The following is a 67,116-nucleotide window of genomic DNA, read 5'->3' on the forward strand; positions in this document are numbered from 1 at the left end:
TGCATGTGGTTCTGCCTTGGCCAGAGACTGTGGACCCCCTGCCTGGACCCCAGGCTCAGGGGCAAGGGCCGGGAGAGAGCACCACCCCGAAGCGCTTTTCTCCCGGGCTTGGGAGCATTGTGCGCAGCTGGCGGGAACAGCCGGCGAGAGTGCTTGCAAAGCGGCCTTTGGAGGCAGCCGGGGAGGTCTTCCAGCGGGAGATAGCCGGTTGTGCTCAGAGGCCCCACAGGCCAGGGGCAGGACCCAGCAAGTCCCCTTCCCCTGGCCAGCCTTGCCCAGACCTTCCTGGCCTCCGGGGCTACTGCCCCACCAAGGGGCAGGCTGCGGGGACTGGGTCCAGACATGCCCGGGCGCCTCCCCAGGCTCATCCCCGCTGGTGCCTTTCCCCTGGGCCTAGGCCTCGGTTGAGGCCTCCTTGGAGAGGAGGTTGCTGGCAGGGGCTCTCTCCACACTGCAAGGTGCTGGAGCTCAGAGGGCTTCGTCAGAGGGAAGGGACCAGCAAGGGGCTGGATGCCCAAGACCTCTTTGGCCCAGCAGCCTCAGGGCAGCAGGGAGAGCAAGAGGCCCACTGTGCCTCTAGGTCGGCTCTGCCCCTTCCCACACGGGCAGCCAGCCCAGCAGCTGCCTGACAGACTCTGGCTCCCCCGAGCTCTCTGCCGGTGTAGGGGGCAGGAACAGACGTGTGCATGTGGTTCTGCCTTGGCCTGGGAGTGTGGACCCCCTGCCTGGCCCTCAGGCTCAGGGGCAAGGGCCGGGAGAGAGCACCACCCCGAAGCGCTTTTCTCCCGGACTTGGCAGCATTTTGCGCGGCTGGCGGGAACAGCCGGCGAGAGTGCTTGCAAAGCGGCCTTTGGAGGCAGCCGGGGAGGTCTTCCAGCGGGAGATAGCCGGTTGTGCTCAGAGGCCCCACAGGCCAGGGGCAGGACCCAGCAGGGCCCCTGTCCCTGGGCAGCCTTGCCCAGACCTTCCTGGCCTCCGGGGGTACTGCCCCACCAAGGGGCAGGCTGCGGGGACTGGGCCCAGACATGCCTGGGCGCCTCCCCAGGCTCATCCCCGCTGGTGCCTTTCCCCTGGGCCTAGGCCTCGGTTGAGGCCTCCTTGGAGAGGAGGTTGCTGGCAGGGGCTCTCTCCACACTGCAAGGTGCTGGAGCTCAGAGGGACTCGTCAGAGGGAAGGGACCAGCAAGAGGCTGGATGCCCAAGACCTCTTTGGCCCAGCAGCCTCAGGGCAGCAGGGAGACCAAGAGGCCCAGTGTGCCCCTAGGTCGGCTCTGCCCCTTCCCAAACAGGCGGCCAGCCCAGCAGCTGCCTGAGAGTCTCTGGCTCCCCCGAGCTCTCTGCTGGTGCAGGGGACAGGAACAGACCTGTGCATGTGGTTCTGCCTTGGCCAGGGACTGTGGACCCCCTGCCTGGCCCCCAGGCTCAGGGGCAAGGGCCGGGAGAGAGCACCACCCCGAAGCGCTTTTCTCCCGGGCTTGGGAGCATTGTGCGCAGCTGGCGGGAACAGCCGGCGAGAGTGCTTGCAAAGCGGCCTTTGGAGGCAGCCGGGGAGGTCTTCCAGCGGGAGAGGGCCGGTTGTGCTCAGAGGCCCCACAGGCCAGGGGCAGGACCCAGCAAGTCCCCTTCCCCTGGCCAGCCTTGCCCAGACCTTCCTGGCCTCCGGGGCTACTGCCCCACCAAGGGGCAGGCTGCGGGGACTGGGTCCAGACATGCCCGGGCGCCTCCCCAGGCTCATCCCCGCTGGTGCCTTTCCCCTGGGCCTAGGCCTCGGTTGAGGCCTCCTTGGAGAGGAGGTTGCTGGCAGGGGCTCTCTCCACACTGCAAGGTGCTGGAGCTCAGAGGGACTCGTCAGAGGGAAGGGACCAGCAAGGGGCTGGATGCCCAAGACCTCTTTGGCCCAGCAGCCTCAGGGCAGCAGGGAGAGCAAGAGGCCCAGTGTGCCCCTAGGTCGGCTCTGCCCCTTCCCAAACAGGCGGCCAGCCCAGCAGCTGCCAGACAGTCTCTGGCTCCCCCGAGCTCTCTGGCGGTGCAGGGGGCAGGAACAGACGTGTGCATGTGGTTCTGCCTTCGCCTGGGACTGTGGACCCCCTGCCTGGCCCCCAGGCTCAGGGGCAAGGGCCGGGAGAGAGCACCACCCCGAAGCGCTTTTCTCCCGGGCTTGGGAGCATTGTGCGCAGCTGGCGGGAACAGCCGGCGAGAGTGCTTGCAAAGCGGCCTTGGAGGCAGCCGGGGAGGACTTCCAGCGTGAGAGGGCCGGTTGTGCTCAGAGGCCCCACAGGCCAGGGGCAGGACCCAGCAGGGCCCCTGACCCTGGCCAGCCTTGCCCAGACCTTCCTGGCCTCCGGGGGTACTGCCCCACCAAGGGGCAGGCTGCGGGGACTGGGCCCAGACATGCCTGGGCGCCTCCCCAGGCTCATCCCCGCTGGTGCCTTTCCCCTGGGCCTAGGCCTCGGTTGAGCCTCCTTGGAGAGGAGGTTGCTGGCAGGGCCTGTCTCCACACTGCAAGGTGCTGGAGCTCAGAGGGACTCGTCAGAGGGAAGGGACCAGCAAGGGGCTGGATGCCCAAGACCTCTTTGGCCCAGCAGCCTCAGGGCAGCAGGGAGACCAAGAGGCCCAGTGTGCCCCTAGGTCGGCTCTGCCCCTTCCCAAACAGGCGGCCAGCCCAGCAGCTGCCTGAGAGTCTCTGGCTCCCCCGAGCTCTCTGCTGGTGCAGGGGACAGGAACAGACCTGTGCATGTGGTTCTGCCTTGGCCAGGGACTGTGGACCCCCTGCCTGGCCCCCAGGCTCAGGGGCAAGGGCCGGGAGAGAGCACCACCCCGAAGCGCTTTTCTCCCGGGCTTGGGAGCATTGTGCGCAGCTGGCGGGAACACCGGCGAGAGTGCTTGCAAAGCGGCCTTTGGAGGCAGCCGGGGAGGTCTTCCAGCGGGAGAGGGCCGGTTGTGCTCAGAGGCCCCACAGGCCAGGGGCAGGACCCAGCAAGTCCCCTTCCCCTGGCCAGCCTTGCCCAGACCTTCCTGGCCTCTGGGGCTACTGCCCCACCAAGGGGCAGGCTGCGGGGACTGGGTCCAGACATGCCCGGGCGCCTCCCCAGGCTCATCCCCGCTGGTGCCTTTCCCCTGGGCCTAGGCCTCGGTTGAGGCCTCCTTGGAGAGGAGGTTGCTGGCAGGGGCTCTCTCCACACTGCAAGGTGCTGGAGCTCAGAGGTCTTCGTCAGAGGGAAGGGACCAGCAAGGGGCTGGATGCCCAAGACCTCTTTGGCCCAGCAGCCTCAGGGCAGCAGGGAGAGCAAGAGGCCCAGTGTGCCCCTAGGTCGGCTCTGCCCCTTCACACAGGCGGCCAGCCCAGCAGCTGCCTGACAGTCTCTGGCTCCCCCGAGCTCTCTGCCGGTGCAGGGGGCAAGAACAGACGTGTGCATGTGGTTCTGCCTTGGCCTGGGAGTGTGGACCCCCTGCCTGGCCCCCAGGCTCAGGGGCAAGGGCCGGGAGAGAGCACCACCCCGAAGCGCTTTTCTCCCGGGCTTGGGAGCATTGTGCGCAGCTGGCGGGAACAGCCGGCGAGAGTGTTTGCAAAGCGGCCTTTGGAGGCAGCCGGGGAGGTCTTCCAGCGGGAGAGGGCCGGTTGTGCTCAGAGGCCCCACAGGCCAGGGACAGCACCCAGCAGGTCCCCTTCCCCTGGCCAGCCTTGCCCAGACCTTCCTGGCCTCCGGGGGTACTGCCCCACCAAGGGGCAGGCTGCGGGGACTGGGTCCAGACATTCCCCTGCGCCTTCCCAGGCTCATCCCCGCTGGTGCCTTTCCCCTGGGCCTAGGCCTCGGTTGAGGCCTCCTTGGAGAGGAGGTTGCTGGCAGGGGCTCTCTCCACACTGCAAGGTGCTGGAGTTCAGAGGGCTTCGTCAGAGGGAAGGGACCAGCAAGGTACTGGATGCCCAAGACCTCTTTGGCCCAGCAGCCTCAGGGCAGCAGGGAGAGCAAGAGGCCCACTGTGCCTCTAGGTCGGCTCTGCCCCTTCCCACACGGGCAGCCAGCCCAGCAACTGCCTGACATACTATGGCTCCCCCGGGCTCTCTATCGGTGTAGGGGGCAGGAACAGACGTGTGCATGTGGTTCTGCCTTGGCCTGGGAGTGTGGACCCCCTGCCTGGCCCTCAGGCTCAGGGGAAAGGTCCGGGAGAGAGCACCACCCCGAAGCGCTTTTCTCCCGGACTTGGGAGCATTGTGCGCAGCTGGCGGGAACAGCCGGCGAGAGTGCTTGCAAAGCGGCCTTTGGAGGCAGCCGGGGAGGTCTTCCAGCGGGAGAGGGCCGGTTGTGCTCAGAGGCCCCACAGGCCAGGGGCAGGACCCAGCAGGGCCCCTGCCCCTGGCCAGCCTTGCCCAGACCTTCCTGGCCTCTGGGGGTACAGCCCCACCAAGGGGCAGGCTGCGGGGACTGGGCCCAGACATGTCTGGGCGCCTCCCCAGGCTCATCCCCGCTGGTGCCTTTCCCCTGGGCCTAGGCCTCGGTTGAGGCCTCCTTGGAGAGGAGGTTGCTGGCAGGTGCTGTCTCCACACTGCAAGGTGCTGAGCTCAGAGGGACTCGTCAGAGGGAAGGGACCAGCAAGGGGCTGGATGCCCAAGACCTCTTTGGCCCAGCAGCCTCAGGGCAGCAGGGAGAGCAAGAGGCCCAGTGTGCCCCTAGGTCGGCTCTGCCCCTTCCCACACAGGCGGCCAGCCCAGCAGCTGCCTGAGAGTCTCTGGCTCCCCCGAGCTCTCTGCTGGTGCAGGGGGCAGGAACAGACGTGTGCATGTGGTTCTGCCTTGGCCTGGGACTGTGGACCCCCTGCCTGGCCCCCAGGCTCAGGGGCAAGGGCCGGGAGAGAGCACCACCCCGAAGCGCTTTTCTCCCGGGCTTGGGAGCATTGTGCGCAGCTGGCGGGAACAGCCGGCGAGAGTGCTTGCAAAGCGGCCTTGGAGGCAGCCGGGGAGGACTTCTAGCGTGAGAGGGCCGGTTGTGCTCAGAGGCCCCACAGGCCAGGGGCAGGACCCAACAGGGACCCTGACCCTGGCCAGCCTTGCCCAGACCTTCCTGGCCTCCGGGGGTACTGCCCCACCAAGGGGCAGGCTGCGGGGACTGGGTCCAGACATGCCTGGGCGCCTCCCCAGGCTCATCCCCGCTGGTGCCTTTCCCCTGGGCCTAGGCCTCGGTTGAGGCCTCCTTGGAGAGGAGGTTGCTGGCAGGGGCTCTCTCCACACTGCAAGGTGCTGGAGCTCAGAGGGCTTCGTCAGAGGGAAGGGACCAGCAAGGGGCTGGATGCCCAAGACCTCTTTGGCCCAGCAGCCTCAGGGCAGCAGGGAGAGCAAGAGGCCCACTGTGCCTCTAGGTCGGCTCTGCCCCTTCCCACACGGGCAGCCAGCCCAGCAGCTGCCTGACAGACTCTGGCACCCCCGAGCTCTCTGCCGGTGTAGGGGGCAGGAACAGACGTGTGCATGTGGTTCTGCCTTGGCCTGGGAGTGTGGACCCCCTGCCTGGCCCTCAGGCTCAGGGGGAAGGGCCGGGAGAGAGCACCACCCCGAAGCGCTTTTCTCCCGGACTTGGGAGCATTTTGCGCGGCTGGCGGGAACAGCCGGCGAGAGTGCTTGCAAAGCGGCCTTTGGAGGCAGCCGGGGAGGTCTTCCAGCGGGAGAGGGCCGCTTGTGCTCAGAGGCCCCACAGGCCAGGGGCAGGACCCAGCAGGGCCCCTGTCCCTGGCCAGCCTTCCCCAGACATTCCTGGCCTCCGGGGGTACTGCCCCACCAAGGGGCAGGCTGCGGGGACTGGGCCCAGACATGCCTGGGCGCCTCACCAGGCTCATCCCCGCTTGTGCCTTTCCCCTGGGCCTAGGCCTCGGTTGAGGCCTCCTTGGAGAGGAGGTTGCTGGCAGGGCCTGTCTCCACACTGCAAGGTGCTGGAGCTCAGAGGGACTCGTCAGAGGGAAGGGACCAGCAAGGGGCTGGATGCCCAAGACCTCTTTGGCCCAGCAGCCTCAGGGCAGCAGGGAGAGCAAGAGGCCCAGTGTGCCCCTAGGTCGGCTCTGCCCCTTCACAAACAGGCGGCCATCCCAGCAGCTGCCTGAGAGTCTCTGGCTCCCCCGAGCTCTCTGCTGGTGCACTGGACAGGAACAGACCTGTGCATGTGGTTCTGCCTTGGCCAGGGACTGTGGACCCCCTGCCTGGCCCCCAGGCTCAGGGGCAAGGGCCGGGAGAGAGCACCACCCCGAAGCGCTTTTCTCCCGGGCTTGGGAGCATTGTGCGCAGCTGGCGGGAACAGCCGGCGAGAGTGCTTGCAAAGCGGCCTTTGGAGGCAGCCGGGGAGGTCTTCCAGTGGGAGAGGGCCGGTTGTGCTCAGAAGCCCCACAGGCCAGGGGCAGGACCCAGCAAGTCCCCTTCCCCTGGCCAGCCTTGCCCAGACTTCCTGGCCTCCGGGGGTACTGCCCCACCAAGGGGCAGGCTGCGGGGACTGGGTCCAGACATGCCCGGGCGCCTCCCCAGGCTCATCCCCGCTGGTGCCTTTCCCCTGGGCCTAGGCCTCGGTTGAGGCCTCCTTGGAGAGGAGGTTGCTGGCAGGGGCTCTCTCCACACTGCAAGGTGCTGGAGCTCAGAGGGCTTCGTCAGAGGGAAGGGACCAGCAAGGGGCTGGATGCCCAAGACCTCTTTGGCCCAGCAGCCTAAGGGCAGCAGGGAGAGCAAGAGGCCCAGGGTGCCCCTAGGTCGGCTCTGCCCCTTCCCACACAGGCGGCCAGCCCAGCAGCTGCCTGACAGTCTCTGGCTCCCCCGAGCTCTCTGCCAGTGCAGGGGGCAGGAACAGACGTGTGCATGTGGTTCTGCCTTGGCCTGGGACTGTGGACCCCCTGCCTGGCCCCCAGGCTCAGGGGCAAGGGCCGGGAGAGAGCACCACCCCGAAGCGCTTTTCTCCGGGGCTTGGGAGCATTGTGCGCAGCTGGCGGGAACAGCCGGCGAGAGTGCTTGCAAAGCGGCCTTGGAGGCAGCCGGGGAGGTCTTCCAGCGGGAGAGGGCCGGTTGTGCTCAGAGGCCCCACAGGCCAGGGGCAGGACCCAGCAGGGCCCCTGACCCTGGCCAGCCTTGCCCAGACGTTCCTGGCCTCCGGGGGTACTGCCCCACCAAGGGGCAGGCTGCGGGGACTGGGCCCAGACATGCCTGGGCGCCTCCCCAGGCTCATCCCCGCTGGTGCCTTTCCCCTGGGCCTAGGCCTCGCTTGAGGCCTCCTTGGAGAGGAGGTTGCTGGTAGGGCCTGTCTCCACACTGCAAGGTGCTGGAGCTCAGAGGGACTCGTCAGAGGGAAGGGACCAGCAAGGGGCTGGATGCCCAAGACCTCTTTGGCCCAGCAGCCTCAGGGCAGCAGGGAGAGCAAGAGGCCCAGTGTGCCCCTAGGTCGGCTCTGCCCCTTCCCACACAGGCGGCCAGCCCAGCAGCTGCCTGAGAGTCTCTGGCTCCCCCGAGCTCTCTGCTGGTGCAGGGGACAGGAACAGACGTGTGCATGTGGTTCTGCCTTGGCCAGGGAATGTGGACCCCCTGTCTGGCCCCCAGGCTCAGGGGCAAGGGCCGGGAGAGAGCACCACCCTGAAGCGCTTTTCTCCCGGGCTTGGGAGCATTGTGCACAGCTGGCGGGAACAGCCGGCGAGAGTGCTTGCAAAGCGGCCTTTGGAGGCAGCCGGGGAGGTCTTCCAGCGGGAGAGGGCCGGTTGTGCTCAGAGGCACCACAGGCCAGGGGCAGGACTCAGCAAGTCCCCTTCCCCTGGCCAGCCTTGCCCAGACCTTCCTGGCCTCCGGGGCTACTGCCCCACCAAGGGGCAGGCTGCGGGGACTGGGTCCAGACATGCCCGGGCGCCTCCCCAGGCTCATCCCCGCTGGTGCCTTTCCCCTGGGCCTAGGCCTCGCTTGAGGCCTCCTTGGAGAGGAGGTTGCTGGCAGGGGCTCTCTCCACACTGCAAGGTGCTGGAGCTCAGAGGGCTTCGTCAGAGGGAAGGGACGAGCAAGGGGCTGGATCCCCAAGACCTCTTTGGCCCAGCAGCCTCAGGGCAGCAGGGAGAGCAAGAGGCCCAGTGTGCCCCTAGGTCGGCTCTGCCCCTTCCCACACAGGCGGCCAGCCCAGCAGTTGTCTGACAGTCTCTGGCTCCCCCGAGCTCTCTGCTGGTGCAGGGGGCAGGAACAGACGTGTGCATGTGGTTCTGCCTTCGCCTGGGACTGTGGACCCCCTGCCTGGCCCCCAGGCTCAGGGGCAAGGGCCGGGAGAGAGCACCACCCCGAAGCGCTTTTCTCCCGGGCTTGGGAGCATTGTGCGCAGCTGGCGGGAACAGCCGGCGAGAGTGCTTGCAAAGCGGCCTTGGAGGCAGCAGGGGAGGACTTCCAGCGTGAGAGGGCCGGTTGTGCTCAGAGGCCCCACAGGCCAGGGGCAGGACCCAGCAGGGCCCCTGACCCTGGCCAGCCTTGCCCAGACCTTCCTGGCCTCCGGGGGTACTGCCCCACCAAGGGGCAGGCTGCGGGGACTGGGTCCAGACATGCCTGGGCGCCTCCCCAGGCTCATCCCCGCTGGTGCCTTTCCCCTGGGCCTAGGCCTCGGTTGAGGCCTCCTTGGAGAGGAGGTTGCTGGCAGGGGCTCTCTCCACACTGCAAGGTGCTGGAGCTCAGAGGGCTTCGTCAGAGGGAAGGGACCAGCAAGGGGCTGGATGCCCAAGACCTCTTTGGCCCAGCAGCCTCAGGGCAGCAGGGAAAGCAAGAGGCCCAGTGTGCCCCTAGGTCGGCTCTGCCCCTTCCCACACGGGCAGCCAGCCCAGCAGCTGCCTGACAGACTCTGGCACCCCCGAGCTCTCTGCCGGTGTAGGGGGCAGGAACAGACGTGTGCATGTGGTTCTGCCTTGGCCTGGGAGTGTGGACCCCCTGCCTGGCCCTCAGGCTCAAGGGGAAGGGCCGGGAGAGAGCACCACCCCGAAGCGCTTTTCTCCCGGACTTGGGAGCATTGTGCGCAGCTGGCGGGAACAGCCGGCGAGAGTGCTTGCAAAGCGGCCTTTGGAGGCAGCCGGGGAGGTCTTCCAGCGGGAGAGGGCCGGTTGTGCTCAGAGGCCCCACAGGCCAGGGGCAGGACCCAGCAGGGCCCCTGTCCCTGGCCAGCCTTGCCCAGACGTTCCTGGCCTCCGGGGGTACTGCCCCACCAAGGGGCAGGCTGCGGGGACTGGGCCCAGACATGCCTGGGCGCCTCACCAGGCTCATCCCCGCTTGTGCCTTTCCCCTGGGCCTAGGCCTCGGTTGAGGCCTCCTTGGAGAGGAGGTTGCTGGCAGGGCCTGTCTCCACACTGCAAGGTGCTGGAGCTCAGAGGGACTCGTCAGAGGGAAGGGACCAGCAAGGGGCTGGATGCCCAAGACCTCTTTGGCCCAGCAGCCTCAGGGCAGCAGGGAGAGCAAGAGGCCCAGTGTGCCCCTAGGTCGGCTCTGCCCCTTCCCAAACAGGCGGCCAGCCCAGCAGCTGCCAGAGAGTCTCTGGCTCCCCCGAGCTCTCTGCTGGTGCAGGGGACAGGAACAGACCTGTGCATGTGGTTCTGCCTTGGCCTGGGACTGTGGACCCCCTGCCTGGCCCCCAGGCTCAGGGGCAAGGGCCGGGAGAGAGCACCACCCCGAAGCGCTTTTCTCCCGGGCTTGGGAGCATTGTGCGCAGCTGGCGGGAACAGCCGGCGAGAGTGCTTGCAAAGCGGCCTTTGGAGGCAGCCGGGGAGGACTTCCAGTGGGAGAGGGCCGGTTGTGCTCAGAGGCCCCACAGGCCAGGGGCAGGACCCAGCAGGGCCCCTGACCCTGGACAGCCTTGCCCAGACCTTCCTGGCCTCCGGGGGTACTGCCCCACCAAGGGGCAGGCTGCGGGGATTGGGCCCAGACATGCCTGGGCGCCTCCCCAGGCTCATCCCCGCTGGTGCCTTTCCCCTGGGCCTAGGCCTCGCTTGAGGCCTCCTTGGAGAGGAGGTTGCTGGCAGGGCCTGTCTCCACACTGCAAGGTGCTGGAGCTCAGAGGGACTCGTCAGAGGGAAGGGACCAGCAAGGGGCTGGATGCCCAAGACCTCTTTGGCCCAGCAGCCTCAGGGCAGCAGGGAGAGCAAGAGGCCCAGTGTGCCCCTAGGTCGGCTCTGCCCCTTCCCACACAGGCGGCCAGCCCAGCCGCTGCCTGAGAGTCTCTGGCTCCCCCGAGCTCTCTGCTGGTGCAGGGGACAGGAACAGACGTGTGCATGTGGTTCTGCCTTGGCCAGGGACTGTGGACCCCCTGCCTGGCCCCCAGGCTAAGGGGCAAGGGCCGGGAGAGAGCACCACCCTGAAGCGCTTTTCTCCCGGGCTTCGGAGCATTGTGCGCAGCTGGCGGGAACAGCCGGCGAGAGTGCTTGCAAAGCGGCCTTTGGAGGCAGCCGGGGAGGTCTTCCAGCGGGAGAGGGCCGGTTGTGCTCAGAGGCCCCACAGGCCAGGGGCAGGACCCAGCAAGTCCCCTTCCCCTGGCCAGCCTTGCCCAGACCTTCCTGGCCTCCGGGGCTACTGCCCCACCAAGGGGCAGGCTGCGGGGACTGGGTCCAGACATGCCCGGGCGCCTCCCCAGGCTCATCCCCGCTGGTGCCTTTCCCCTGGGCCTAGGCCTCGCTTGAGGCCTCCTTGGAGAGGAGGTTGCTGGCAGGGGCTCTCTCCACACTGCAAGGTGCTGGAGTTCAGAGGGCTTCGTCAGAGGGAAGGGACCAGCAAGGGGCTGGATGCCCAATACCTCTTTGGCCCAGCAGCCTCAGGGCAGCAGGGAGAGCAAGAGGCCCAGTGTGCCCCTAGGTCGGCTCTGCCCCTTCCCACACAGGCGGCCAGCCCAGCAGCTGTCTGACAGTCTCTGGCTCCCCCGAGCTCTCTGCTGGTGCAGGGGGCAGGAACAGACGTGTGCATGTGGTTCTGCCTTGGCCTGGGACTGTGGACCCCCTGCCTGGCCCCCAGGCTCAGGGGCAAGGGCCGGGAGAGAGCACCACCCCGAAGCGCTTTTCTCCCGGGCTTGGGAGCATTGTGCGCAGCTGGCGGGAACAGCCGGCGAGAGTGCTTGCAAAGCGGCCTTGGAGGCAGCCGGGGAGGACTTCCAGCGTGAGAGGGCCGGTTGTGCTCAGAGGCCCCACAGGCCAGGGGCAGGACCCAGCAGGGCCCCTGACCCTGGCCAGCCTTGCCCAGACCTTCCTGGCCTCCGGGGGTACTGCCCCACCAAGGGGCAGGCTGCGGGGACTGGGTCCAGACATGCCTGGGCGCCTCCCCAGGCTCATCCCCGCTGGTGCCTTTCCCCTGGGCCTAGGCCTCGGTTGAGGCCTCCTTGGAGAGGAGGTTGCTGGCAGGGGCTCTCTCCACACTGCAAGGTGCTGGAGCTCAGAGGGCTTCGTCAGAGGGAAGGGACCAGCAAGGGGCTGGATGCCCAAGACCTCTTTGGCCCAGCAGCCTCAGGGCAGCAGGGAGAGCAAGAGGCCCACTGTGCCTCTAGGTCGGCTCTGCCCCTTACCACACGGGCAGTCAGCCCAGCAGCTGCCTGACAGACTCTGGCACCCCCGAGCTCTCTGCCGGTGTAGGGGGCAGGAACAGACGTGTGCATGTGGTTCTGCCTTGGCCTGGGAGTGTGGACCCCCTGCCTGGCCCTCAGGCTCAGGGGGAAGGGCCGGGAGAGAGCACCACCCCGAAGCGCTTTTCTCCCGGACTTGGGAGCATTTTGCGCGGCTGGCGGGAACAGCCGGCGAGAGTGCTTGCAAAGCGGCCTTTGGAGGCAGCCGGGGAGGTCTTCCAGCGGGAGAGGGCCGGTTGTGCTCAGAGGCCCCACAGGCCAGGGGCAGGACCCAGCAGGGCCCCTGTCCCTGGCCAGCCTTGCCCAGACGTTCCTGGCCTCCGGGGGTACTGCCCCACCAAGGGGCAGGCTGCGGGGACTGGGCCCAGACATGCCTGGGAGCCTCCCCAGGCTCATCCCCGCTTGTGCCTTTCCCCTGGGCCTAGGCCTCGGTTGAGGCCTCCTTGGAGAGGAGGTTGCTGGCAGGGCCTGTCTCCACACTGCAAGGTGCTGGAGCTCAGAGGGACTCGTCAGAGGGAAGGGACCAGCAAGGGGCTGGATGCCCAAGACCTCTTTGGCCCAGCAGCCTCAGGGCAGCAGGGAGAGCAAGAGGCCCAGTGTGCCCCTAGGTCGGCTCTGCCCCTTCCCACACAGGCGGCCAGCCCAGCAGCTGCCTGACAGTCTCTGGCTCCCCCGAGCTCTCTGGCGGTGCAGGGGGCAAGAACAGACGTGTGCATGTGGTTCTGCCTTGGCCTGGGAGTGTGGACCCCCTGCCTGGCCCCCAGGCTCAGGGGCAAGGGCCGGGAGAGAGCACCACCCCGAAGCGCTTTTCTCCCGGGCTTGGGAGCATTGTGCGCAGCTGGCGGGAACAGCCGGCGAGAGTGCTTGCAAAGCGGCCTTTGGAGGCAGCCGGGGAGGACTTCCAGCGGGAGAGGGCCGGTTGTGCTCAGAGGCCCCACAGGCCAGGGGCAGGACCCAGCAGGGCCCCTGACCCTAGCCAGCCTTGCCCAGACCTTCCAGGCCTCCGGGGGTACTGCCCCACCAAGGGGCAGGCTGCGGGGACTGGGCCCAGACATGCCTGGGCGCCTCCCCAGGCTCATCCCCGCTGGTGCCTTTCCCCTGGGCCTAGGCCTCGGTTGAGGCCTCCTTGGAGAGGAGGTTGCTTGCAGGGCCTGTCTCCACACTGCAAAGTGCTGGAGCTCAGAGGGACTCGTCAGAGGGAAGGGACCAGCAAGGGGCTGGATGCCCAAAACCTCTTTGGCCCAGCAGCCTCAGGGCAGCAGGGAGAGCAAGAGGCCCAGTGTGCCCCTAGGTCGGCTCTGCCCCTTCCCAAACAGGCGGCCAGCCCAGCAGCTGCCTGAGAGTCTCTGGCTCCCCCGAGCTCTCTGCTGGTGCAGGGGACAGGAACAGACCTGTGCATGTGGTTCTGCCTTGGCCAGGGACTGTGGACCCCCTGCCTGGCCCCCAGGCTCAGGGGCAAGGGCCGGGAGAGAGCACCACCCCGAAGCGCTTTTCTCCCGGGCTTGGGAGCATTGTGCGCAGCTGGCGGGAACAGCCGGCGAGAGTGCTTGCAAAGCGGCCTTTGGAGGCAGCCGGGGAGGTCTTCCAGCGGGAGAGGGCCGGTTGTGCTCAGAGGCCCCACAGGCCAGGGGCAGGACCCAGCAAGTCCCCTTCCCCTGGCCAGCCTTGCCCAGACCTTCCTGGCCTCCAGGGCTACTGCCCCACCAAGGGGCAGGCTGCGGGGACTGGGTCCAGACATGCCCGGGCGCCTCTCCAGGCTCATCCCCGCTGGTGCCTTTCCCCTGGGCCTAGGCCTCGGTTGAGGCCTCCTTGGAGAGGAGGTTGCTGGCAGGGGCTCTCTCCACACTGCAAGGTGCTGGAGCTCAGAGGGCTTCGTCAGAGGGAAGGGACCAGCAAGGGGCTGGATGCCCAAGACCTCTTTGGCCCAGCAGCCTCAGGGCAGCAGGGAGAGCAAGAGGCCCACTGTGCCTCTAGGTCGGCTCTGCCCCTTCCCACACGGGCGGCCAGCCCAGCAGCTGCCTGACAGACTCTGGCTCCCCCGAGCTCTCTGCCGGTGTAGGGGGCAGGAAGAGACGTGTGCATGTGGTTCTGACTTGGCCTGGGAGTGTGGACCCCTGCCTGGTCCTCAGGCTCTGGGGCAAGGGCCGGGAGAGAGCACCACCCCGAAGCGCTTTTCTCCCGGACTTGGGAGCATTGTGCGCAGCTGGCGGGAACAGCCGGCGAGAGTGCTTGCAAAGCGGCCTTTGGAGGCAGCCGGGGAGGTCTTCCAGCGGGAGAGGGTCGGTTGTGCTCAGAGGCCCCACAGGCCAGGGACAGCACCCAGCAGGTCCCCTTCCCCTGGCCAGCCTTGCCCAGACCTTCCTGGCCTCCGGGGGTACTGCCCCACCAAGGGGCAGGCTGCGGGGACTGGGTCCAGACATTCCCCTGCGCCTTCCCAGGCTCATCCCCGCTGGTGCCTTTCCCCTGGGCCTAGGCCTCGGTTGAGGCCTCCTTGGAGAGGAGGTTGCTGGCAGGGGCTCTCTCCACACTGCAAGGTGCTGGAGTTCAGAGGGCTTCGTCAGAGGGAAGGGACCAGCAAGGTACTGGATGCCCAAGACCTCTTTGGCCCAGCAGCCTCAGGGCAGCAGAGAGAGCAAGAGGCCCACTGTGCCTCTAGGTCGGCTCTGCCCCTTCCCACACGGGCAGCCAGCCCAGCAACTGCCTGACATACTATGGCTCCCCCGAGCTCTCTGCTGGTGCAGGGGGCAGGAACAGACGTGTGCATGTGGTTCTGCCTTGGCCTGGGACTGTGGACCCCCTGCCTGGCCCCCAGGCTCAGGGGCAAGGGCCGGGAGAGAGCACCACCCCGAAGCGCTTTTCTCCCGGGCTTGGGAGCATTGTGCGCAGCTGGCGGGAACAGCCGGCGAGAGTGCTTGCAAAGCGGCCTTGGAGGCAGCCGGGGAGGACTTCCAGCGTGAGAGGGCCGGTTGTGCTCAGAGGCCCCACAGGCCAGGGGCAGGACCCAGCAGGGCCCCTGACCCTGGCCAGCCTTGCCCAGACCTTCCTGGCCTCCGGGGGTACTGCCCCACCAAGGGGCAGGCTGCGGGGACTGGGTCCAGACATGCCTGGGCGCCTCCCCAGGCTCATCCCCGCTGGTGCCTTTCCCCTGGGCCTAGGCCTCGGTTGAGGCCTCCTTGGAGAGGAGGTTGCTGGCAGGGGCTCTCTCCACACTGCAAGGTGCTGGAGCTCAGAGGGCTTCGTCAGACGGAAGGGACCAGCAAGGGGCTGGATGCCCAAGACCTCTTTGGCCCAGCAGCCTCAGGGCAGCAGGGAGAGCAAGAGGCCCACTGTGCCTCTAGGTCGGCTCTGCCCCTTACCACACGGGCAGTCAGCCCAGCAGCTGCCTGACAGACTCTGGCACCCCCGAGCTCTCTGCCGGTGTAGGGGGCAGGAACAGACGTGTGCATGTGGTTCTGCCTTGGCCTGGGAGTGTGGACCCCCTGCCTGGCCCTCAGGCTCAGGGGGAAGGGCCGGGAGAGAGCACCACCCCGAAGCGCTTTTCTCCCGGACTTGGGAGCATTTTGCGCGGCTGGCGGGAACAGCCGGCGAGAGTGCTTGCAAAGCGGCCTTTGGAGGCAGCCGGGGAGGTCTTCCAGCGGGAGAGGGCCGGTTGTGCTCAGAGGCCCCACAGGCCAGGGGCAGGACCCAGCAGGGCCCCTGTCCCTGGCCAGCCTTGCCCAGACGTTCCTGGCCTCCGGGGGTACTGCCCCACCAAGGGGCAGGCTGCGGGGACTGGGCCCAGACATGCCTGGGAGCCTCCCCAGGCTCATCCCCGCTTGTGCCTTTCCCCTGGGCCTAGGCCTCGGTTGAGGCATCCTTGGAGAGGAGGTTGCTGGCAGGGCCTGTCTCCACACTGCAAGGTGCTGGAGCTCAGAGGGACTCGTCAGAGGGAAGGGACCAGCAAGGGGCTGGATGCCCAAGACCTCTTTGGCCCAGCAGCCTCAGGGCAGCAGGGAGAGCAAGAGGCCCAGTGTGCCCCTAGGTCGGCTCTGCCCCTTCCCACACAGGCGGCCAGCCCAGCAGCTGCCTGACAGTCTCTGGCTCCCCCGAGCTCTCTGGCGGTGCAGGGGGCAAGAACAGACGTGTGCATGTGGTTCTGCCTTGGCCTGGGAGTGTGGACCCCCTGCCTGGCCCCCAGGCTCAGGGGCAAGGGCCGGGAGAGAGCACCACCCCGAAGCGCTTTTCTCCCGGGCTTGGGAGCATTGTGCGCAGCTGGCGGGAACAGCCGGCGAGAGTGCTTGCAAAGCGGCCTTTGGAGGCAGCCGGGGAGGACTTCCAGCGGGAGAGGGCCGGTTGTGCTCAGAGGCCCCACAGGCCAGGGGCAGGACCCAGCAGGGCCCCTGACCCTAGCCAGCCTTGCCCAGACCTTCCAGGCCTCCGGGGGTACTGCCCCACCAAGGGGCAGGCTGCGGGGACTGGGCCCAGACATGCCTGGGCGCCTCCCCAGGCTCATCCCCGCTGGTGCCTTTCCCCTGGGCCTAGGCCTCGGTTGAGGCCTCCTTGGAGAGGAGGTTGCTTGCAGGGCCTGTCTCCACACTGCAAGGTGCTGGAGCTCAGAGGGACTCGTCAGAGGGAAGGGACCAGCAAGGGGCTGGATGCCCAAAACCTCTTTGGCCCAGCAGCCTCAGGGCAGCAGGGAGAGCAAGAGGCCCAGTGTGCCCCTAGGTCGGCTCTGCCCCTTCCCAAACAGGCGGCCAGCCCAGCAGCTGCCTGAGAGTCTCTGGCTCCCCCGAGCTCTCTGCTGGTGCAGGGGACAGGAACAGACCTGTGCATGTGGTTCTGCCTTGGCCAGGGACTGTGGACCCCCTGCCTGGCCCCCAGGCTCAGGGGCAAGGGCCGGGAGAGAGCACCACCCCGAAGCGCTTTTCTCCCGGGCTTGGGAGCATTGTGCGCAGCTGGCGGGAACAGCCGGCGAGAGTGCTTGCAAAGCGGCCTTTGGAGGCAGCCGGGGAGGTCTTCCAGCGGGAGAGGGCCGGTTGTGCTCAGAGGCCCCACAGGCCAGGGGCAGGACCCAGCAAGTCCCCTTCCCCTGGCCAGCCTTGCCCAGACCTTCCTGGCCTCCAGGGCTACTGCCCCACCAAGGGGCAGGCTGCGGGGACTGGGTCCAGACATGCCCGGGCGCCTCTCCAGGCTCATCCCCGCTGGTGCCTTTCCCCTGGGCCTAGGCCTCGGTTGAGGCCTCCTTGGAGAGGAGGTTGCTGGCAGGGGCTCTCTCCACACTGCAAGGTGCTGGAGCTCAGAGGGCTTCGTCAGAGGGAAGGGACCAGCAAGGGGCTGGATGCCCAAGACCTCTTTGGCCCAGCAGCCTCAGGGCAGCAGGGAGAGCAAGAGGCCCACTGTGCCTCTAGGTCGGCTCTGCCCCTTCCCACACGGGCGGCCAGCCCAGCAGCTGCCTGACAGACTCTGGCTCCCCCGAGCTCTCTGCCGGTGTAGGGGGCAGGAAGAGACGTGTGCATGTGGTTCTGACTTGGCCTGGGAGTGTGGACCCCTGCCTGGTCCTCAGGCTCTGGGGCAAGGGCCGGGAGAGAGCACCACCCCGAAGCGCTTTTCTCCCGGACTTGGGAGCATTGTGCGCAGCTGGCGGGAACAGCCGGCGAGAGTGCTTGCATAGCGGCCTTTGGAGGCAGCCGGGGAGGTCTTCCAGCGGGAGAGGGTCGGTTGTGCTCAGAGGCCCCACAGGCCAGGGACAGCACCCAGCAGGTCCCCTTCCCCTGGCCAGCCTTGCCCAGACCTTCCTGGCCTCCGGGGGTACTGCCCCACCAAGGGGCAGGCTGCGGGGACTGGGTCCAGACATTCCCCTGCGCCTTCCCAGGCTCATCCCCGCTGGTGCCTTTCCCCTGGGCCTAGGCCTCGGTTGAGGCCTCCTTGGAGAGGAGGTTGCTGGCAGGGGCTCTCTCCACACTGCAAGGTGCTGGAGTTCAGAGGGCTTCGTCAGAGGGAAGGGACCAGCAAGGTACTGGATGCCCAAGACCTCTTTGGCCCAGCAGCCTCAGGGCAGCAGAGAGAGCAAGAGGCCCACTGTGCCTCTAGGTCGGCTCTGCCCCTTCCCACACGGGCAGCCAGCCCAGCAACTGCCTGACATACTATGGCTCCCCCGGGCTCTCTGCCGGTGTAGGGGGCAGGAACAGACGTGTGCATGTGGTTCTGCCTTGGCCTGGGAGTGTGGACCCCCTGCCTGGCCCTCAGGCTCAGGGGAAAGGCCCGGGAGAGAGCACCACCCCGAAGCACTTTTCTCCCGGACTTGGGAGCATTGTGCGCAGCTGGCGGGAACAGCCGGCGAGAGTGCTTGCAAAGCGGCCTTTGGAGGCAGCCGGGGAGGTCTTCCAGCGGGAGAGGGCCGGTTGTGCTCAGAGGCCCCACAGGCCAGGGGCAGGACCCAGCAGGGCCCCTGCCCCTGGCCAGCCTTGCCCAGACCTTCCTGGCCTCCGGGGGTACAGCCCCACCAAGGGGCAGGCTGCGGGGACTGGGCCCAGACATGTCTGGGCGCCTCCCCAGGCTCATCCCCGCTGGTGCCTTTCCCCTGGGCCTAGGCCTCGGTTGAGGCCTCCTTGGAGAGGAGGTTGCTGGCAGGTGCTGTCTCCACACTGCAAGGTGCTGAGCTCAGAGGGACTCGTCAGAGGGAAGGGACCAGCAAGGGGCTGGATGCCCAAGACCTCTTTGGCCCAGCAGCCTCAGGGCAGCAGGGAGAGCAAGAGGCCCAGTGTGCCCCTAGGTCGGCTCTGCCCCTTCCCACACAGGCCGCCAGCCCAGCAGCTGCCTGACAGTTTCTGGCTCCCCCGAGCTCTCTGCTGGTGCAGGGGGCAGGAACAGACCTGTGCATGTGGTTCTGCCTTGGCCACGGACTGTGGACCCCCTGCCTGGCCCCCAGGCTCAGGGGCAAGGGCCGGGAGAGAGCACCACCCCGAAGCGCTTTTCTCCCGGACTTGGGAGCATTTTGCGCGGCTGGCGGGAACAGCCGGCGAGAGTGCTTGCAAAGCGGCCTTTGGAGGCAGCCGGGGAGGTCTTCCAGCGGGAGAGGGCCGGTTGTGCTCAGAGGCCCCACAGGCCAGGGGCAGGACCCAGCAGGGCCCCTGTCCCTGGCCAGCCTTGCCCAGACGTTCCTGGCCTCCGGGGGTACTGCCCCACCAAGGGGCAGGCTGCGGGGACTGGGCCCAGACATGCCTGGGAGCCTCCCCAGGCTCATCCCCGCTTGTGCCTTTCCCCTGGGCCTAGGCCTCGGTTGAGGCATCCTTGGAGAGGAGGTTGCTGGCAGGGCCTGTCTCCACACTGCAAGGTGCTGGAGCTCAGAGGGACTCGTCAGAGGGAAGGGACCAGCAAGGGGCTGGATGCCCAAGACCTCTTTGGCCCAGCAGCCTCAGGGCAGCAGGGAGAGCAAGAGGCCCAGTGTGCCCCTAGGTCGGCTCTGCCCCTTCCCACACAGGCGGCCAGCCCAGCAGCTGCCTGACAGTCTCTGGCTCCCCCGAGCTCTCTGGCGGTGCAGGGGGCAAGAACAGACGTGTGCATGTGGTTCTGCCTTGGCCTGGGAGTGTGGACCCCCTGCCTGGCCCCCAGGCTCAGGGGCAAGGGCCGGGAGAGAGCACCACCCCGAAGCGCTTTTCTCCCGGGCTTGGGAGCATTGTGCGCAGCTGGCGGGAACAGCCGGCGAGAGTGCTTGCAAAGCGGCCTTTGGAGGCAGCCGGGGAGGACTTCCAGCGGGAGAGGGCCGGTTGTGCTCAGAGGCCCCACAGGCCAGGGGCAGGACCCAGCAGGGCCCCTGACCCTAGCCAGCCTTGCCCAGACCTTCCAGGCCTCCGGGGGTACTGCCCCACCAAGGGGCAGGCTGCGGGGACTGGGTCCAGACATTCCCCTGCGCCTTCCCAGGCTCATCCCCGCTGGTGCCTTTCCCCTGGGCCTAGGCCTCGGTTGAGGCCTCCTTGGAGAGGAGGTTGCTGGCAGGGGCTGTCTCCACACTGCAAGGTGCTGGAGTTCAGAGGGCTTCGTCAGAGGGAAGGGACCAGCAAGGGGCTGGATGCCCAAGACCTCTTTGGCCCAGCAGCCTCAGGGCAGCAGGGAGAGCAAGAGGCCCACTGTGCCTCTAGGTCGGCTCTGCCCCTTCCCACACGGGCAGCCAGCCCAGCAGCTGCCTGACATACTATGGCTCCCCCGGACTCTCTGCCGGTGTAGGGGGCAGGAACAGACGTGTGCATGTGGTTCTGCCTTGGCCTGGGAGTGTGGACCCCCTGCCTGGCCCTCAGGCTCAGGGGGAAGGCCCGGGAGAGAGCACCACCCCGAAGCGCTTTTCTCCCGGACTTGGGAGCATTGTGCGCAGCTGGCGGGAACAGCCGGCGAGAGTGCTTGCAAAGCGGCCTTTGGAGGCAGCCGGGGAGGTCTTCCAGCGGGAGAGGGCCGGTTGTGCTCAGAGGCCCCACAGGCCAGGGGCAGGACCCAGCAGGGCCCCTGCCCCTGGCCAGCCTTGCCCAGACCTTCCTGGACTCCGGGGGTACAGCCCCACCAAGGGGCAGGCTGCGGGGACTGGGCCCAGACATGTCTGGGCGCCTCCCCAGGCTCATCCCCGCTGGTGCCTTTCCCCTGGGCCTAGGCCTCGGTTGAGGCCTCCTTGGAGAGGAGGTTGCTGGCAGGTGCTGTCTCCACACTGCAAGGTGCTGAGCTCAGAGGGACTCGTCAGAGGGAAGGGACCAGCAAGGGGCTGGATGCCCAAGACCTCTTTGGCCCAGCAGCCTCAGGGCAGCAGGGAGAGCAAGAGGCCCAGTGTGCCCCTAGGTCGGCTCTGCCCCTTCCCACACAGGCGGCCAGCCCAGCAGCTGCCTGAGAGTCTCTGGCTCCACCGAGCTCTCTGCTGGTGCAGGGGGCAGGAACAGACGTGTGCATGTGGTTCTGCCTTGGCCTGGGACTGTGGAACCCCTGCCTGGCCCCCAGGCTCAGGGGCAAGGGCCGGGAGAGAGCACCACCCCGAAGCGCTTTTCTCCCGGGCTTGGGAGCATTGTGCGCAGCTGGCGGGAACAGCCGGCGAGAGTGCTTGCAAAGCGGCCTTGGAGGCAGCCGGGGAGGACTTCTAGCGTGAGAGGGCCGGTTGTGCTCAGAGGCCCCACAGGCCAGGGGCAGGACCCAGCAGGGCCCCTGACCCTGGCCAGCCTTGCCCAGACCTTCCTGGCCTCCGGGGGTACTGCCCCACCAAGGGGCAGGCTGCGGGGACTGGGTCCAGACATGCCTGGGCGCCTCCCCAGGCTCATCCCCGCTGGTGCCTTTCCCCTGGGCCTAGGCCTCGGTTGAGGCCTCCTTGGAGAGGAGGTTGCTGGCAGGGGCTCTCTCCACACTGCAAGGTGCTGGAGCTCAGAGGGCTTCGTCAGAGGGAAGGGACCAGCAAGGGGCTGGATGCCCAAGACCTCTTTGGCCCAGCAGCCTCAGGGCAGCAGGGAGAGCAAGAGGCCCACTGTGCCTCTAGGTCGGCTCTGCCCCTTCCCACACGGGCAGCCAGCCCAGCAGCTGCCTGACAGACTCTGGCACCCCCGAGCTCTCTGCCGGTGTAGGGGGCAGGAACAGACGTGTGCATGTGGTTCTGCCTTGGCCTGGGAGTGTGGACCCCCTGCCTGGCCCTCAGGCTCAGGGGGAAGGGCCGGGAGAGAGCACCACCCCGAAGCGCTTTTCTCCCGGACTTGGGAGCATTTTGCGCGGCTGGCGGGAACAGCCGGCGAGAGTGCTTGCAAAGCGGCCTTTGGAGGCAGCCGGGGAGGTCTTCCAGCGGGAGAGGGCCGCTTGTGCTCAGAGGCCCCACAGGCCAGGGGCAGGACCCAGCAGGGCCCCTGTCCATGGCCAGCCTTGCCCAGACGTTCCTGGCCTCCGGGGGTACTGCCCCACCAAGGGGCAGGCTGCGGGGACTGGGCCCAGACATGCCTGGGCGCCTCACCAGGCTCATCCCCGCTTGTGCCTTTCCCCTGGGCCTAGGCCTCGCTTGAGGCCTCTTTGGAGAGGAGGTTGCTGGCAGGGCCTGTCTCCACACTGCAAGGTGCTGGAGCTCAGAGGGACTCGTCAGAGGGAAGGGACCAGCAAGGGGCTGGATGCCCAAGACCTCTTTGGCCCAGCAGCCTCAGGGCAGCAGGGAGAGCAAGAGGCCCAGTGTGCCCCTAGGTCGGCTCTGCCCCTTCCCAAACAGGCGGCCAGCCCAGCAGCTGCCTGAGAGTCTCTGGCTCCCCCGAGCTCTCTGCTGGTGCAGGGGACAGGAACAGACCTGTGCATGTGGTTCTGCCTTGGCCAGGGACTGTGGACCCCCTGCCTGGCCCCCAGGCTCAGGGGCAAGGGCCGGGAGAGAGCACCACCCCGAAGCGCTTTTCTCCCGGGCTTGGGAGCATTGTGCGCAGCTGGCGGGAACAGCCGGCGAGAGTGCTTGCAAAGCGGCCTTTGGAGGCAGCCGGGGAGGTCTTCCAGTGGGAGAGGGCCGGTTGTGCTCAGAGGCCCCACAGGCCAGGGGCAGGACCCAGCAAGTCCCCTTCCCCTGGCCAGCCTTGCCCAGACTTCCTGGCCTCCGGGGGTACTGCCCCACCAAGGGGCAGGCTGCGGGGACTGGGTCCAGACATGCCCGGGCGCCTCCCCAGGCTCATCCCCGCTGGTGCCTTTCCCCTGGGCCTAGGCCTCGGTTGAGGCCTCCTTGGAGAGGAGGTTGCAGGCAGGGGCTCTGTCCACACTGCAAGGTGCTGGAGCTCAGAGGGCTTCGTCAGAGGGAAGGGACCAGCAAGGGGCTGGATGCCCAAGACCTCTTTGGCCCAGCAGCCTAAGGGCAGCAGGGAGAGCAAGAGGCCCAGTGTGCCCCTAGGTCGGCTCTGCCCCTTCCCACACAGGCGGCCAGCCCAGCAGCTGCCTGACAGTCTCTGGCTCCCCCGAGCTCTCTGCCAGTGCAGGGGGCATGAACAGACGTGTGCATGTGGTTCTGCCTTGGCCTGGGACTGTGGACCCCCTACCTGGCCCCCAGGCTCAGGGGCAAGGGCCGGGAGAGAGCACCACCCCGAAGCGCTTTTCTCCCGGGCTTGGGAGCATTGTGCGCAGCTGGCGGGAACAGCCGGCGAGAGTGCTTGCAAAGCGGCCTTGGAGGCAGCCGGGGAGGTCTTCCAGCGGGAGAGGGCCGGTTGTGCTCAGAGGCCCCACAGGCCAGGGGCAGGACCCAGCAGGGCCCCTGACCCTGGCCAGCCTTGCCCAGACCTTCCTGGCCTCCGGGGGTACTGCCCCACCAAGGGGCAGGCTGCGGGGACTGGGTCCAGACATGCCCGGGCGCCTCCCCAGGCTCATCCCCGCTGGTGCCTTTCCCCTGGGCCTAGGCCTCGCTTGAGGCCTCCTTGGAGAGGAGGTTGCTGGCAGGGGCTCTCTCCACACTGCAAGGTGCTGGAGCTCAGAGGGCTTCGTCAGAGGGAAGGGACCAGCAAGGGGCTGGATGCCCAAGACCTCTTTGGCACAGCAGCCTCAGGGCAGCAGGGAGAGCAAGAGGCCCAGTGTGCCCCTAGGTCGGCTCTGCCCCTTCCCACACAGGCGGCCAGCCCAGCAGCTGTCTGAAAGTCTCTGGCTCCCCCGAGCTCTCTGCTGGTGCAGGGGGCAGGAACAGACGTGTGCATGTGGTTCTGCCTTGGCCTGGGACTGTGGACCCCCTGCCTGGCCCCCAGGCTCAGGGGCAAGGGCCGGGAGAGAGCACCACCCCGAAGCGCTTTTCTCCCGGGCTTGGGAGCATTGTGCGCAGCTGGCGGGAACAGCCGGCGAGAGTGCTTGCAAAGCGGCCTTGGAGGCAGCAGGGGAGGACTTCCAGCGTGAGAGGGCCGGTTGTGCTCAGAGGCCCCACAGGCCAGGGGCAGGACCCAGCAGGGCCCCTGACCCTGGACAGCCTTGCCCAGACCTTCCTGGCCTCCGGGGGTACTGCCCCACCAAGGGGCAGGCTGCGGGGACTGGGTCCAGACATGCCCGGGCGCCTCCCCAGGCTCATCCCCGCTCGTGCCTTTCCCCTGGGCCTAGGCCTCGGTTGAGGCCTCCTTGGAGAGGAGGTTGCTGGCAGGGGCTCTCTCCACACTGCAAGGTGCTGGAGCTCAGAGGGCTTCGTCAGACGGAAGGGACCAGCAAGGGGCTGGATGCCCAAGACCTCTTTGGCCCAGCAGCCTCAGGGCAGCAGGGAGAGCAAGAGGCCCAGTGTGCCCCTAGGTCGGCTCTGCCCCTTCCCACACGGGCAGCCAGCCCAGCAGCTGCCTGACAGACTCTGGCACCCCCGAGCTCTCTGCCGGTGTAGGAGGCAGGAACAGACGTGTGCATGTGGTTCTGCCTTGGCCTGGGAGTGTGGACCCCCTGCCTGGCCCTCAGGCTCAGGGGGAAGGGCCGGGAGAGAGCACCACCCCGAAGCGCTTTTCTCCCGGACTTGGGAGCATTTTGCGCGGCTGGCGGGAACAGCCGGCGAGAGTGCTTGCAAAGCGGCCTTTGGAGGCAGCCGGGGAGGTCTTCCAGCGGGAGAGGGCCGGTTGTGCTCAGAGGCCCCACAGGCCAGGGGCAGGACCCAGCAGGGCCCCTGTCCCTGGCCAGCCTTGCCCAGACGTTCCTGGCCTCCGGGGTTACTGCCCCACCAAGGGGCAGGCTGCGGGGACTGGGCCCAGACATGCCTGGGCGCCTCCCCAGGCTCATCCCCGCTGGTGCCTTTCCCCTGGGCCTAGGCCTCGGTTGAGGCCTCCTTGGAGAGGAGGTTGCTGGCAGGGCCTGTCTCCACACTGCAAGGTGCTGGAGCTCAGAGGGACTCGTCAGAGGGAAGGGACCAGCAAGGGGCTGGATGCCCAAGACCTCTTTGGCCCAGCAGCCTCAGGGCAGCAGGGAGAGCAAGAGGCCCAGTGTGCCCCTAGGTCGGCTCTGCCCCTTCCCAAACAGGCGGCCAGCCCAGCAGCTGCCTGAGAGTCTCTGGCTCCCCCGAGCTCTCTGCTGGTGCAGGGGACAGGAACAGACCTGTGCATGTGGTTCTGCCTTGGCCTGGGACTGTGGACCCCCTGCCTGGCCCCCAGGCTCAGGGGCAAGGGCCGGGAGAGAGCACCACCCCGAAGCGCTTTTCTCCCGGGCTTGGGAGCATTGTGCGCAGCTGGCGGGAACAGCCGGCGAGAGTGCTTGCAAAGCGGCCTTTGGAGGCAGCCGGGGAGGACTTCCAGTGGGAGAGGGCCGGTTGTGCTCAGAGGCCCCACAGGCCAGGGGCAGGACCCAGCAGGGCCCCTGACCCTGGACAGCCTTGCCCAGACCTTCCTGGCCTCCGGGGGTACTGCCCCACCAAGGGGCAGGCTGCGGGGATTGGGCCCAGACATGGCTGGGCGCCTCCCCAGGCTCATCCCCGCTGGTGCCTTTCCCCTGGGCCTAGGCCTCGCTTGAGGCCTCCTTGGAGAGGAGGTTGCTGGCAGGGGCTGTCTCCACACTGCAAGGTGCTGGAGCTCAGAGGGACTCGTCAGAGGGAAGGGACCAGCAAGGGGCTGGATGCCCAAGACCTCTTTGGCCCAGCAGCCTCAGGGCAGCAGGGAGAGCAAGAGGCCCAGTGTGCCCCTAGGTCGGCTCTGCCCCTTCCCACACAGGCGGCCAGCCCAGCAGCTGCCTGAGAGTCTCTGGCTCCCCCGAGCTCTCTGCTGGTGCAGGGGACAGGAACAGACGTGTGCATGTGGTTCTGCCTTGGCCAGGGACTGTGGACCCCCTGCCTGGCCCCCAGGCTCAGGGGCAAGGGCCGGGAGAGATCACCACCCTGAAGCGCTTTTCTCCCGGGCTTGGGAGCATTGTGCGCAGCTGGCGGGAACAGCCGGCGAGAGTGCTTGCAAAGCGGCCTTGGAGGCAGCCGGGGAGGACTTCCAGCGTGAGAGGGCCGGTTGTGCTCAGAGGCCCCACAGGCCAGGGGCAGGACCCAGCAGGGCCCCTGACCCTGGCCAGCCTTGCCCAGACCTTCCTGGCCTCCGGGGGTACTGCCCCACCAACGGGCAGGCTGCGGGGACTGGGCCCAGACATGCCTGGGCGCCTCCCCAGGCTCATCCCCGCTGGTGCCTTTCCCCTGGGCCTAGGCCTCGGTTGAGGCCTCCTTGGAGAGGAGGTTGCTGGCAGGGCCTGTCTCCACACTGCAAGGTGCTGGAGCTCAGAGGGACTCGTCAGAGGGAAGGGACCAGCAAGGGGCTGGATGCCCAAGACCTCTTTGGCCCAGCAGCCTCAGGGCAGCAGGGAGAGCAAGAGGCCCAGTGTGCCCCTAGGTCGGCTCTGCCCCTTCCCAAACAGGCGGCCAGCCCAGCAGCTGCCTGAGAGTCTCTGGCTCCCCCGAGCTCTCTGCTGGTGCAGGGGACAGGAACAGACCTGTGCATGTGGTTCTGCCTTGGCCAGGGACTGTGGACCCCCTGCCTGGCCCCCAGGCTCAGGGGCAAGGGCCGGGAGAGAGCACCACCCCGAAGCGCTTTTCTCCCGGGCTTGGGAGCATTGTGCGCAGCTGGCGGGAACAGCCGGCGAGAGTGCTTGCAAAGCGGCCTTTGGAGGCAGCCGGGGAGGTCTTCCAGCGGGAGAGGGCCGGTTGTGCTCAGAGGCCCCACAGGCCAGGGGCAGGACCCAGCAAGTCCCCTTCCCCTGGCCAGCCTTGCCCAGACCTTCCTGGCCTCCGGGGCTACTGCCCCACCAAGGGGCAGGCTGCGGGGACTGGGTCCAGACATGCCCGGGCGCCTCCCCAGGCTCATCCCCGCTGGTGCCTTTCCCCTGGGCCTAGGCCTCGGTTGAGGCCTCCTTGGAGAGGAGGTTGCTGGCAGGGGCTCTCTCCACACTGCAAGGTGCTGGAGCTCAGAGGGCTTCGTCAGAGGGAAGGGACCAGCAAGGGGCTGGATGCCCAAGACCTCTTTGGCCCAGCAGCCTCAGGGCAGCAGGGAGAGCAAGAGGCCCACTGTGCCCCTAGGTCGGCTCTGCCCCTTCCCACACAGGCGGCCAGCCCAGCAGCTACCTGACAGTCTCTGGCTCCCCCGAGCTCTCTGCCGGTGCAGGGGGCAGGAACAGACGTGTGCATGTGGTTCTGCCTTGGCCTGGGAGTGTGGACCCCCTGCCTGGCCCCCAGGCTCAGGGGCAAGGGCCGGGAGAGAGCACCACCCCGAAGCGCTTTTCTCCCGGGCTTGGGAGCATTGTGCGCAGCTGGCGGCAACAGCCGGCGAGAGTGCTTGCAAAGCGGCCTTGGAGGCAGCCGGGGAGGACTTCCAGCGTGAGAGGGCCGGTTGTGCTCAGAGGCCCCACAGGCCAGGGGCAGGACCCAGCAGGGCCCCTGACCCTGGCCAGCCTTGCCCAGACCTTCCTGGCCTCCGGGGGTACTGCCCCACCAAGGGGCAGGCTGCGGGGACTGGGCCCAGACATGCCTGGGCGCCTCCCCAGGCTCATCCCCGCTGGTGCCTTTCCCCTGGGCCTAGGCCTCGGTTGAGGCCTCCTTGGAGAGGAGGTTGCTGGCAGGTCCTGTCTCCACACTGCAAGGTGCTGGAGCTCAGAGGGACTCGTCAGAGGGAAGGGACCAGCAAGGGGCTGGATGCCCAAGACCTCTTTGGCCCAGCAGCCTCAGGGCAGCAGGGAGAGCAAGAGGCCCAGTGTGCCCCTAGGTCAGCTCTGCCCCTTCCCAAACAGGCGGCCAGCCCAGCAGCTGCCTGAGAGTCTCTGGCTCCCCCGAGCTCTCTGCTGGTGCAGGGGACTGGAACAGACCTGTGCATGTGGTTCTGCCTTGGCCAGGGACTGTGGACCCCCTGCCTGGCCCCCAGGCTCAGGGGCAAGGGCCGGGAGAGAGCACCACCCCGAAGCGCTTTTCTCCCGGGCTTGGGAGCATTGTGCGCAGCTGGCGGGAACAGCCGGCGAGAGTGCTTGCAAAGCGGCCTTTGGAGGCAGCCGGGGAGGTCTTCCAGCGGGAGAGGGCCGGTTGTGCTCAGAGGCCCCACAGGCCAGGGGCAGGACCCAGCAAGTCCCCTTCCCCTGGCCAGCCTTGCCCAGACCTTCCTGGCCTCCGGGGCTACTGCCCCACCAAGGGGCAGGCTGCGGGGACTGGGTCCAGACATGCCCGGGCGCCTCCCCAGGCTCATCCCCGCTGGTGCCTTTCCCCTGGGCCTAGGCCTCGGTTGAGGCCTCCTTGGAGAGGAGGTTGCTGGCAGGGGCTCTCTCCACACTGCAAGGTGCTGGAGCTCAGAGGGCTTCGTCAGAGGGAAGGGACCAGCAAGGGGATGGATGCCCAAGACCTCTTTGGCCCAGCAGCCTCAGGGCAGCAGGGAGAGCAAGAGGCCCACTGTGCCCCTAGGTCGGCTCTGCCCCTTCCCACACAGGCGGCCAGCCCAGCAGCTGCCTGACAGTCTCTGGCTCCCCCGAGCTCTCTGCCGGTGCAGGGGGCAGGAACAGACGTGTGCATGTGGTTCTGCCTTGGCCTGGGACTGTGGACCCCCTGCCTGGCCCCCAGGCTCAGGGGCAAGGGCCGGGAGAGAGCACCACCCCGAAGCGCTTTTCTCCCGGGCTTGGGAGCATTGTGCGCAGCTGGCGGGAACAGCCGGCGAGAGTGCTTGCAAAGCGGCCTTGGAGGCAGCCGGGGAGGACTTCCAGCGTGAGAGGGCCGGTTGTGCTCAGAGGCCCCACAGGCCAGGGGCAGGACCCAGCAGGGCCCCTGACCCTGGCCAGCCTTGCCCAGACCTTCCTGGCCTCCGGGGGTACTGCCCCACCAAGGGGCAGGCTGCGGGGACTGGGCCCAGACATGCCTGGGCGCCTCCCCAGGCTCATCCCCGCTGGTGCCTTTCCCCTGGGCCTAGGCCTCGGTTGAGGCCTCCTTGGAGAGGAGGTTGCTGGCAGGGCCTGTCTCCACACTGCAAGGTGCTGGAGCTCAGAGGGACTCGTCAGAGGGAAGGGACCAGCAAGGGGCTGGATGCCCAAGACCTCTTTGGCCCAGCAGCCTCAGGGCAGCAGGGAGAGCAAGAGGCCCAGTGTGCCCCTAGGTCGGCTCTGCCCCTTCCCAAACAGGCGGCCATCCCAGCAGCTGCCTGAGAGTCTCTGGCTCCCCCGAGCTCTCTGCTGGTGCAGGGGACAGGAAAAGACCTGTGCATGTGGTTCTGCCTTGGCCAGGGACTGTGGACCCCCTGCCTGGCCCCCAGGCTCAGGGGCAAGGGCCGGGAGAGAGCACCACCCCGAAACGCTTTTCTCCCGGGCTTGGGAGCATTGTGCGCAGCTGGCGGGAACAGCCGGCGAGAGTGCTTGCAAAGCGGCCTTTGGAGGCAGCCGGGGAGGTCTTCCAGCAGGAGATAGCCGGTTGTGCTCAGAGGCCCCACAGGCCAGGGGCAGGACCCAGCAAGTCCCCTTCCCCTGGCCAGCCTTGCCCAGACCTTCCTGGCCTCCGGGGCTACTGCCCCACCAAGGGGCAGGCTGCGGGGACTGGGTCCAGACATGCCTGGGCGCCTCCCCAGGCTCATCCCCGCTGGTGCCTTTCCCCTGGGCCTAGGCCTCGGTTGAGGCCTCCTTGGAGAGGAGGTTGCTGGCAGGGGCTCTCTCCACACTGCAAGGTGCTGGAGCTCAGAGGGCTTCGTCAGAGGGAAGGGACCAGCAAGGGGCTGGATGCCCAAGACCTCTTTGGCCCAGCAGCCTCAGGGCAGCAGGGAGAGCAAGAGGCCCACTGTGCCTCTAGGTCGGCTCTGCCCCTTCCCCCACGGGCAGCCAGCCCAGCAGCTGCCTGACAGACTCTGGCTCCCCCGAGCTCTCTGCCGATGTAGGGGGCAGGAACAGACGTGTGCATGTGGTTCTGCCTTGGCCTGGGACTGTGGACCCCCTGCCTGGCCCTCAGGCTCAGGGGGAAGGGCCGGGAGAGAGCACCACCCCGAAGCGCTTTTCTCCCGGACTTGGGAGCATTTTGCGCGGCTGGCGGGAACAGCCGGCGAGAGTGCTTGCAAAGCGGCCTTTGGAGGCAGCCGGGGAGGTCTTCCAGCGGGAGATAGCCGGTTGTGCTCAGAGGCCCCAGAGGCCAGGGGCAGGACCCAGCAGGGCCCCTGTCCCTGGCCAGCCTTGCCCAGACGTTCCTGGCCTCCGGGGGTACTGCCCCACTAAGGGGCAGGCTGCGGGGACTGGGCCCAGACATGCCTGGGCGCCTCCCCAGGCTCATCCCCGCTGGTGCCTTTCCCCTGGGCCTAGGCCTTGGTTGAGGCCTCCTTGGAGAGGAGGTTGCTGGCAGGGCCTGTCTCCACACTGCAAGGTGCTGGAGCTCAGAGGGACTCGTCAGAGGGAAGGGACCAGCAAGGGGCTGGATGCCCAAGACCTCTTTGGCCCAGCAGCCTCAGGGCAGCAGGGAGAGCAAGAGGCCTAGTGTGCCCCTAGGTCGGCTCTGCCCCTTCCCAAACAAGCGGCCAGCCCAGCAGCTGCCTGAGAGTCTCTGGCTCCCCCGAGCTCTCTGCTGGTGCAGGGGACAGGAACAGACCTGTGCATGTGGTTCTGCCTTGGCCAGGGACTGTGGACCCCCTGCCTGGCCCCCAGGCTCAGGGGCAAGGGCCGGGAGAGAGCACCACCCCGAAGCGCTTTTCTCCCGGGCTTGGGAGCATTGTGCGCAGCTGGCGGGAACAGCCGGCGAGAGTGCTTGCAAAGCGGCCTTGGAGGCAGCCGGGGAGGACTTCCAGCGTGAGAGGGCCGGTTGTGCTCAGAGGCCCCACAGGCCAGGGGCAGGACCCAGCAGGGCCCCTGACCCTGGCCAGCCTTGCCCAGACCTTCCTGGCCTCCGGGGGTACTGCCCCACCAAGGGGCAGGCTGCGGGGACTGGGCCCAGACATGCCTGGGCGCCTCCCCAGGCTCATCCCCGCTGGTGCCTTTCCCCTGGGCCTAGGCCTCGGTTGAGGCCTCCTTGGAGAGGAGGTTGCTGGCAGGGCCTGTCTCCACACTGCAAGGTGCTGGAGCTCAGAGGGACTCGTCAGAGGGAAGGGACCAGCAAGGGGCTGGATGCCCAAGACCTCTTTGGCCCAGCAGCCTCAGGGCAGCAGGGAGAGCAAGAGGCCCAGTGTGCCCCTAGGTCGGCTCTGCCCCTTCCCAAACAGGCGGCCATCCCAGCAGCTGCCTGAGAGTCTCTGGCTCCCCCGAGCTCTCTGCTGGTGCAGGGGACAGGAAAAGACCTGTGCATGTGGTTCTGCCTTGGCCAGGGACTGTGGACCCCCTGCCTGGCCCCCAGGCTCAGGGGCAAGGGCCGGGAGAGAGCACCACCCCGAAACGCTTTTCTCCCGGGCTTGGGAGCATTGTGCGCAGCTGGCGGGAACAGCCGGCGAGAGTGCTTGCAAAGCGGCCTTTGGAGGCAGCCGGGGAGGTCTTCCAGCAGGAGATAGCCGGTTGTGCTCAGAGGCCCCACAGGCCAGGGGCAGGACCCAGCAAGTCCCCTTCCCCTGGCCAGCCTTGCCCAGACCTTCCTGGCCTCCGGGGCTACTGCCCCACCAAGGGGCAGGCTGCGGGGACTGGGTCCAGACATGCCCGGGCGCCTCCCCAGGCTCATCCCCGCTGGTGCCTTTCCCCTGGGCCTAGGCCTCGGTTGAGGCCTCCTTGGAGAGGAGGTTGCTGGCAGGGGCTCTCTCCACACTGCAAGGTGCTGGAGCTCAGAGGTCTTCGTCAGAGGGAAGGGACCAGCAATGGGCTGGATGCCCAAGACCTCTTTGTCCCAGCAGCCTCAGGGCAGCAGGGAGAGTAAGAGGCCCAGTGTGCCCCTAGGTCGGCTCTGCCCCTTCCCACACAGGCGGCCAGCCCAGCAGCTGCCTGAGAGTCTCTGGCTCCCCCGAGCGCTCTGCCGGTGCAGGGGGCAGGAACAGACGTGTGCATGTGGTTCTGCCTTGGCCTGGGACTGTGGACCCCCTGCCTGGCCCCCAGGCTCAGGGGCAAGGGCCGGGAGAGAGCACCACCCCGAAGCGCTCTTCTCCCAGGCTTGGGAGCATTGTGCGCAGCTGGCGGGAACAGCCGGCGAGAGTGCTTGCAAAGCGGCCTTTGGAGGCAGCCGGGGAGGTCTTCCAGCGTGAGAGGGCCGGTTGTGCTCAGAGGCCCCACAGGCCAGGGGCAGGACCCAGCAGGGCCCCTGACCCTGGCCAGCCTTGCCCAGACCTTCCTGGCCTCCGGGGGTACTGCCCCACCAAGGGGCAGGCTGAGGGGACTGGGCCCAGACATGCCTGGGCGCCTCCCCAGGCTCATCCCCGCTGGTGCCTTTCCCCTGGGCCTAGGCCTCGGTTGAGGCCTCCTTGGAGAGGAGGTTGCTGGCAGGGCCTGTCTCCACACTGCAAGGTGCTGGAGCTCAGAGGGACTCGTCAGAGGGAAGGGACCAGCAAGGGGCTGGATGCCTAAGACCTCTTTGGCCCAGCAGCCTCAGGGCAGCAGGGAGAGCAAGAGGCCCAGTGTGCCCCTAGGTCGGCTCTGCCCCTTCCCAAACAGGCGGCCAGCCCAGCAGCTGCCTGAGAGTCTCTGGCTCCCCCGAGCTCTCTGCTGGTGCAGGGGACAGGAACAGACCTGTGCATGTGGTTCTGCCTTGGCCAGGGACTGTGGACCCCCTGCCTGGCCCCCAGGCTCAGGGGCAAGGGCCGGGAGAGAGCACCACCCCGAAGCGCTTTTCTCCCGGGCTTGGGAGCATTGTGCGCAGCTGGCGGGAACAGCCGGCGAGAGTGCTTGCAAAGCGGCCTTTGGAGGCAGCCGGGGAGGTCTTCCAGCGGGAGAGGGCCGGTTGTGCTCAGAGGCCCCACAGGCCAGGGGCAGGACCCAGCAAGTCCCCTTCCCCTGGCCAGCCTTGCCCAGACCTTCCTGGCCTCCGGGGCTACTGCCCCACCAAGGGGCAGGCTGCGGGGACTGGGTCCAGACATGCCCGGGCGCCTCCCCAGGCTCATCCCCGCTGGTGCCTTTCCCCTGGGCCTAGGCCTCGGTTGAGGCCTCCTTGGAGAGGAGGTTGCTGGCAGGGGCTCTCTCCACACTGCAAGGTGCTGGAGCTCAGAGGGCTTCGTCAGAGGGAAGGGACCAGCAAGGGGCTGGATGCCCAAGACCTCTTTGGCCCAGCAGCCTCAGGGCAGCAGGGAGAGCAAGAGGCCCACTGTGCCTCTAGGTCGGCTCTGCCCCTTCCCACAGGGGCGGCCAGCCCAGCAGCTGCCTGACAGACTCTGGCTCCCCCGAGCTCTCTGCCGGTGTAGGGGGCAGGAACAGACATGTGCATGTGGTTCTGCCTTGGCCTGGGAGTGTGGACCCCTGCCTGGCCCTCAGGCTCAGGGGGAAGGGCCGGGAGAGAGCACCACCCCGAAGCGCTTTTCTCCCGGACTTGGGAGCATTTTGCGCGGCTGGCGGGAACAGCCGGCGAGAGTGCTTGCAAAGCGGCATTTGGAGGCAGCCGGGGAGGTCTTCCAGCGGGAGAGGGTCGGTTGTGCTCAGAGGCCCCACAGGCCAGGGACAGCACCCAGCAGGTCCCCTTCCCCTGGCCAGCCTTGCCCACACCTTCCTGGCCTCCGGGGGTACTGCCCCACCAAGGGGCAGGCTGCGGGGACTGGGCCCAGACATGCCTGGGCGCCTCCCCAGGCTCATCCCCGCTCGTGCCTTTCCCCTGGGCCTAGGCCTCGGTTGAGGCCTCCTTGGAGAGGAGGTTGCTGGCAGGGCCTGTCTCCACACTGCAAGGTGCTGGATCTCAGAGGGACTCGTCAGAGGGAAGGGACCAGCAAGGGGCTGGATGCCCAAGACCTCTTTGGCCCAGCAGCCTCAGGGCAGCAGGGAGAGCAAGAGGCCCAGTGTGCCCCTAGGTCGGCTCTGCCCCTTCCCAAACAGGCGGCCAGCCCAGCAGCTGCCTGAGAGTCTCTGGCTCCCCCGAGCTCTCTGCTGGTGCAGGGGACAGGAACAGACCTGTGCATGTGGTTCTGCCTTGGCCAGGGACTGTGGACCCCCTGCCTGGCCCCCAGGCTCAGGGGCAAGGGCCGGGAGAGAGCACCACCCCGAAGCGCTTTTCTCCCGGGCTTGGGAGCATTGTGCGCAGCTGGCGGGAACAGCCGGCGAGAGTGCTTGCAAAGCGGCCTTTGGAGGCGGCCGGGGAGGTCTTCCAGCGGGAGATAGCCGGTTGTGCTCAGAGGCCCCACAGGCCAGGGGCAGGACCCAGCAAGTCCCCTTCCCCTGGCCAGCCATGCCCAGACCTTCCTGGCCTCCGGTGCTACTGCCCCACCAAGGGGCAGGCTGCGGGGACTGGGTCCAGACATGCCCGGGCGCCTCCCCAGGCTCATCCCCGCTGGTGCCTTTCCCCTGGGCCTAGGCCTCGGTTGAGGCCTCCTTGGAGAGGAGGTTGCTGGCAGGGGCTCTCTCCACACTGCAAGGTGCTGGAGCTCAGAGGGCTTCGTCAGAGGGAAGGGACCAGCAAGGGGCTGGATGCCCAAGACCTCTTTGGCCCAGCAGCCTCAGGGCAGCAGGGAGAGCAAGAGGCCCACTGTGCCTCTAGGTCGGCTCTGCCCCTTCCCCCACGGGCAGCCAGCCCAGCAGCTGCCTGACAGACTCTGGCTCCCCCGAGCTCTCTGCCGGTGTAGGGGGCAGGAACAGACGTGTGCATGTGGTTCTGCCTTGGCCTGGGAGTGTGGACCCCCTGCCTGGCCCTCAGGCTCAGGGGGAAGGGCCGGGAGAGAGCACCACCCCGAAGCGCTTTTCTCCCGGACTTGGGAGCATTTTGCGCGGCTGGCGGGAACAGCCGGCGAGAGTGCTTGCAAAGCGGCCTTTGGAGGCAGCCGGGGAGGTCTTCCAGCGGGAGATAGCCGGTTGTGCTCAGAGGCCCCACAGGCCAGGGGCAGGACCCAGCAGGGCCCCTGTCCCTGGCCAGCCTTGCCCAGACGTTCCTGGCGCCGGGGGTACTGCCCCACCAAGGGGCAGGCTGCGGGGACTGGGCCCAGACATGCCTGGGCGCCTCCCCAGGCTCATCCCTGCTGGTGCCTTTCCCCTGGGCCTAGGCCTCGGTTGAGGCCTCCTTGGAGAGGAGGTTGCTGGCAGGGGCTCTCTCCACACTGCAAGGTGCTGGAGCTCAGAGGGCTTCGTCAGAGGGAAGGGACCAGCAAGGGGCTGGATGCCCAAGACCTCTTTGGCCCAGCAGCCTCAGGGCAGCAGGGAGAGCAAGAGGCCCACTGTGCCTCTAGGTCGGCTCTGCCCCTTCCCCCACGGGCAGCCAGCCCAGCAGCTGCCTGACAGACTCTGGCTCCCCCGAGCTCTCTGCCGGTGTAGGGGGCAGGAACAGACGTGTGCATGTGGTTCTGCCTTGGCCTGGGAGTGTGGACCCCCTGCCTGGCCCTCAGGCTCAGGGGGAAGGGCCGGGAGAGAGCACCACCCCGAAGCGCTTTTCTCCCGGACTTGGGAGCATTTTGCGCGGCTGGCGGGAACAGCCGGCGAGAGTGCTTGCAAAGCGGCCTTTGGAGGCAGCCGGGGAGGTCTTCCAGCGGGAGATAGCCGGTTGTGCTCAGAGGCCCCACAGGCCAGGGGCAGGACCCAGCAGGGCCCCTGTCCCTGGCCAGCCTTACCCAGACGTTCCTGGCCTCCGGGGGTACTGCCCCACTAAGGGGCAGGCTGCGGGGACTGGGCCCAGACATGCCTGGGCGCCTCCCCAGGCTCACCCCGCTGGTGCCTTTCCCCTGGGCCTAGGCCTTGGTTGAGGCCTCCTTGGAGACGAGGTTGCTGGCAGGGCCTGTCTCCACACTGCAAGGTGCTGGAGCTCAGAGGGACTCGTCAGAGGGAAGGGACCAGCAAGGGGCTGGATGCCCAAGACCTCTTTGGCCCAGCAGCCTCAGGGCAGCAGGGAGAGCAAGAGGCCTAGTGTGCCCCTAGGTCGGCTCTGCCCCTTCCCAAACAAGCGGCCAGCCCAGCAGCTGCCTGCGAGTCTCTGGCTCCCCCGAGCTCTCTGCTGGTGGAGGGGACAGGAACAGACGTGTGCATGTGGTTCTGCCTTGGCCAGGGACTGTGGACCCCCTGCCTGGCCCCCAGGCTCAGGGGCAAGGGCCGGGAGAGAGCACCACCCCGAAGCGCTTTTCTCCCGGGCTTGGGAGCATTGTGCGCAGCTGGCGGGAACAGCCAGCGAGAGTGCTTGCAAAGCGGCCTTTGGAGGCAGCCGGGGAGGTCTTCCAGCGGGAGAGGGCCGGTTGTGCTCAGAGGCCCCACAGGCCAGGGGCAGGACCCAGCAAGTCCCCTTCCCCTGGCCAGCCTTGCCCAGACCTTCCTGGCCTCCGGGGCTACTGCCCCACCAAGGGGCAGGCTGCGGGGACTGGGTCCAGACATGCCCGGGCGCCTCCCCAGGCTCATCCCCGCTGCTGCCTTTCCCCTGGGCCTAGGCCTCGGTTGAGGCCTCCTTGGAGAGGAGGTTGCTGGCAGGGGCTCTCTCCACACTGCAAGGTGCTGGAGCTCAGAGGTCTTCGTCAGAGGGAAGGGACCAGCAATGGGCTGGATGCCCAAGACCTCTTTGTCCCAGCAGCCTCAGGGCAGCAGGGAGAGCAAGAGGCCCAGTGTGCCCCTAGGTCGGCTCTGCCCCTTCCCACACAGGCGGCCAGCCCAGCAGCTGCCTGAGAGTCTCTGGCTCCCCCGAGCGCTCTGCCGGTGCAGGGGGCAGGAACAGACGTGTGCATGTGGTTCTGCCTTGGCCTGGGACTTTGGACCCCCTGCCTGGCCCCCAGGCTCAGGGGCAAGGGCCGGGAGAGAGCACCACCCCGAAGCGCTCTTCTCCCAGGCTTGGGAGCATTGTGCGCAGCTGGCGGGAACAGCCGGCGAGAGTGCTTGCAAAGCGGCCTTTGGAGGCAGCCGGGGAGGTCTTCCAGCGTGAGAGGGCCAGTTGTGCTCAGAGGCCCCACAGGCCAGGGGCAGGACCCAGCAGGGCCCCTGACCCTGGCCAGCCTTGCCCAGACCTTCCTGGCCTCCGGGGGTACTGCCCCACCAAGGGGCAGGCTGAGGGGACTGGGCCCAGACATGCCTGGGCGCCTCCCCAGGCTCATCCCCGCTGGTGCCTTTCCCCTGGGCCTAGGCCTCGGTTGAGGCCTCCTTGGAGAGGAGGTTGCTGGCAGGGCCTGTCTCCACACTGCAAGGTGCTGGAGCTCAGAGGGACTCGTCAGAGGGAAGGGACCAGCAAGGGGCTGGATGCCCAAGACCTCTTTGGCCCAGCAGCCTCAGGGCAGCAGGGAGAGCAAGAGGCCCAGTGTGCCCCTAGGTCGGCTCTGCCCCTTCCCAAACAGGCGGCCAGCCCAGCAGCTGCCTGAGAGTCTCTGGCTCCCCCGAGCTCTCTGCTGGTGCAGGGGACAGGAACAGACCTGTGCATGTGGTTCTGCCTTGGCCAGGGACTGTGGACCCCCTGCCTGGCCCCCAGGCTCAGGGGCAAGGGCCGGGAGAGAGCACCACCCCGAAGCGCTTTTCTCCCGGGCTTGGGAGCATTGTGCGCAGCTGGCGGGAACAGCCGGCGAGAGTGCTTGCAAAGCGGCCTTTGGAGGCAGCCGGGGAGGTCTTCCAGCGGGAGAGGGCCGGTTGTGCTCAGAGGCCCCACAGGCCAGGGGCAGGACCCAGCAAGTCCCCTTCCCCTGGCCAGCCTTGCCCAGACCTTCCTGGCCTCCGGGGCTACTGCCCCACCAAGGGGCAGGCTGCGGGGACTGGGTCCAGACATGCCCGGGCGCCTCCCCAGGCTCATCCCCGCTGGTGCCTTTCCCCTGGGCCTAGGCCTCGGTTGAGGCCTCCTTGGAGAGGAGGTTGCTGGCAGGGGCTCTCTCCACACTGCAAGGTGCTGGAGCTCAGAGGGCTTCGTCAGAGGGAAGGGACCAGCAAGGGGCTGGATGCCCAAGACCTCTTTGGCCCAGCAGCCTCAGGGCAGCAGGGAGAGCAAGAGGCCCACTGTGCCTCTAGGTCGGCTCGGCCCCTTCCCACAGGGGCGGCCAGCCCAGCAGCTGCCTGACAGACTCTGGCCCCCCCGAGCTCTCTGCCGGTGTAGGGGGCAGGAACAGACATGTGCATGTGGTTCTGCCTTGGCCTGGGAGTGTGGACCCCTGCCTGGCCCTCAGGCTCAGGGGCAAGGGCCGGGAGAGAGCACCACCCCGAAGCGCTTTTCTCCCGGACTTGGGAGCATTTTGCGCGGCTGGCGGGAACAGCCGGCGAGAGTGCTTGCAAAGCGGCATTTGGAGGCAGCCGGGGAGGTCTTCCAGCGGGAGAGGGTCGGTTGTGCTCAGAGGCCCCACAGGCCAGGGACAGCACCCAGCAGGTCCCCTTCCCCTGGCCAGCCTTGCCCAGACCTTCCTGGCCTCCGGGGCTACTGCCCCACCAAGGGGCAGGCTGCGGGGACTGGGCCCAGACATGCCTGGGCGCCTCCCCAGGCTCATCCCCGCTGGTGCCTTTCCCCTGGGCCTAGGCCTCGGTTGAGGCCTCCTTGGAGAGGAGGTTGCTGGCAGGGCCTGTCTCCACACTGCAAGGTGCTGGATCTCAGAGGGACTCGTCAGAGGGAAGGGACCAGCAAGGGGCTGGATCCCCAAGACCTCTTTGGCCCAGCAGCCTCAGGGCAGCAGGGAGAGCAAGAGGCCCAGTGTGCCCCTAGGTCGGCTCTGCCCCTTTCACAAACAGGCGGCCAGCCCAGCAGCTGCCTGAGAGTCTCTGGCTCCCCCGAGCTCTCTGCTGGTGCAGGGGACAGGAACAGACCTGTGCATGTGGTTCTGCCTTGGCCAGGGACTGTGGACCCCCTGCCTGGCCCCCAGGCTCAGGGGCAAGGGCCGGGAGAGAGCACCACCCCGAAACGCTTTTCTCCCGGGCTTGGGAGCATTGTGCGCAGCTGGCGGGAACAGCCGGTGAGAGTGCTTGCAAAGCGGCCTTTGGAGGCAGCCGGGGAGGTCTTCCAGCGGGAGATAGCCGGTTGTGCTCAGAGGCCCCACAGGCCAGGGGCAGGACCCAGCAAGTCCCCTTCCCCTGGCCAGCCTTGCCCAGACCTTCCTGGCCTCCGGGGCTACTGCCCCACCAAGGGGCAGGCTGCGGGGACTGGGTCCAGACATGCCCGGACGCCTCCCCAGGCTCATCCCCGCTGGTGCCTTTCCCCTGGGCCTAGGCCTCGGTTGAGGCCTCCTTGGAGAGGAGGTTGCTGGCAGGGGCTCTCTCCACACTGCAAGGTGCTGGAGCTCAGAGGGCTTCGTCAGAGGGAAGGGACCAGCAAGGGGCTGGATGCCCAAGACCTCTTTGGCCCAGCAGCCTCAGGGCAGCAGGGAGAGCAAGAGGCCCACTGTGCCTCTAGGTCGGCTCTGCCCCTTCCCCCACGGGCAGCCAGCCCAGCAGCTGCCTGACAGACTCTGGCTCCCCCGAGCTCTCTGCCGGTGTAGGGGGCAGGAACAGACGTGTGCATGTGGTTCTGCCTTGGCCTGGGAGTGTGGACCCCCTGCCTGGCCCTCAGGCTCAGGGGGAAGGGCCGGGAGAGAGCACCACCCCGAAGCGCTTTTCTCCCGGACTTGGGAGCATTTTGCGCGGCTGGCGGGAACAGCTGGCGAGAGTGCTTGCAAAGCGGCCTTTGGAGGCAGCCGGGGAGGTCTTCCAGCGGGAGATAGCCGGTTGTGCTCAGAGGCCCCACAGGCCAGGGGCAGGACCCAGCAGGGCCCCTGTCCCTGGCCAGCCTTGCCCAGACGTTCCTGGCGCCGGGGGTACTGCCCCACCAAGGGGCAGGCTGCGGGGACTGGGCCCAGACATGCCTGGGCGCCTCCCCAGGCTCATCCCTGCTGGTGCCTTTCCCCTGGGCCTAGGCCTCGGTTGAGGCCTCCTTGGAGAGGAGGTTGCTGGCAGGGGCTCTCTCCACACTGCAAGGTGCTGGAGCTCAGAGGGCTTCGTCAGAGGGAAGGGACCAGGAAGGGGCTGGATGCCCAAGACCTCTTTGTCCCAGCAGCCTCAGGGCAGCAGGGAGAGCAAGAGGCCCAGTGTGCCCCTAGGTCGGTTCTGCCCCTTCCCAAACAGGCGGCCAGCCCAGCAGCTGCCTGAGAGTCTCTGGCTCCCCCAAGCTCTCTGCTGTTGCAGGGGACAGGAACAGACCTGTGCATGTGGTTCTGCCTTGGCCAGGGACTGTGGACCCCATGCCTGGCCCCCAGGCTCAGGGGCAAGGGCCGGGAGAGAGCACCACCCCGAAGCGCTTTTCTCCCGGGCTTGGGAGCATTGTGCGCAGCTGGCGGGAAGAGCCGGCGAAAGTGCTTGCAAAGCGGCCTTTGGAGGCAGCCGGGGAGGTCTTCCAGCGGGAGAGGGCCGGTTGTGCTCAGAGGCCCCACAGGCCAGGGGCAGGACCCAGCAAGTCCTCTTCCCCTTGCCAGCCTTGCCCAGACCTTCCTGGCCTCCGGGGCTACTGCCCCACCAAGGGGCAGGCTGCGGGGACTGGGTCCAGACATGCCCGGGCGCCTCCCCAGGCTCATCCCCGCTGGTGCCTTTCCCCTGGGCCTAGGCCTCGGTTGAGGCCTCCTTGGAGAGGAGGTTGCTGGCAGGGGCTCTCTCCACACTGCAAGGTGCTGGAGCTCAGAGGGCTTCGTCAGAGGGAAGGGACCAGCAAGGGGCTGGATGCCCAAGACCTCTTTGGCCCAGCAGCCTCAGGGCAGCAGGGAGAGCAAGAGGCCCACTGTGCCTCTAGGTCGGCTCTGCCCCTTCCCACAGGGGCGGCCAGCCCAGCAGCTGCCTGACAGACTCTGGCTCCCCCGAGCTCTCTGCCGGTGTAGGGGGCAGGAACAGACATGTGCATGTGGTTCTGCCTTGGCCTGGGAGTGTGGACCCCTGCCTGGCCCTCAGGCTCAGGGGCAAGGGCCGGGAGAGAGCACCACCCCGAAGCGCTTTTCTCCCGGACTTGGGAGCATTTTGCGCGGCTGGCGGGAACAGCCGGCGAGAGTGCTTGCAAAGCGGCATTTGGAGGCAGCCGGGGAGGTCTTCCAGCGGGAGAGGGTCGGTTGTGCTCAGAGGCCCCACAGGCCAGGGACAGCACCCAGCAGGTCTCCTTCCCCTGGCCAGCCTTGCCCAGACCTTCCTGGCCTCCGGGGGTACTGCCCCACCAAGGGGCAGGCTGCCGGGACTGGGCCCAGACATGCCTGGGCGCCTCCCCAGGCTCATCCCCGCTGGTGCCTTTCCCCTGGGCCTAGGCCTCGGTTGAGGCCTCCTTGGAGAGGAGGTTGCTGGCAGGGCCTGTCTCCACACTGCAAGGTGCTGGAGCTCAGAGGGACTCGTCAGAGGGAAGGGACCAGCAAGGGGCTGGATCCCCAAGACCTCTTTGGCCCAGCAGCCTCAGGGCAGCAGGGAGAGCAAGTGGCCCAGTGTGCCCCTAGGTCGGCTCTGCCCCTTCCCAAACAGGCGGCCAGCCCAGCAGCTGCCTGAGAGTCTCTGGCTCCCCCGAGCTCTCTGCTGGTGCAGGGGACAGGAACAGACCTGTGCATGCGGTTCTGCCTTGGCCAGGGACTGTGGACCCCCTGCCTGGCCCCCAGGCTCAGGGGCAAGGGCCGGGAGAGAGCACCACCCCGAAACGCTTTTCTCCCGGGCTTGGGAGCATTGTGCGCAGCTGGCGGGAACAGCCGGCGAGAGTGCTTGCAAAGCGGCCTTTGGAGGCAGCCGGGGAGGTCTTCCAGCGGGAGATAGCCGGTTGTGCTCAGAGGCCCCACAGGCCAGGGGCAGGACCCAGCAAGTCCCCTTCCCCTGGCCAGCCTTGCCCAGACCTTCCTGGCCTCCGGGGCTACTGCCCCACCAAGGGGCAGGCTGCGGGGACTGGGTCCAGACATGCCCGGGCGCCTCCCCAGGCTCATCCCTGCTGGTGCCTTTCCCCTGGGCCTAGGCCTCGGTTGAGGCCTCCTTGGAGAGGAGGTTGCTGGCAGGGGCTCTCTCCACACTGTAAGGTGCTGGAGCTCAGAGGGCTTCGTCAGAGGGAAGGGACCAGCAAGGGGCTGGATGCCCAAGACCTCTTTGGCCCAGCAGCCTCAGGGCAGCAGGGAGAGCAAGAGGCCCACTGTGCCTCTAGGTCGGCTCTGCCCCTTCCCCCACGGGCAGCCAGCCCAGCAGCTGCCTGACAGACTCTGGCTCCCCCGAGCTCTCTGCCGGTGTAGGGGGCAGGAACAGACGTGTGCATGTGGTTCTGCCTTGGCCTGGGAGTGTGGACCCCCTGCCTGGCCCTCAGGCTCAGGGGGAAGGGCCGGGAGAGAGCACCACCCCGAAGCGCTTTTCTCCCGGACTTGGGAGCATTTTGCGCGGCTGGCGGGAACAGCCGGCGAGAGTGCTTGCAAAGCGGTCTTTGGAGGCAGCCGGGGAGGTCTTCCAGCGGGAGATAGCCGGTTGTGCTCAGAGGCCCCACAGGCCAGGGGCAGGACCCAGCAGGGCCCCTGTCCCTGGCCAGCCTTGCCCAGACGTTCCTGGGCTCCGGGGGTACTGCCCCACTAAGGGGCAGGCTGCGGGGACTGGGCCCAGACATGCCTGGGCGCCTCCCCAGGCTCATCCCCGCTGGTGCCTTTCCCCTGGGCCTAGGCCTTGGTTGAGGCCTCCTTGGAGAGGAGGTTGCTGGCAGGGCCTGTCTCCACACTGCAAGGTGCTGGAGCTCAGAGGGACTCGTCAGAGGGAAGGGACCAGCAAGGGGCTGGATGCCCAAGACCTCTTTGGCCCAGCAGCCTCAGGGCAGCAGGGAGAGAAAGAGGCCTAGTGTGCCCCTAGGTCGGCTCTGCCCCTTCCCAAACAAGCGGCCAGCCCAGCAGCTGCCTGAGAGTCTCTGGCTCCCCCGAGCTCTCTGCTGGTGCAGGGGACAGGAACAGACCTGTGCATGTGGTTCTGCCTTGGCCAGGGACTGTGGACCCCCTGCCTGGCCCCCAGGCTCAGGGGCAAGGGCCGGGAGAGAGCACCACCCCGAAGCGCTTTTCTCCCGGGCTTGGGAGCATTGTGCGCAGCTGGCGGGAACAGCCGGCGAGAGTGCTTGCAAAGCGGCCTTTGGAGGCAGCCGGGGAGGTCTTCCAGCGGGAGAGGGCCGGTTGTGCTCAGAGGCCCCACAGGCCAGGGGCAGGACCCAGCAAGTCCCCTTCCCCTGGCCAGCCTTGCCCAGACCTTCCTGGCCTCCGGGGCTACTGCCCCACCAAGGGGCAGGCTGCGGGGACTGGGTCCAGACATGCCCGGGCGCCTCCCCAGGCTCATCCCCGCTGGTGCCTTTCCCCTGGGCCTAGGCCTCGCTTGAGGCCTCCTTGGAGAGGAGGTTGCTGGCAGGGGCTCTCTCCACACTGCAAGGTGCTGGAGCTCAGAGGTCTTCGTCAGAGGGAAGGGACCAGCAATGGGCTGGATGCCCAAGACCTCTTTGTCCCAGCAGCCTCAGGGCAGCAGGGAGAGCAAGAGGCCCAGTGTGCCCCTAGGTCGGCTCTGCCCCTTCCCACACAGGCGGCCAGCCCAGCAGCTGCCTGAGAGTCTCTGGTTCCCCCGAGCTCTCTGCCGGTGCAGGGGGCAGGAACAGACGTGTGCATGTGGTTCTGCCTTGGCCTGGGACTGTGGACCCCCTGCCTGGCCCCCAGGCTCAGGGGCAAGGGCCGGGAGAGAGCACCACCCCGAAGCGCTTTTCTCCCGGGCTTGGGAGCATTGTGCGCAGCTGGCGGGAACAGCCGGCGAGAGTGCTTGCAAAGCGGCCTTGGAGGCAGCCGGGGAGGACTTCCAGCGTGAGAGGGCCGGTTGTGCTCAGAGGCCCCACAGGCCAGGGGCAGGACCCAGCAGGGCCCCTGTCCCTGGCCAGCCTTGCCCAGACGTTCCTGGCCTCCGGGGGTACTGCCCCACCAAGGGGCAGGCTGCGGGGACTGGGCCCAGACATGCCTGGGCGCCTCCCCAGGCTCATCCCCGCTGGTGCCTTTCCCCTGGGCCTAGGCCTCGGTTGAGGCCTCCTTGGAGAGGAGGTTGCTGGCAGGGCCTGTCTCCACACTGCAAGGTGCTGGAGCTCAGAGGGACTCGTCAGAGGGAAGGGACCAGCAAGGGGCTGGATGCCCAAGACCTCTTTGGCCCAGCAGCCTCAGGGCAGCAGGGAGAGCAAGAGGCCCAGTGTGCCCCTAGGTCGGCTCTGCCCCTTCCCACAGGGGCGGCCAGCCCAGCAGCTGCCTGACAGACTCTGGCTCCCCCGAGCTCTCTGCCGGTGTAGGGGGCAGGAACAGACATGTGCATGTGGTTCTGCCTTGGCCTGGGAGTGTGGACCCCTGCCTGGCCCTCAGGCTCAGGGGCAAGGGCCGGGAGAGAGCACCACCCCGAAGCGCTTTTCTCCCGGACTTGGGAGCATTTTGCGCGGCTGGCGGGAACAGCCGGCGAGAGTGCTTGCAAAGCGGCATTTGGAGGCAGCCGGGGAGGTCTTCCAGCGGGAGAGGGTCGGTTGTGCTCAGAGGCCCCACAGGCCAGGGACAGCACCCAGCAGGTCCCCTTCCCCTGGCCAGCCTTGCCCAGACCTTCCTGGCCTCCGGGGGTACTGCCCCACCAAGGGGCAGGCTGCGGGGACTGGGCCCAGACATGCCTGGGCGCCTCCCCAGGCTCATCCCCGCTGGTGCCTTTCCCCTGGGCCTAGGCCTCGGTTGAGGCCTCCTTGGAGAGGAGGTTGCTGGCAGGGCCTGTCTCCACACTGCAAGGTGCTGGATCTCAGAGGGACTCGTCAGAGGGAAGGGACCAGCAAGGGGCTGGATGCCCAAGACCTCTTTGGCCCAGCAGCCTCAGGGCAGCAGGGAGAGCAAGAGGCCCAGTGTGCCCCTAGGTCGGCTCTGCCCCTTCCCAAACAGGCGGCCAGCCCAGCAGCTGCCTGAGAGTCTCTGGCTCCCCCGAGCTCTCTGCTGGTGCAGGGGACAGGAACAGACCTGTGCATGTGGTTCTGCCTTGGCCAGGGACTGTGGACCCCCTGCCTGGCCCCCAGGCTCAGGGGCAAGGGCCGGGAGAGAGCACCACCCCGAAACGCTTTTCTCCCGGGCTTGGGAGCATTGTGCGCAGCTGGCGGGAACAGCCGGAGAGAGTGCTTGCAAAGCGGCCTTTGGAGGCAGCCGGGGAGGTCTTCCAGCGGGAGATAGCCGGTTGTGCTCAGAGGCCCCACAGGCCAGGGGCAGGACCCAGCAAGTCCCCTTCCCCTGGCCAGCCTTGCCCAGACCTTCCTGGCCTCCGGGGCTACTGCCCCACCAAGGGGCAGGCTGCGGGGACTGGGTCCAGACATGCCCGGGCGCCTCCCCAGGCTCATCCCCGCTGGTGCCTTTCCCCTGGGCCTAGGCCTCGGTTGAGGCCTCCTTGGAGAGGAGGTTGCTGGCAGGGGCTCTCTCCACACTGCAAGGTGCTGGAGCTCAGAGGGCTTCGTCAGAGGGAAGGGACCAGCAAGGGGCTGGATGCCCAAGACCTCTTTGGCCCAGCAGCCTCAGGGCAGCAGGGAGAGCAAGAGGCCCACTGTGCCTCTAGGTCGGCTCTGCCCCTTCCCCCACGGGCAGCCAGCCCAGCAGCTGCCTGACAGACTCTGGCTCCCCCGAGCTCTCTGCCGGTGTAGGGGGCAGGAACAGACGTGTGCATGTGGTTCTACCTTGGCCTGGGACTGTGGACCCCCTGCCTGGCCCTCAGGCTCAGGGGGAAGGGCCGGGAGAGAGCACCACCCCGAAGCGCTTTTCTCCCGGACTTGGGAGCATTTTGCGCGGCTGGCGGGAACAGCCGGCGAGAGTGCTTGCAAAGCGGCCTTTGGAGGCAGCCGGGGAGGTCTTCCAGCGGGAGATAGCCGGTTGTGCTCAGAGGCCCCACAGGCCAGGGGCAGGACCCAGCAGGGCCCCTGTCCCTGGCCAGACTTGCCCAGACGTTCCTGGCGCCGGGGGTACTGCCCCACCAAGGGGCAGGCTGCGGGGACTGGGCCCAGACATGCCTGGGCGCCTCCCCAGGCTCATCCCTGCTGGTGCCTTTCCCCTGGGCCTAGGCCTCGGTTGAGGCCTCCTTGGAGAGGAGGTTGCTGGCAGGGGCTCTCTCCACACTGCAAGGTGCTGGAGCTCAGAGGGCTTCGTCAGAGGGAAGGGACCAGCAAGGGGCTGGATGCCCAAGACCTCTTTGGCCCAGCAGCCTCAGGGCAGCAGGGAGAGCAAGAGGCCCACTGTGCCTCTAGGTCGGCTCTGCCCCTTCCCCCACGGGCAGCCAGCCCAGCAGCTGCCTGACAGACTCTGGCTCCCCCGAGCTCTCTGCCGGTGTAGGGGGCAGGAACAGACGTGTGCATGTGGTTCTGCCTTGGCCTGGGAGTGTGGACCACCTGCCTGGCCCTCAGGCTCAGGGGGAAGGGCCGGGAGAGAGCACCACCCCGAAGCGCTTTTCTCCCGGACTTGGGAGCATTTTGCGCGGCTGGCGGGAACAGCCGGCGAGAGTGCTTGCAAAGCGGCCTTTGGAGGCAGCCGGGGAGGTCTTCCAGCGGGAGATAGCCGGTTGTGCTCAGAGGCCCCACAGGCCAGGGGCAGGACCCAGCAGGGCCCCTGTCCCTGGCCAGCCTTACCCAGACGTTCCTGGCCTCCGGGGGTACTGCCCCACTAAGGGGCAGGCTGCGGGGACTGGGCCCAGACATGCCTGGGCGCCTCCCCAGGCTCACCCCGCTGGTGCCTTTCCCCTGGGCCTAGGCCTTGGTTGAGGCCTCCTTGGAGAGGAGGTTGCTGGCAGGGCCTGTCTCCACACTGCAAGGTGCTGGAGCTCAGAGGGACTCGTCAGAGGGAAGGGACCAGCAAGGGGCTGGATGCCCAAGACCTCTTTGGCCCAGCAGCCTCAGGGCAGCAGGGAGAGCAAGAGGCCTAGTGTGCCCCTAGGTCGGCTCTGCCCCTTCCCAAACAAGCGGCCAGCCCAGCAGCTGCCTGAGAGTCTCTGGCTCCCCCGAGCTCTCTGCTGGTGCAGGGGACAGGAACAGACCTGTGCATGTGGTTCTGCCTTGGCCAGGGACTGTGGACCCCCTGCCTGGCCCCCAGGCTCAGGGGCAAGGGCCGGGAGAGAGCACCACCCCGAAGCGCTTTTCTCCCGGGCTTGGGAGCATTGTGCGCAGCTGGCGGGAACAGCCAGCGAGAGTGCTTGCAAAGCGGCCTTTGGAGGCAGCCGGGGAGGTCTTCCAGCGGGAGAGGGCCGGTTGTGCTCAGAGGCCCCACAGGCCAGGGGCAGGACCCAGCAAGTCCCCTTCCCCTGGCCAGCCTTGCCCAGACCTTCCTGGCCTCCGGGGCTACTGCCCCACCAAGGGGCAGGCTGCGGGGACTGGGTCCAGACATGCCCGGGCGCCTCCCCAGGCTCATCCCCGCTGGTGCCTTTCCCCTGGGCCTAGGCCTCGGTTGAGGCCTCCTTGGAGAGGAGGTTGCTGGCAGGGGCTCTCTCCACACTGCAAGGTGCTGGAGCTCAGAGGTCTTCGTCAGAGGGAAGGGACCAGCAAGGGGCTGGATGCCCAAGACCTCTTTGTCCCAGCTGCCTCAGGGCAGCAGGGAGAGCAAGAGGCCCAGTGTGCTCCTAGGTGGGCTCTGCCCCTTCCCACACAGGCGGCCAGCCCAGCAGCTGCCTGAGAGTCTCTGGCTCCCCCGAGCGCTCTGCCGGTGCAGGGGGCAGGAACAGACGTGTGCATGTGGTTCTGCCTTGGCCTGGGACTGTGGACCCCCTGCCTGGCCCCCAGGCTCAGGGGCAAGGGCCGGGAGAGAGCACCACCCCGAAGCGCTCTTCTCCCAGGCTTGGGAGCATTGTGCGCAGCTGGCGGGAACAGCCGGCGAGAGTGCTTGCAAAGCGGCCTTTGGAGGCAGCCGGGGAGGTCTTCCAGCGTGAGAGGGCCGGTTGTGCTCAGAGGCCCCACAGGCCAGGGGCAGGACCCAGCAGGGCCCCTGACCCTGGCCAGCCTTGCCCAGACCTTCCTGGCCTCCGGGGGTACTGCCCCACCAAGGGGCAGGCTGAGGGGACTGGGCCCAGACATGCCTGGGCGCCTCCCCAGGCTCATCCCCGCTGGTGCCTTTCCCCTGGGCCTAGGCCTCGGTTGAGGCCTCCTTGGAGAGGAGGTTGCTGGCAGGGCCTGTCTCCACACTGCAAGGTGCTGGAGCTTAGAGGGACTCGTCAGAGGGAAGGGACCAGCAAGGGGCTGGATGCCCAAGACCTCTTTGGCCCAGCAGCCTCAGGGCAGCAGGGAGAGCAAGAGGCCCAGTGTGCCCCTAGGTCGGCTCTGCCCCTTCCCAAACAGGCGGCCAGCCCAGCAGCTGCCTGAGAGTCTCTGGCTCCCCCGAGCTCTCTGCTGGTGCAGGGGACAGGAACAGACCTGTGCATGTGGTTCTGCCTTGGCCAGGGACTGTGGACCCCCTGCCTGGCCCCCAGGCTCAGGGGCAAGGGCCGGGAGAGAGCACCACCCCGAAGCGCTTTTCTCCCGGGCTTGGGAGCATTGTGCGCAGCTGGCGGGAACAGCCGGCGAGAGTGCTTGCAAAGCGGCCTTTGGAGGCAGCCGGGGAGGTCTTCCAGCGGGAGAGGGCCGGTTGTGCTCAGAGGCCCCACAGGCCAGGGGCAGGACCCAGCAAGTCCCCTTCCCCTGGCCAGCCTTGCCCAGACCTTCCTGGCCTCCGGGGCTACTGCCCCACCAAGGGGCAGGCTGCGGGGACTGGGTCCAGACATGCCCGGGCGCCTCCCCAGGCTCATCCCCGCTGGTGCCTTTCCCCTGGGCCTAGGCCTCGGTTGAGGCCTCCTTGGAGAGGAGGTTGCTGGCAGGGGCTCTCTCCACACTGCAAGGTGCTGGAGCTCAGAGGGCTTCGTCAGAGGGAAGGGACCAGCAAGGGGCTGGATGCCCAAGACCTCTTTGGCCCAGCAGCCTCAGGGCAGCAGGGAGAGCAAGAGGCCCACTGTGCCTCTAGGTCGGCTCTGCCCCTTCCCACAGGGGCGGCCAGCCCAGCAGCTGCCTGACAGACTCTGGCTCCCCCGAGCTCTCTGCCGGTGTAGGGGGCAGGAACAGACATGTGCATGTGGTTCTGCCTTGGCCTGGGAGTGTGGACCCCTGCCTGGCCCTCAGGCTCAGGGGCAAGGGCCGGGAGAGAGCACCACCCCGAAGCGCTTTTCTCCCGGACTTGGGAGCATTTTGCGCGGCTGGCGGGAACAGCCGGCGAGAGTGCTTGCAAAGCGGCATTTGGAGGCAGCCGGGGAGGTCTTCCAGCGGGAGAGGGTCGGTTGTGCTCAGAGGCCCCACAGGCCAGGGGCAGGACCCAGCAGGGCCCCTGTCCCTGGCCAGCCTTGCCCAGACGTTCCTGGCGCCGGGGGTACTGCCCCACCAAGGGGCAGGCTGCGGGGACTGGGCCCAGACATGCCTGGGCGCCTCCCCAGGCTCATCCCTGCTGGTGCCTTTCCCCTGGGCCTAGGCCTCGGTTGAGGCCTCCTTGGAGAGGAGGTTGCTGGCAGGGGCTCTCTCCACACTGCAAGGTGCTGGAGCTCAGAGGGCTTCGTCAGAGGGAAGGGACCAGCAAGGGGCTGGATGCCCAAGACCTCTTTGGCCCAGCAGCCTCAGGGCAGCAGGGAGAGCAAGAGGCCCAATGTGCCCCTAGGTCGGTTCTGCCCCTTCCCAAACAGGCGGCCAGCCCAGCAGCTGCCTGAGAGTCTCTGGCTCCCCCGAGCTCTCTGCTGTTGCAGGGGACAGGAACAGACCTGTGCATGTGGTTCTGCCTTGGCCAGGGACTGTGGACCCCATGCCTGGCCCCCAGGCTCAGGGGCAAGGGCCGGGAGAGAGCACCACCCCGAAGCGCTTTTCTCCCGGGCTTGGGAGCATTGTGCGCACATGGCGGGAAGAGCCGGCGAAAGTGCTTGCAAAGCGGCCTTTGGAGGCAGCCGGGGAGGTCTTCCAGCGGGAGAGGGCCGGTTGTGCTCAGAGGCCCCACAGGCCAGGGGCAGGACCCAGCAAGTCCCCTTCCCCTTGCCAGCCTTGCCCAGACCTTCCTGGCCTCCGGGGGTACTGCCCCACCAAGGGGCAGGCTGAGGGGACTGGGCCCAGACATGCCTGGGCGCCTCCCCAGGCTCATCCCCGCTGGTGCCTTTCCCCTGGGCCTAGGCCTCGGTTGAGGCCTCCTTGGAGAGGAGGTTGCTGGCAGGGCCTGTCTCCACACTGCAAGGTGCTGGAGCTCAGAGGGACTCGTCAGAGGGAAGGGACCAGCAAGGGGCTGGATGCCCAAGACCTCTTTGGCCCAGCAGCCTCAGGGCAGCAGGGAGAGCAAGAGGCCCAGTGTGCCCCTAGGTCGGCTCTGCCCCTTCCCAAACAGGCGGCCAGCCCAGCAGCTGCCTGAGAGTCTCTGGCTCCCCCGAGCTCTCTGCTGGTGCAGGGGACAGGAACAGACCTGTGCATGTGGTTCTGCCTTGGCCTGGGACTGTGGACCCCCTGCCTGGCCCCCAGGCTCAGGGGCAAGGGCCGGGAGAGAGCACCACCCCGAAGCGCTTTTCTCCCGGGCTTGGGAGCATTGTGCGCAGCTGGCGGGAACAGCCGGCGAGAGTGCTTGCAAAGCGGCCTTTGGAGGCAGCCGGGGAGGTCTTCCAGCGGGAGAGGGCCGGTTGTGCTCAGAGGCCCCACAGGCCAGGGGCAGGACCCAGCAAGTCCCCTTCCCCTGGCCAGACTTGCCCAGACCTTCCTGGCCTCCGGGGCTACTGCCCCACCAAGGGGCAGGCTGCGGGGACTGGGTCCAGACATGCCCGGGCGCCTCCCCAGGCTCATCCCCGCTGGTGCCTTTCCCCTGGGCCTAGGCCTCGGTTGAGGCCTCCTTGGAGAGGAGGTTGCTGGCAGGGGCTCTCTCCACACTGCAAGGTGCTGGAGCTCAGAGGGCTTCGTCAGAGGGAAGGGACCAGCAAGGGGCTGGATGCCCAAGACCTCTTTGGCCCAGCAGCCTCAGGGCAGCAGGGAGAGCAAGAGGCCCACTGTGCCTCTAGGTCGGCTCTGCCCCTTCCCACAGGGGCGGCCAGCCCAGCAGCTGCCTGACAGACTCTGGCTCCCCCGAGCTCTCTGCCGGTGTAGGGGGCAGGAACAGACATGTGCATGTGGTTCTGCCTTGGCCTGGGAGTGTGGACCCCTGCCTGGCCCTCAGGCTCAGGGGCAAGGGCCGGGAGAGAGCACCACCCCGAAGCGCTTTTCTCCCGGACTTGGGAGCATTTTGCGCGGCTGGCGGGAACAGCCGGCGAGAGTGCTTGCAAAGCGGCATTTGGAGGCAGCCGGGGAGGTCTTCCAGCGGGAGAGGGTCGGTTGTGCTCAGAGGCCCCACAGGCCAGGGACAGCACCCAGCAGGTCCCCTTCCCCTGGCCAGCCTTGCCCAGACCTTCCTGGCCTCCGGGGCTACTGCCCCACCAAGGGGCAGGCTGCGGGGACTGGGCCCAGACATGCCTGGGCGCCTCCCCAGGCTCATCCCCGCTGGTGCCTTTCCCCTGGGCCTAGGCCTCGGTTGAGGCCTCCTTGGAGAGGAGGTTGCTGGCAGGGCCTGTCTCCACACTGCAAGGTGCTGGATCTCAGAGGGACTCGTCAGAGGGAAGGGACCAGCAAGGGGCTGGATGCCCAAGACCTCTTTGGCCCAGCAGCCTCAGGGCAGCAGGGAGAGCAAGAGGCCCAGTGTGCCCCTAGGTCGGCTCTGCCCCTTCCCAAACAGGCGGCCAGCCCAGCAGCTGCCTGAGAGTCTCTGGCTCCCCCGAGCTCTCTGCTGGTGCAGGGGACAGGAACAGACCTGTGCATGTGGTTCTGCCTTGGCCAGGGACTGTGGACCCCCTGCCTGGCCCCCAGGCTCAGGGGCAAGGGCCGGGAGAGAGCACCACCCCGAAACGCTTTTCTCCCGGGCTTGGGAGCATTGTGCGCAGCTGGCGGGAACAGCCGGTGAGAGTGCTTGCAAAGCGGCCTTTGGAGGCAGCCGGGGAGGTCTTCCAGCGGGAGATAGCCGGTTGTGCTCAGAGGCCCCACAGGCCAGGGGCAGGACCCAGCAAGTCCCCTTCCCCTGGCCAGCCTTGCCCAGACCTTCCTGGCCTCCGGGGCTACTGCCCCACCAAGGGGCAGGCTGCGGGGACTGGGTCCAGACATGCCCGGGCGCCTCCCCAGGCTCATCCCCGCTGGTGCCTTTCCCCTGGGCCTAGGCCTCGGTTGAGGCCTCCTTGGAGAGGAGGTTGCTGGCAGGGGCTCTCTCCACACTGCAAGGTGCTGGAGCTCAGAGGGCTTCGTCAGAGGGAAGGGACCAGCAAGGGGCTGGATGCCCAAGACCTCTTTGGCCCAGCAGCCTCAGGGCAGCAGGGAGAGCAAGAGGCCCACTGTGCCTCTAGGTCGGCTCTGCCCCTTCCCCCACGGGCAGCCAGCCCAGCAGCTGCCTGACAGACTCTGGCTCCCCCGAGCTCTCTGCCGGTGTAGGGGGCAGGAACAGACGTGTGCATGTGGTTCTGCCTTGGCCTGGGACTGTGGACCCCCTGCCTGGCCCTCAGGCTCAGGGGGAAGGGCCGGGAGAGAGCACCACCCCGAAGCGCTTTTCTCCCGGACTTGGGAGCATTGTGCGCGGCTGGCGGGAACAGCCGGCGAGAGTGCTTGCAAAGCGGCCTTTGGAGGCAGCCGGGGAGGTCTTCCAGCGGGAGATAGCCGGTTGTGCTCAGAGGCCCCACAGGCCAGGGGCAGGACCCAGCAGGGCCCCTGTCCCTGGCCAGCCTTGCCCAGACGTTCCTGGCGCCGGGGGTACTGCCCCACCAAGGGGCAGGCTGCGGGGACTGGGCCCAGACATGCCTGGGCGCCTCCCCAGGCTCATCCCTGCTGGTGCCTTTCCCCTGGGCCTAGGCCTCGGTTGAGGCCTCCTTGGAGAGGAGGTTGCTGGCAGGGGCTCTCTCCACACTGCAAGGTGCTGGAGCTCAGAGGGCTTCGTCAGAGGGAAGGGACCAGCAAGGGGCTGGATGCCCAAGACCTCTTTGGCCCAGCAGCCTCAGGGCAGCAGGGAGAGCAAGAGGCCCAGTGTGCCCCTAGGTCGGTTCTGCCCCTTCCCAAACAGGCGGCCAGCCCAGCAGCTGCCTGAGAGTCTCTGGCTCCCCCGAGCTCTCTGCTGTTGCAGGGGACAGGAACAGACCTGTGCATGTGGTTCTGCCTTGGCCAGGGACTGTGGACCCCATGCCTGGCCCCCAGGCTCAGGGGCAAGGGCCGGGAGAGAGCACCACCCCGAAGCGCTTTTCTCCCGGGCTTGGGAGCATTGTGCGCAGCTGGCGGGAAGAGCCGGCGAAAGTGCTTGCAAAGCGGCCTTTGGAGGCAGCCGGGGAGGTCTTCCAGCGGGAGAGGGCCGGTTGTGCTCAGAGGCCCCACAGGCCAGGGGCAGGACCCAGCAAGTCCCCTTCCCCTTGCCAGCCTTGCCCAGACCTTCCTGGCCTCCGGGGCTACTGCCCCACCAAGGGGCAGGCTGCGGGGACTGGGTCCAGACATGCCCGGGCGCCTCCCCAGGCTCATCCCCGCTGGTCCCTTTCCCCTGGGCCTAGGCCTCGGTTGAGGCCTCCTTGGAGAGGAGGTTGCTGGCAGGGGCTCTCTCCACACTGCAAGGTGCTGGAGATCAGAGGGCTTCGTCAGAGGGAAGGGACCAGCAAGGGGCTGGATGCCCAAGACCTCTTTGGCCCAGCAGCCTCAGGGCAGCAGGGAGAGCAAGAGGCCCACTGTGCCTCTAGGTCGGCTCTGCCCCTTCCCACAGGGGCGGCCAGCCCAGCAGCTGCCTGACAGACTCTGGCTCCCCCGAGCTCTCTGCCGGTGTAGGGGGCAGGAACAGACATGTGCATGTGGTTCTGCCTTGGCCTGGGAGTGTGGACCCCTGCCTGGCCCTCAGGCTCAGGGGCAAGGGCCGGGAGAGAGCACCACCCCGAAGCGCTTTTCTCCCGGACTTGGGAGCATTTTGCGCGGCTGGCGGGAACAGCCGGCGAGAGTGCTTGCAAAGCGGCATTTGGAGGCAGCCGGGGAGGTCTTCCAGCGGGAGAGGGTCGGTTGTGCTCAGAGGCCCCACAGGCCAGGGACAGCACCCAGCAGGTCTCCTTCCCCTGGCCAGCCTTGCCCAGACCTTCCTGGCCTCCGGGGGTACTGCCCCACCAAGGGGCAGGCTGCCGGGACTGGGCCCAGACATGCCTGGGCGCCTCCCCAGGCTCATCCCCGCTGGTGCCTTTCCCCTGGGCCTAGGCCTCGGTTGAGGCCTCCTTGGAGAGGAGGTTGCTGGCAGGGCCTGTCTCCACACTGCAAGGTGCTGGAGCTCAGAGGGACTCGTCAGAGGGAAGGGACCAGCAAGGGGCTGGATCCCCAAGACCTCTTTGGCCCAGCAGCCTCAGGGCAGCAGGGAGAGCAAGTGGCCCAGTGTGCCCCTAGGTCGGCTCTGCCCCTTCCCAAACAGGCGGCCAGCCCAGCAGCTGCCTGAGAGTCTCTGGCTCCCCCGAGCTCTCTGCTGGTGCAGGGGACAGGAACAGACCTGTGCATGCGGTTCTGCCTTGGCCAGGGACTGTGGACCCCCTGCCTGGCCCCCAGGCTCAGGGGCAAGGGCCGGGAGAGAGCACCACCCCGAAACGCTTTTCTCCCGGGCTTGGGAGCATTGTGCGCAGCTGGCGGGAACAGCCGGCGAGAGTGCTTGCAAAGCGGCCTTTGGAGGCAGCCGGGGAGGTCTTCCAGCGGGAGATAGCCGGTTGTGCTCAGAGGCCCCACAGGCCAGGGGCAGGACCCAGCAAGTCCCCTTCCCCTGGCCAGCCTTGCCCAGACCTTCCTGGCCTCCGGGGCTACTGCCCCACCAAGGGGCAGGCTGCGGGGACTGGGTCCAGACATGCCCGGGCGCCTCCCCAGGCTCATCCCTGCTGGTGCCTTTCCCCTGGGCCTAGGCCTCGGTTGAGGCCTCCTTGGAGAGGAGGTTGCTGGCAGGGGCTCTCTCCACACTGCAAGGTGCTGGAGCTCAGAGGGCTTCGTCAGAGGGAAGGGACCAGCAAGGGGCTGGATGCCCAAGACCTCTTTGGCCCAGCAGCCTCAGGGCAGCAGGGAGAGCAAGAGGCCCACTGTGCCTCTAGGTCGGCTCTGCCCCTTCCCCCACGGGCAGCCAGCCCAGCAGCTGCCTGACAGACTCTGGCTCCCCCGAGCTATCTGCCGGTGTAGGGGGCAGGAACAGACGTGTGCATGTGGTTCTGCCTTGGCCTGGGAGTGTGGACCCCCTGCCTGGCCCTCAGGCTCAGGGGGAAGGGCCGGGAGAGAGCACCACACCGAAGCGCTTTTCTCCCGGACTTGGGAGCATTTTGCGCGGCTGGCGGGAACAGCCGGCGAGAGTGCTTGCAAAGCGGTCTTTGGAGGCAGCCGGGGAGGTCTTCCAGTGGGAGATAGCCGGTTGTGCTCAGAGGCCCCACAGGCCAGGGGCAGGACCCAGCAGGGCCCCTGTCCCTGGCCAGCCTTGCCCAGACGTTCCTGGCCTCCGGGGGTACTGCCCCACTAAGGGGCAGGCTGCGGGGACTGGGCCCAGACATTCCTGGGCGCCTCCCCAGGCTCATCCCCGCTGGTGCCTTTCCCCTGGGCCTAGGCCTTGGTTGAGGCCTCCTTGGAGAGGAGGTTGCTGGCAGGGCCTGTCTCCACACTGCAAGGTGCTGGAGCTCAGAGGGACTCGTCAGAGGGAAGGGACCAGCAAGGGGCTGGATGCCCAAGACCTCTTTGGCCCAGCAGCCTCAGGGCAGCAGGGAGAGCAAGAGGCCTAGTGTGCCCCTAGGTCGGCTCTGCCCCTTCCCAAACAAGCGGCCAGCCCAGCAGCTGCCTGAGAGTCTCTGGCTCCCCCGAGCTCTCTGCTGGTGCAGGGGACAGGAACAGACCTGTGCATGTGGTTCTGCCTTGGCCAGGGACTGTGGACGCCCTGCCTGGCCCCCAGGCTCAGGGGCAAGGGCCGGGAGAGAGCACCACCCCGAAGCGCTTTTCTCCCGGGCTTGGGAGCATTGTGCGCAGCTGGCGGGAACAGCCAGCGAGAGTGCTTGCAAAGCGGCCTTTGGAGGCAGCCGGGGAGGTCTTCCAGCGGGAGATAGCCGGTTGTGCTCAGAGGCCCCACAGGCCAGGGGCAGGACCCAGCAAGTCCCCTTCCCCTGGCCAGCCTTGCCCAGACCTTCCTGGCCTCCGGGGCTACTGCCCCACCAAGGGGCAGGCTGCGGGGACTGGGTCCAGACATGCCCGGGCGCCTCCCCAGGCTCATCCCCGCTGGTGCCTTTCCCCTGGGCCTAGGCCTCGGTTGAGGCCTCCTTGGAGAGGAGGTTGCTGGCAGGGGCTCTCTCCACACTGCAAGGTGCTGGAGCTCAGAGGTCTTCGTCAGAGGGAAGGGACCAGCAATGGGCTGGATGCCCAAGACCTCTTTGGCCCAGCAGCCTCAGGGCAGCAGGGAGAGCAAGAGGCCCACTGTGCCTCTAGGTCGGCTCTGCCCCTTCCCACACAGGCGGCCAGCCCAGCAGCTGCCTGAGAGTCTCTGGCTCCCCCGAGCTCTCTGCCGGTGCAGGGGGCAGGAACAGACGTGTGCATGTGGTTCTGCCTTGGCCTGGGACTGTGGACCCCCTGCCTGGCCCCCAGGCTCAGGGGCAAGGGCCGGGAGAGAGCACCACCCCGAAGCGCTTTTCTCCCGGGCTTGGGAGCATTGTGCGCAGCTGGCGGGAACAGCCGGCGAGAGTGCTTGCAAAGCGGCCTTGGAGGCAGCCGGGGAGGACTTCCAGCGTGAGAGGGCCGGTTGTGCTCAGAGGCCCCACAGGCCAGGGGCAGGACCCAGCAGGGCCCCTGTCCCTGGCCAGCCTTGCCCAGACGTTCCTGGCCTCCGGGGGTACTGCCCCACCAAGGGGCAGGCTGCGGGGACTGGGCCCAGACATGCCTGGGCGCCTCCCCAGGCTCATCCCCGCTGGTGCCTTTCCCCTGGGCCTAGGCCTCGGTTGAGGCCTCCTTGGAGAGGAGGTTGCTGGCAGGGCCTGTCTCCACACTGCAAGGTGCTGGAGCTCAGAGGGACTCGTCAGAGGGAAGGGACCAGCAAGGGGCTGGATGCCCAAGACCTCTTTGGCCCAGCAGCCTCAGGGCAGCAGGGAGAGCAAGAGGCCCAGTGTGCCCCTAGGTCGGCTCTGCCCCTTCCCAAACAGGCGGCCAGCCCAGCAGCTGCCTGAGAGTCTCTGGCTCCCCCGAGCTCTCTGCTGGTGCAGGGGACAGGAACAGACCTGTGCATGTGGTTCTGCCTTGGCCAGGGACTGTGGACCCCCTGCCTGGCCCCCAGGCTCAGGGGCAAGGGCCGGGAGAGAGCACCACCCCGAAGCGCTTTTCTCCCGGGCTTGGGAGCATTGTGCGCAGCTGGCGGGAACAGCCGGCGAGAGTGCTTGCAAAGCGTCCTTTGGAGGCAGCCGGGGAGGTCTTCCAGCGGGAGAGGGCCGGTTGTGCTCAGAGGCCCCACAGGCCAGCGGCAGGACCCAGCAAGTCCCCTTCCCCTGGCCAGCCTTGCCCAGACCTTCCTGGCCTCCGGGGCTACTGCCCCACCAAGGGTCAGGCTGCGGGGACTGGGTCCAGACATGCCCGGGCGCCTCCCCAGGCTCATCCCCGCTGGTGCCTTTCCCCTGGGCCTAGGCCTCGGTTGAGGACTCCTTGGAGAGGAGGTTGCTGGCAGGGGCTCTCTCCACACTGCAAGGTGCTGGAGCTCAGAGGGCTTCGTTTGAGGGAAGGGACCAGCAAGGGGCTGGATGCCCAAGACCTCTTTGGCCCAGCAGCCTCAGGGCAGCAGGGAGAGCAAGAGGCCCAGTGTGCCCCTAGGTCGGCTCTGCCCCTTCCCACACAGGCGGCCAGCCCAGCAGCTGCCTGACAGTCTCTAGCTCCCCCGAGCTCTCTGCCGGTGCAGGGGGCAGGAACAGACCTGTGCATGTGGTTCTGCCTTGGCCAGGGACTGTGGACCCCCTGCCTGGCCCCCAGGCTTAGGGGCAAGGGCCGGGAGAGAGCACCACCCCGAAGCGCTTCTCTCCCGGGCTTGGGAGCATTGTGCGCAGCTGGCGGGAACACCGGCGAGAGTGCTTGCAAAGTGGCCTTTGGAGGCAGCCGGGGAGGTCTTCCAGCGGGAGATAGCCGGTTGTGCTCAGAGGCCCCACAGGCCAGGGGCAGGACCCAGCAAGTCCCCTTCCCCTGGCCAGCCTTGCCCAGACCTTCCTGGCCTCCGGGGGTACTGCCCCACCAAGGGGCAGGCTGCGGGGACTGGGTCCAGACATTCCCCTGCGCCTTCCCAGGCTCATCCCCGCTGGTGCCTTTCCCCTGGGCCTAGGCCTCGGTTGAGGCCTCCTTGGAGAGGAGGTTGCTGGCAGGGGCTCTCTCCACACTGCAAGGTGCTGGAGTTCAGAGGGCTTCGTCAGAGGGAAGGGACCAGCAAGGGGCTGGATGCCCAAGACCTCTTTGGCCCAGCAGCCTCAGGGCAGCAGGGAGAGCAAGAGGCCCACTGTGCCTCTAGGTCGGCTCTGCCCCTTCCCACACGGGCAGCCAGCCCAGCAGCTGCCTGACATACTATGGCTCCCCCGGGCTCTCTGCCGGTGTAGGGGGCAGGAACAGACGTGTGCATGTGGTTCTGCCTTGGCCTGGGAGTGTGGACCCCCTGCCTGGCCCTCAGGCTCAGGGGGAAGGCCCGGGAGAGAGCACCACCCCGAAGCGCTTTTCTCCCGGACTTGGGAGCATTGTGCGCAGCTGGCGGGAACAGCCGGCGAGAGTGCTTGCAAAGCGGCCTTTGGAGGCAGCCGGGGAGGTCTTCCAGCGGGAGAGGGCCGGTTGTGCTCAGAGGCCCCACAGGCCAGGGGCAGGACCCAGCAGGGCCCCTGCCCCTGGCCAACCTTGCCCAGACCTTCCTGGCCTCCGGGGGTACAGCCCCACCAAGGGGCAGGCTGCGGGGACTGGGCCCAGACATGTCTGGGCGCCTCCCCAGGCTCATCCCCGCTGGTGCCTTTCCCCTGGGCCTAGGCCTCGGTTGAGGCCTCCTTGGAGAGGAGGTTGCTGGCAGGTGCTGTCTCCACACTGCAAGGTGCTGAGCTCAGAGGGACTCGTCAGAGGGAAGGGACCAGCAAGGGGCTGGATGCCCAAGACCTCTTTGGCCCAGCAGCCTCAGGGCAGCAGGGAGAGCAAGAGGCCCAGTGTACCCCTAGGTCGGCTCTGCCCCTTCCCACACAGGCGGCCAGCCCAGCAGCTGCCTGACAGTTTCTGGCTCCCCCGAGCTCTCTGCTGGTGCAGGGGGCAGGAACAGACCTGTGCATGTGGTTCTGCCTTGGCCACGGACTGTGGACCCCCTGCCTCCCCCCCAGGCTCAGGGGCAAGGGCCGGGAGAGAGCACCACCCCGAAGCGCTTTTCTCTCGGGCTATGGAGCATTGTGCGCAGCTGGCGGGAACAGCCGGCGAGAGTGCTTGCAAAGCGGCCTTTGGAGGCAGCCGGGGAGGTCTTCCAGCGGGAGAGGGCCGGTTGTGCTCAGAGGCCCCACAGGCCAGGGGCAGGACCCAGCAGGGCCCCTTCCCCTGGCCAGCCTTGCCCAGACCTTCCTGGTCTCCGGGGGTACTGCCCCACCAAGGGGCAGGCTGCGGGGACTGGGTCCAGACATTCCCCTGCGCCTTCCCAGGCTCATCCCCGCTGGTGCCTTTCCCCTGGGCCTAGGCCTCGGTTGAGGCCTCCTTGGAGAGGAGGTTGCTGGCAGGGGCTCTCTCCACACTGCAAGGTGCTGGAGCTCAGAGGTCTTCGTCAGAGGGAAGGGACCAGCAAGGGGCTGGATGCCCAAGACCTCTTTGGCCCAGCAGCCTCAGGGCAGCAGGGAGAGCAAGAGGCCCACTGTGCCTCTAGGTCGGCTCTGCCCCTTCCCACACGGGCGGCCAGCCCAGCAGCTGCCTGACAGACTCTGGCTCCCCCGAGCTCTCTGCCGGTGTAGGGGGCAGGAACAGACGTGTGCATGTGGTTCTGCCTTGGCCTGGGAGTGTGGACCCCTGCCTGGTCCTCAGGCTCTGGGGCAAGGGCCGGGAGAGAGCACCACCCCGAAGCGCTTTTCTCCCGGGCTTGGGAGCATTTTGCGCGGCTGGCGGGAACAGCCGGCGAGAGTGCTTGCAAAGCGGCCTTTGGAGGCAGCCGGGGAGGTCTTCCAGCGGGAGAGGGTCGGTTGTGCTCAGAGGCCCCACAGGCCAGGGACAGCACCCAGCAGGTCCCCTTCCCCTGGCCAGCCTTGCCCAGACGTTCCTGGCCTCCGGGGGTACTGCCCCACCAAGGGGCAGGCTGCGGGGACTGGGTCCAGACATTCCCCTGCGCCTTCCCAGGCTCATCCCCGCTGGTGCCTTTCCCCTGGGCCTAGGCCTCGGTTGAGGCCTCCTTGGAGAGGAGGTTGCTGGCAGGGGCTCTCTCCACACTGCAAGGTGCTGGAGTTCAGAGGGCTTCGTCAGAGGGAAGGGACCAGCAAGGGGCTGGATGCCCAAGACCTCTTTGGCCCAGCAGCCTCAGGGCAGCAGGGAGAGCAAGAGGCCCACTGTGCCTCTAGGTCGGCTCTGCCCCTTCCCACACGGGCAGCCAGCCCAGCAGCTGCCTGACATACTATGGCTCCCCCGGGCTCTCTGCCGGTGTAGGGGGCAGGAACAGACGTGTGCATGTGGTTCTGCCTTGGCCTGGGAGTGTGGACCCCCTGCCTGGCCCTCAGGCTCAGGGGGAAGGCCCGGGAGAGAGCACCACCCCGAAGCGCTTTTCTCCCGGACTTGGGAGCATTGTGCGCAGCTGGCGGGAACAGCCGGCGAGAGTGCTTGCAAAGCGGCCTTTGGAGGCAGCCGGGGAGGTCCTCCAGCGGGAGAGGGCCGGTTGTGCTCAGAGGCCCCACAGGCCAGGGGCAGGACCCAGCAGGGCCCCTGCCCCTGGCCAGCCATGCCCAGACCTTCCTGGCCTCCGGGGGTACTGCCCCACCAAGGGGCAGGCTGCGGGGACTGGGCCCAGACATGCCTGGGCGCCTCCCCCGGCTCATCCCCGCTGGTGCCTTTCCCCTGGGCCTAGGCCTCGGTTGAGGCCTCCTTGGAGAGGAGGTTGCTGGCAGGGCCTGTCTCCACACTGCAAGGTGCTGGAGCTCAGAGGGACTCGTCAGAGGGAAGGGACCAGCAAGGGGCTGGATGCCCAAGACCTCTTTGGCCCAGCAGCCTCAGGGCAGCAGGGAGAGCAAGAGGCCCAGTGTGCCCCTAGGTCGGCTCTGCCCCTTCCCAAACAGGCGGCCAGCCCAGCAGCTGCCTGACAGACTCTGGCTCCCCCGAGCTCTCTGCCGGTGTAGGGGGCAGGAACAGACGTGTGCATGTGGTTCTGCCTTGGCCTGGGAGTGTGGACCCCTGCCTGGTCCTCAGGCTCTGGGGCAAGGGCCGGGAGAGAGCACCACCCCAAAGCGCTTTTCTCCCGGACTTGGGAGCATTTTGCGCGGCTGGCGGGAACAGCCGGCGAGAGTGCTTGCAAAGCGGCCTTTGGAGGCAGCCGGGGAGGTCTTCCAGCGGGAGAGGGTCGGTTGTGCTCAGAGGCCCCACAGGCCAGGGACAGCACCCAGCAGGTCCCCTTCCCCTGGCCAGCCTTGCCCAGACCTTCCTGGCCTCCGGGGGTACTGCCCCACCAAGGGGCAGGCTACGCGGACTGGGTCCAGACATTCCCCTGCGCCTTCCCAGGCTCATCCCCGCTGGTGCCTTTCCCCTGGGCCTAGGCCTCGGTTGAGGCCTCCTTGGAGAGGAGGTTGCTGGCAGGGGCTCTCTCCACACTGCAAGGTGCTGGAGCTCAGAGGGCTTCGTCAGAGGGAAGGGACCAGCAAGGGGCTGGATGCCCAAGACCTCTTTGGCCCAGCAGCCTCAGGGCAGCAGGGAGAGCAAGAGGCCCACTGTGCCTCTAGGTCGGCTCTGCCCCTTCCCACAGGGGCGGTCAGCCCAGCAGCTGCCTGACAGACTCTGGCTCCCCCGAGCTCTCTGCCGGTGTATGGGGCAGGAACAGACATGTGCATGTGGTTCTGCCTTGGCCTGGGAGTGTGGACCCCTGCCTGGCCCTCAGGCTCAGGGGCAAGGGCCGGGAGAGAGCACCACCCCGAAGCGCTTTTCTCCCGGACTTGGGAGCATTTTGCGCGGCTGGCGGGAACAGCCGGCGAGAGTGCTTGCAAAGCGGCATTTGGAGGCAGCCGGGGAGGTCTTCCAGCGGGAGAGGGTCGGTTGTGCTCAGAGGCCCCACAGGCCAGGGACAGCACCCAGCAGGTCCCCTTCCCCTGGCCAGCCTTGCCCAGACCTTCCTGGCCTCCGGGGGTACTGCCCCACCAAGGGGCAGGCTGCGGGGACTGGGCCTAGACATGTCTGGGCGCCTCCCCAGGCTCATCCCCGCTGGTGCCTTTCCCCTGGGCCTAGGCCTCGGTTGAGGCCTCCTTGGAGAGGAGGTTGCTGGCAGGTGCTGTCTCCACACTGCAAGGTGCTGGAGCTCAGAGGGACTCGTCAGAGGGAAGGGACCAGCAAGGGGCTGGATGCCCAAGACCTCTTTGGCCCAGCAGCATCAGGGCAGCAGGGAGAGCAAGAGTCCCAGTGTGCCCCTAGGTCGGCTCTGCCCCTTCCCACACAGGAGGCCAGCCCAGCCGCTGCCTGACAGTCTCTGGCTCCCCCGAGCTCTCTGCTGGTGCAGGGGGCAGGAACAGACCTGTGCATGTGGTTCTGCCTTGGCCACGGACTGTGGACCCCCTGCCTGGCCCCCAGGCTCAGGGGCAAGGGCCGGGAGAGAGCACCACCCCGAAGCGCTTTTCTCCCGGGCTTGGGAGCATTGTGCGCAGCTGGCGGGAACAGCCGGCGAGAGTGCTTGCAAAGCGGCCTTTGGAGGCAGCCGGGGAGGTCTTCCAGCGGGAGAGGGCCGGTTGTGCTCAGAGGCCCCACAGGCCAGGGTCAGGACCCAGCAGGGCCCCTTCCCCTGGCCAGCCTTGCCCAGACCTTCCCTGGTCTCCGGGGGTACTGCCCCACCAAGGGGCAGGCTGCGGGGACTGGGTCCAGACATTCCCCTGCGCCTTCCCAGGCTCATCCCCGCTGGTGCCTTTCCCCTGGGCCTAGGCCTCGGTTGAGGCCTCCTTGGAGAGGAGGTTGCTGGCAGGGGCTCTCTCCACACTGCAAGGTGCTGGAGCTCAGAGGGCTTCGTCAGAGGGAAGGGACCAGCAAGGGGCTGGATGCCCAAGACCTCTTTGGCCCAGCAGCCTCAGGGCAGCAGGGAGAGCAAGAGGCCCACTGTGCCTCTAGGTCGGCTCTGCCCCTTCCCACACGGGCAGCCAGCCCAGCAGCTGCCTGACAGACTCTGGCTCCCCCGAGCTCTCTGCCGGTGTAGGGGGCAGGAACAGACGTGTGCATGTGGTTCTGCCTTGGCCTGGGAGTGTGGACCCCCTGCCTGGCCCTCAGGCTCAGGGGGAAGGGCCGGGAGAGAGCACCACCCCGAAGCGCTTTTCTCCCGGACTTGGGAGCATTTTGCGCGGCTGGCGGGAACAGCCGGCGAGAGTGCTTGCAAAGCGGCCTTTGGAGGCAGCCGGGGAGGTCTTCCAGCGGGAGATAGCCGGTTGTGCTCAGAGGCCCCACAGGCCAGGGGCAGGACCCAGCAGGGCCCCTGCCCCTGGCCAGCCTTGCCCAGACCTTCCTGGCCTCCGGGGGTACTGCCCCACCAAGGGGCAGGCTGCGGGGACTGGGCCCAGACATGCCTGGGAGCCTCCCCAGGCTCATCCCCGCTGGTGCCTTTCCCCTGGGCCTAGGCCTCGGTTGAGGCCTCCTTGGAGAGGAGGTTGCTGGCAGGGCCTGTCTCCACACTGCAAGGTGCTGGAGCTCAGAAGGACTCGTCAGAGGGAAGGGACCAGCAAGGGGCTGGATGCCCAAGACCTCTTTGGCCCAGCAGCCTCAGGGCAGCAGGGAGAGCAAGAGGCCCAGTGTGCCCCTAGGTCGGCTCTGCCCCTTCCCAAACAGGCGGCCAGCCCAGCAGCTGCCTGAGAGTCTCTGGCTCCCCCGAGCTCTCTGCTGGTGCAGGGGACAGGAACAGACCTGTGCATGTGGTTCTGCCTTGGCCAGGGTCTGTGGACCCCCTGCCTCCCCCCCAGGCTCAGGGGCCAGGGCCGGGAGAGAGCACCACCCCGAAGCGCTTTTCTCCCGGGCTTTGGAGCATTGTGCGCAGCTGGCGGGAACAGCCGGCGAGAGTGCTTGCAAAGCGGCCTTTGGAGGCAGCCGGGGAGGTCTTCCAGCGGGAGAGGGCCGGTTGTGCTCAGAGGCCCCACAGGCCAGGGGCAGGACCCAGCAGGGCCCCTTCCCCTGGCCAGCCTTGCCCAGACCTTCCTGGTCTCCGGGGGTACTGCCCCACCAAGGGGCAGGCTGCGGGGACTGGGTCCAGACATGCCCGGGCGCCTCCCCAGGCTCATCCCCGCTGGTGCCTTTCCCCTGGGCCTAGGCCTCGGTTGAGGCCTCCTTGGAGAGGAGGTTGCTGGCAGGGGCTCTCTCCACACTGCAAGGTGCTGGAGCTCAGAGGTCTTCGTCAGAGGGAAGGGACCAGCAAGGGGCTGGATGCCCAAGACCTCTTTGGCCCAGCAGCCTCAGGGCAGCAGGGAGAGCAAGAGGCCCAGTGTGCCCCTAGGTCGGCTCTGCCCCTTCCCACACAGGCGGCCAGCCCAGCAGCTGCCTGACAGTCTCTGGCTCCCCCGAGCTCTCTGCCGGTGCAGGGGGCAAGAACAGACGTGTGCATGTGGTTCTGCCTTGGCCTGGGAGTGTGGACCCCCTGCCTGGCCCCCAGGCTCAGGGGCAAGGGCCGGGAGAGAGCACCACCCCGAAGCGCTTTTCTCCCGGGCTTGGGAGCATTGTTCGCAGCTGCCGGGAACAGCCGGCGAGAGTGCTTGCAAAGCGGCCTTGGAGGCATCCGGGGAGGTCTTCCAGTGGGAGAGGGCCGGTTGTGCTCAGAGGCCCCACAGGCCAGGGGCAGGACCCAGCAGGGCCCCTGACCCTGGCCAGACTTGCCCAGACCTTCCTGGCCTCCGGGGGTACTGCCCCACCAAGGGGCAGGCTGCGGGGACTGGGCCCAGACATGCCTGGGCGCCTCCCCCGGCTCATCCCCGCTGGTGCCTTTCCCCTGGGCCTAGGCCTCGGTTGAGGCCTCCTTGGAGAGGAGGTTGCTGGCAGGGCCTGTCTCCACACTGCAAGGTGCTGGAGCTCAGAGGGACTCGTCAGAGGGAAGGGACCAGCAAGGGGCTGGATGCCCAAGACCTCTTTGGCCTAGCAGCCTCAGGGCAGCAGGGAGAGCAAGAGGCCCAGTGTGCCCCTAGGTCGGCTCTGCCCCTTCCCAAACAGGCGGCCAGCCCAGCAGCTGCCTGACAGACTCTGGCTCCCCCGAGCTCTCTGCCGGTGTAGGGGGCAGGAACAGACGTGTGCATGTGGTTCTGCCTTGGCCTGGGAGTGTGGACCCCTGCCTGGTCCTCAGGCTCTGGGGCAAGGGCCGGGAGAGAGCACCACCCCGAAGCGCTTTTCTCCCGGACTTGGGAGCATTTTGCGCGGCTGGCGGGAACAGCCGGCGAGAGTGCTTGCAAAGCGGCCTTTGGAGGCAACCGGGGAGGTCTTCCAGCGGGAGAGGGTCGGTTGTGCTCAGAGGCCCCACAGGCCAGGGACAGCACCCAGCAGGTCCCCTTCCCCTGGCCAGCCTTGCCCAGACCTTCCTGGCCTCCGGGGGTACTGCCCCACCAAGGGGCAGGCTGCGGGGACTGGGTCCAGACATTCCCCTGCGCCTTCCCAGGCTCATCCCCGCTGGTGCCTTTCCCCTGGGCCTAGGCCTCGGTTGAGGCCTCCTTGGAGAGGAGGTTGCTGGCAGGGGCTCTCTCCACACTGCAAGGTGCTGGAGTTCAGAGGGCTTCGTCAGAGGGAAGGGACCAGCAAGGGGCTGGATGCCCAAGACCTCTTTGGCCCAGCAGCCTCAGGGCAGCAGGGAGAGCAAGAGGCCCACTGTGCCTCTAGGTCGGCTCTGCCCCTTCCCACACGGGCAGCCAGCCCAGCAGCTGCCTGACATACTATGGCTCCCCCGGGCTCTCTGCCGGTGTAGGGGGCAGGAACAGACGTGTGCATGTGGTTCTGCCTTGGCCTGGGAGTGTGGACCCCCTGCCTGGCCCTCAGGCTCAGGGGGAAGGCCCGGGAGAGAGCACCACCCCGAAGCGCTTTTCTCCCGGACTTGGGAGCATTGTGCGCAGCTGGCGGGAACAGCCGGCGAGAGTGCTTGCAAAGCGGCCTTTGGAGGCAGCCGGGGAGGTCTTCCAGCGGGAGAGGGCCGGTTGTGCTCAGAGGCCCCACAGGCCAGGGGCAGGACCCAGCAGGGCCCCTGCCCCTGGCCAGCCTTGCCCAGACCTTCCTGGCCTCCGGGGGTACAGCCCCACCAAGGGGCAGGCTGCGGGGACTGGGCCCAGACATGTCTGGGCGCCTCCCCAGGCTCATCCCCGCTGGTGCCTTTTCCCTGGGCCTAGGCCTCGGTTGAGGCCTCCTTGGAGAGGAGGTTGCTGGCAGGTGCTGTCTCCACACTGCAAGGTGCTGAGCTCAGAGGGACTCGTCAGAGGGAAGGGACCAGCAAGGGGCTGGATGCCCAAGACCTCTTTGGCCCAGCAGCCTCAGGGCAGCAGGGAGAGCAAGAGGCCCAGTGTGCCCCTAGGTCGGCTCTGCCCCTTCCCACACAGGCGGCCAGCCCAGCAGCTGCCTGACAGTTTCTGGCTCCCCCGAGCTCTCTGCTGGTGCAGGGGGCAGGAACAGACCTGTGCATGTGGTTCTGCCTTGGCCACGGACTGTGGACCCCCTGCCTCCCCCCCAGGCTCAGGGGCAAGGGCCGGGAGAGAGCACCACCCCGAAGCGCTTTTGTCCCGGGCTTTGGAGCATTGTGCGCAGCTGGCGGGAACAGCCGGCGAGAGTGCTTGCAAAACGGCCTTTGGAGGCAGCCGGGGAGGTCTTCCAGCGGGAGAGGGCCGGTTGTGCTCAGAGGCCCCACAGGCCAGGGGCAGGACCCAGCAGGGCCCCTTCCCCTGGCCAGCCTTGCCCAGACCTTCCTGGTCTCCGGGGGTACTGCCCCACCAAGGGGCAGGCTGCGGGGACTGGGTCCAGACATTCCCCTGCGCCTTCCCAGGCTCATCCCCGCTGGTGCCTTTCCCCTGGGCCTAGGCCTCGGTTGAGGCCTCCTTGGAGAGGAGGTTGCTGGCAGGGGCTCTCTCCACACTGCAAGGTGCTGGAGCTCAGAGGGCTTCGTCAGAGGGAAGGGACCAGCAAGGGGCTGGATGCCCAAGACCGCTTTGGCCCAGCAGCCTCAGGGCAGCAGGGAGAGCAAGAGGCCCACTGTGCCTCTAGGTCGGCTCTGTCCCTTCCCACACGGGCAGCCAGCCCAGCAGCTGCCTGACAGACTCTGGCTCCCCCGAGCTCTCTGCCGGTGTAGGGGGCAGGAACAGACGTGTGCATGTGGTTCTGCCTTGGCCTGGGAGTGTGGACCCCCTGCCTGGCCCTCTGGCTCAGGGCGAAGGGCCGGGAGAGAGCACCACCCCGAAGCGCTTTTCTCCCGGACTTGGGAGCATTTTGCGCGGCTGGCGGGAACAGCCGGCGAGAGTGCTTGCAAAGCGGCCTTTGGAGGCAGCCGGGGAGGTCTTCCAGCGGGAGATAGCCGGTTGTGCTCAGAGGCCCCACA

This window comes from Cervus elaphus, chromosome 22 (assembly GCF_910594005.1).
Source record: "Cervus elaphus chromosome 22, mCerEla1.1, whole genome shotgun sequence".
NCBI lineage: Eukaryota > Metazoa > Chordata > Mammalia > Artiodactyla > Cervidae > Cervus > Cervus elaphus.